The sequence below is a fragment of the Siniperca chuatsi genome, linkage group LG17 (assembly GCF_020085105.1).
Source record: "Siniperca chuatsi isolate FFG_IHB_CAS linkage group LG17, ASM2008510v1, whole genome shotgun sequence".
Classification (NCBI taxonomy): Eukaryota; Metazoa; Chordata; class Actinopteri; order Centrarchiformes; family Sinipercidae; genus Siniperca; species Siniperca chuatsi.
In genome coordinates, this window is record NC_058058.1 from 5,118,132 (window position 1) to 5,179,217 (window position 61,086).

Here is a 61,086-nt window from a genome sequence, read left to right on the forward strand (position 1 = left end):
CAGCAAAATAATAATGAGATACCATAAAGTCACCATATGAACTAAACGTGATTATCAAAAGTCTACTTGTGAATATACTGTATGTGTAGTGTTATATTGTAACAAATTATCTTTTGTTGCCATTTGGACGTCCCTCTATGTAAAGCTGTCCAGGACAGATTTGATATACGATTGCTTTAATTTTACCTGGCAAGCTATATTGGTTTTTGCAAAGAAATATGCTAAGTCTGTAAGGCTTAGAGAGGTAGAGCGGGTCGTCCACTAATCGGAAGGTCAGCGGTTCGATCCCGGCTTCCGCCGGGCCGCATGTAGTGTCCTTGGGCAAGACACTGAACCCCAAATTGCTCCCAAGGGCTGTGCCTTTGGTGTGTGAATGAGTTAGTTTCTTTGGACTGATGAGCAGTTGGCACCTGCCATCAGTGTGTGAATGGTCGGAAGACTAGAAAGGCGCTATACAAGTATAGTCCATTTACCATGTAAGAGCATTACTGTAAGTCTTTTTAGTATTACTTGGTTGCTGCTGTCTGTGTTTTTATTTTTCCTCCAGCTTGCTCTCAAAACGTCTTGCAGACTGTTCATCAAGTCACATCAGCTACAGGGACGCACAACACGTCAGAGGAAACGGAAGCAAGCCACAGGATCAGATTGATAACAAGTAGGCACCTGCTAAAGCACCTGCTGTGAACCTGATTTAAGATAGAGACACACATACAGTCTTAGTTTGGATGTCAGAAGAAAGAGGAGTGGATGACAGCAAAGATGACACTGAGGTTATGTAGAAAGATTAAAGCAAAAGTAATAAACCTGCACTTACATGAATAAGACCTTTTTTTACATTTACAGTCGTTGAATAACAGCATTCTTTTCAAATCTGCCCCCTATGACCATATTCGACTTTTTCATTGTATTAAAATCTATGGGATAATTCCAGTATTGGTATCCCATTTGAGGTGCTTATGGTCAAACTTTGTAAATAAAATGGAATATCTCAGACACAGCGGTTCCTAATTAAATGAGACTTGAATGGTAGACACACTTTGGAACTGCCACTTCAGTGGTTCAACAATGTTATGGAACTCTTTATGAACTCTATATTAAACTCTTTAAGTGTCAACAACTCTTTGAAACAGAAAGATTCACCACACCTGCTCTTTGGTCTGTATGGGGGAAACTGTGGCCTACTTTAATAATAATAATAATACACTTTATTTCTATCACACAATGAATGCACAAAATGCAACACAAAGTGCTTTACATAAAAGCAAATGATCATGACAGATGTGATAAAAAACAAAACAAGGATAAATACAATAACATAGGATATGATTAATTTAAAAAATAAGACCAGATGAAATAATTGTTGGGCGAAAACACTTTAGGAGAAAGCAAAGTTAAAAAGATTTTGTTGAAAAGTGTTGACAGATCATTGCATAACTGAATCTGTGATAAAAGTCCATAAGCTCAACATGAAAACACAGACACACATCAAGACAAGCAGTCAGATACACTCCATCCAGACAACCACACTCTATGGAAAACAAATAAGTGATTATAATCATTACATATTGATCCTTGACTTTCCTGTAATAAACAAACAATAGACAAGACACGCATTGGCCAGACCACCACTTTCTGTCACGTCCCTGATGAAACCATGGATGCAACAAAAGTGGTGATTACAATCCTTAAATATGAATCCTCGAGTTTAAGTGAGTAAAAATTGTACATACACACATGTGCGTCTAGCACAAACACATACCACACATGTCTCTTGGGGTGTCTCTTTTTACAACTTGTGGCATCTACTTTGAGAGCACAAGGAGGCCAGAAACAAACAGTCTGTTCTCAAAAACACTCGATTCTGTTTGGTGTGTGTGTGTGTGTGTGTGTGTGTGTGTGTGTGTGTGTGTGTGTGTGTGTGTGTGTGTGTGTGTGTGTGTGTGTGTGTGTCCATGTCCATGTCCATGAAGCCAAAATACAAACCCAGAGATGCCGCAGTGAGGGAGCGTTTCCTGGACTTTCTGATACGAATAATGTTGTTGTGAAAAACAGCTCAGTGAAGCTGTGAAGTGTGTACAAAAGGAAAAAAATAACCCCCAACCTGGAATTCAGGTAAATGACAAATTCTGGTTTTATATTGTTTATGCTCCATTTTATTGCATTAAATGCTTTAATATTTGGTTTGTTACTCTCTGCTTTCTGATCTTTTTTGCTTTCCTGCTGTCCTGTTCATCTCCTCTGTCCTCCTTTTGGTTTTTTTTAGTCCATCAATTTATGGTTTTTCTTCTACATCAGAGAACATGAAATCCTATATTTTCCCTTTGGTTTCCATATAGTAATATATAGGTATAAAAACAGCACTAGCCCTGTTCTCCTTATGATTCCTGATGGATAATTGCTGGATGCAGCAGCCTAGTTGATGGTTTCAGAGAATGATCACACAGCGGCCGTTCCTTCTCATTCTACATATATCAAAGCTCACCCCTGTAGTTTCTTCTGAGAGGGCAGTACAGTTTTCTTTTTTTGGCAGCCTTGTATGCAAACTCATAGATAGTACATTACCGCTGGACTGAAGCTAAAACATGGCCATCGTACTTTAAGTGTGTCCCTTTTCTCTTTGTCTGGAATTTAGTATCCAGTAGACATGTATTCTGGGGAAAGAGAGTTTTGAGCCCATGGGTCCAAATAAATCGCATAATGTATCAAAAGAAAAGTAGCACTGGCAGAAACCCGGAGAGTATCCACGCTGAGGCTTATGGTATATACAGTACTGTCCATGGGCAAGATATGCTGATATCCTTTAAAATTGGCCATCTTTACATCAACAAATTACAAATGTTTAGTCTAGTCAAGGTAGAAAAACCCTCAAACACCATGTAGACACTAAAACTCGCCACTGAAAGTCCGACTAATTAAACTCTTCTGCGGTTAGCCGCTCTTTAGGCATCCAATGATGGGGGAACCTTAGAGTAGGTCTGACTTTTCATTGACTTGATTCACCAAATATATGATTAAACAGTTGAATGACTATAATTAAAACCACAGTAGAGATTCATAAAACTTACTTTCAACCTTTCAAATTTTAGATTTAATGTTATGAGTTTAATCTAACCTCATAGTAGGTCACATTGTGTTTGGACCCCAAACCTATAATAGAAAGGGTGTCTGATCCACATAACAGCTGTGTGTCCTGTTAGGAGGCTGTTGAGCAAGGCACTAACACCTATATCGCTCCAAATCAGTGTAGGTAAGAACTAAATAACTAAACTAATAAATTAAAAGAAACATTCTACCAATTACAGAAGGAATATTACTTGCATTTCATTTAATTTCTACAAAATAAGATAACTTTATGACCCATCTTACGCATGTAGATCTGTGAGGCACACATGACTATACTGTATGTTTAACTGATCATGTTGCAAGTCCGTTTTGTACAAATCTTATGCAAGTCAATCTGAACTCTGAATGCAACTCCACACTAGTTACCCCATCAAAACCAAGGGATTCTCAAACTATTTTCATTTTCATTACTTCTAAATATGTAGGGATTTATTTTCCATTTTAAAAATTGCAACATTGCTGTGCTCATTTCTCTGTAATCTGTCTGTCATCAGAATATATAGTTTTTTATTTAATGTAAGGTAAAGGAAACTTAACTCCTTTTTTTTTGCCTTTACAGTTTTTTCTAATGCAGCTAAGCCCTTAGAAAGAATGATTGTAAAGGGAGTTATCATGGAAATACCACAGAATGCAAACATCCCCCTCCTTATCCCCTCAGAGAATCAGACAGACATGGGGGGAAGAAATGAAGGATAGTGAGAAAGAGTGAGAGGTATAGAGCATCAAGGGATAATTATGCTTAATTACTGCTTTCTGGATGTGGAGTCTGCATTCAAAGAAAGTGCCTAACCATGGGCTGTGTGACTGCAGAAACATTTACAAGGCAGACGGCTGTGCACAGGGGGTAGTTTGAAATATAGATGCTATTGAGTGTTTATGACAGGCAGGGATATAAAAGTGACTTTGAAATTATGAAAGGAATGTCTCTTTGAGATTAAAGTTGGTTGAAAGTTTATGTCCCAGTGGTTTGATGTCTTCTCAGTGGTAAATAAAATCAGTGGCTTGAAAACTAAACTTTACTTGGTAAAGAATGCAGTGTTCATATTGTTTTGGACTTACAGGTATTCTCTTACAGACAAAAGCACGCACGGTTCATACATACAGTTGGATGACAGAATATACTGTATAATACAATCCAGTACAACAACCTTAATTATTACTTTAGTGAAGCTTATAATGTGCAGTTATTATTGACTCTGTGCCATAGAGCTCCAGTGTTGTTCAAAAATGATTAAAAGCATGTGAGCCACACTGTTGCACTGGATGACATGTTCCTTGATAGTTTATTTTGGGTCAGTCCCACACACACCGTCCTGCTGCCTTAAATACTCACTAGTGAGTATTAAACCCTGACTCCCCAATTACTCCTGTTTGAGTAGTGTTTTCAAGAAACTACAGTGCTCAGATTTGAAGGAAAGTCAGAAAACATTGAGAGGGACTAACACATTGTTGGCTTTGGTCTTGACAATAAGAAACGTAGAGAATAACACCAGCCGTATCCTTTATTAATGTCGGGACACCTTGGATGGTTGCTTGAAATGTAGATGGGGTTGCAGGAAATTTCTGAGACAGATATAGTATATTCATTTATCTGATATATTTTCAATTTATGCAACCTCACCTGGACCTGGAAAAGCAGGCCGCCCTCCTGAAGACATGGTGCCTGTAACCAGGTTGTGCTGATGACTGACTTCTTCAAAAAAAGAAGTAACAAAAGGCCAGGTGGGTCCATCACCGGCAAGGTGTAGGGGTCTGGTGAATTTGCCAGCTGGGCAGCAGGTGAAGGAGGGGGTCTTGGCATGCTGACCCCTGGGAGGAAAGGCCTGTCTGATCTAGAGTGGTGCTGGGTTATTGGACTTTTAATTAACTGTGGAAAAAAACAATTTAAGGTGTGATAGTAAGGTGTTGTTCCACCACAAGCCACCAGAACAGCTTCAGCGCTCCTTGGCATAGATTCTTCAAGTCTCTCTAACTCTACTGAAAGTATGGAACACCGTTCTTGTAGTACATATTCTTTCATTTGGTTTTGGTCACGAGAATTCTATATTTTTACATTAGTATTTTGACCCAAACATCCACCGATTCATGCTACTTGTTAAACTATATGAACATCAGAAAACATACTCAGATGTCATGTCCATCTGTTTTCAGCTTAAACATCATAGACTCTTTAAACAAATCAGTTTGTCTGGTAAAAACATTACTTCTCCAAAATGTTTAAAAATGAGAGAGATAGGTGGTTGAAAGAAGTTGACTTGGCAGGCACAAGTTCATTACACACTTCACACTGATTACAATGATTTTTTATGTCTGTTGTCTTTGTCATCTCTCTCTATGTACACTTGAGCTGATGCTGCAAAACAAGGCCACGTGGGACTGACCAATCAGAACGAGAGAAGACCTCTAAGGATTTGGTGAAAGGGGCGTGGTGAGTAGCGCGGACAGAAGCCTGATTGGCTGGCCGAACGCTCACTCTTCTCTGCTGGCACAGCGCGGTGCGTGGTCTGCTCTTATCTGCCACTTACCTGAACGGTTCTTCGTGGTTTATAAAGCCAGCCTTTTCACGCCACAGATAGAAAGACAAGAACGTAGGAAGTGCAAATAAGAAGAAGAGGTAAAGAGAAATACTCTGTCTGCCCTTCTCAGCAAAGTAGGATTGTTTCGAGAGATTCAGAGACAGACAGAAAAAGGTTTTCACAGATTGGTGTGCGTTCAATGAGCAACATTAAACCACTAACTCACAGTTAGAAAGAAAGACGCCATTGTTGTGTGTGTGTGAGGTGAAATATTTGTATATGCCTATCATTAAAAACGTTCAGTTCACACTCTGAGAGCTTCTCCCTAGTCCGTACACGTAGACCTACGTGCGCCCAGGGCGCAATTACGCACGCCCTCTATCCCCTCTCCCCCTTTGCCATTCACTCTCTCTCTCTCTCTCTCCACACACATACACACACGCTCTCACTCTTCGTGGGAGTAAGTGTGTAAGTAAAGAAGGGGAGAGGGAAAGCGAGAGAAGGGAGAGAGAGCGTGATTCCAGGTCTCTCTCTGCTGCTCTCTCCACTTTGGGAACGCGTACCCAGTCTGACTCAATGGGGCTGTAGCACTAAGGGGTTAAACGTTAAAATAAAAGATATTTATTCACCCCAAACCCCCTTTAGTCTTTAGGGTTTGTGCATTAACATAGACAGACATAGGTAACTCATTAAGGAAAGTCTCCGGGAGAGAGGTAGAGACGTCTCCAGAGGCGTGCCTTTTTGTCTGTTGCCTCGCAGAAGGTTCAGTCGGGTCCCTCTCGTCGGCTGGCTTTCTGTGAGAGGATAACTTCCACCACATCCTACATTTACAGCTCAACCAGGCCGGCAAACTACTGCAACACTATGGATACTGGAGATTGTCCCTTCCGGAAGAAAAGGAGACCATGGCGCATGGACTTCTCATCCTTCGCCCTGGTAACCGTGGCGCTCGCCATGTGCCAAACGGCCGTGGTTCGGGCAGGTAAGACGGTTTCTCTTATTAATAGTTGTGATCTTAATTGTGCGTTTTAAACGACACTTGGTCTGATTATTTGGCCACATTTAGTGTTTTCCGTTTCAAACGTCTTCATTCTTCGCTGTCTACCTGGATTTACTGTGCGTAATAACGGCACACCTCATCCATTATCGGACACTTGCGCATCTGACATGCTTCTTCACATTTTCCCCGATAAATACGGTCACCAATGCCGCAATAACAACAACCCCATACTATCCAAATATGTGAATCTGTTTGGGTTTTTTTCCTCGATACCTGCATATTTAGACGTTTATCTCTGCTTTCTGCACTGAGTCAAATTCCTAAAGCATCCCAGGGCGACTTGTGTTTTCTCGCCGGTTCTTAAAGGCCTTGAAATTGACAGTTAGTTGGAAAATGCGGATGAGTGATGCGAGGGAAATCTTTAGCGTCCGATAATGGACATAGGAACTCTGAGATTTTAGGCGCTGCATCAGTAAAATGTAATGACACCAATGTCGTTTTCTGTTTATTTGTGACTAAATTATAAAAGGTTGCTTTTCTTATCTCGAAGCTGAAATCACGCCAGCCTCAACATGCCCTGTCCGATAATGGATGTTACACACGGTCGGTATCAACCAGTGGTCACAGAGAAGAGAGGTTACAAAAGCCTTTTAATCGCCTTTTGCTGCAGGAAAACAAACAAACGCGTTAATATGTTTCGAATAAAAGTGTTTTGTCCTTTGAACATCATTTCCTCGGCTGTCTCCCTCTCTCTGCGTGCACGCAGCCTGCTGACAGGTGTCATCTCACCAAGTGCTGTGGTTAGCTGCTGAGCTCAATATTTCAGGCATCCAGGTGCTTTTTTTAGCCATTTTGAACAATTTCCCTGATGTTGACTTTTCCTATTTATCTTCCTACAAACTTAATTTCACTACTAAGAAACCCATTCAGTTTTGACAGGATGGTGCACTTCTGAGGCCCCCATGCGCAGGGGGGCATGGGGTAGGACGGTGCAAAGAGCTTCTTCAGGCGCTTTTGAGGAGGTTTGTCGGCTAAACGTCCCGTTTTAGAAATGTATACTAGTATTTTTGTTTCTGTATTGCCAATGAATGTTGGCCTGTGAGTAAACTGGGCTGTGGATACAGGCTGCCAGCAGGGACTGTGTGAGGTTGGCTGAGTGTTTACCAGTTCAGCCTGTGCACCAGTCCATCCATCACTGCCTCTGGTTGTCCAGGGAGGAGGAATCTCTGCAAGTTTGTAGGATGTGACAATAAGCCTATGGAAAGTTGATTTTGCGTTTTTTTTCCCCTCTGTAGAACAACAGGCTATGGATGTATTAGTTTTAATAGTGATAACAAAGATAATTACATTCATATTAGGAAGAATGGTTTAGACGCTAGGGTTTAGAAGATTTGGGACATTTTCCTAATCTTTTACTTTAAGGTTTTACGTTGTTATAAAGTTGTATGCCCCCTCCTCGCCCCTCAGGAATGATCTGTATGCGCTGCAGTTCCCTGACGGACCGCTAGTCTTCATGAGTTATTTCTAACACAGAGAATCCATTGATTCACCTGAGTCCAGATCAGTCCAGATCTGACTGAGGACTTTTGATGCGGAACGGCACGCGGCACGCAGTGGAAAGCAATAAAATAACATTAATAAAGATCAAATATTTTTTTAAGAAGTGCAGCAACACGACTTACATTGCGATGTTTGAATATGATGTGTTGTGAGGTTTCAATTAACCTTTTAAATCCTGAACTTTTCGTTGAACTGCAGTAGATCTGAAGCTGGTTGAGAAATAATTTAGATCTTTTGGGTCTCGTTGTATATTGACTGTTATTTAAGCTAAGCGACGTTTGACTGCTTTGGCCGACACACATCATGCAGATTTTGAACAGAAACACAAAAGAGCAGGTTCAGTTTACACAAACTTTTTTGGAGAAATAAATTTGGTTTAGAAGTTTCAGTTGACAGATGGATCAGTGGCTCTTTCTTCTTCGTTTGGATGACCTGCGGGGACAGTTTACGGACTAAGGGGGCTTTTGTAACATAAATTGCCCTCCTCCAGTGTATTCTTTGGCCCCGTTTCCAATTTCAGATTGCGAGAGGCGATTGCACCTTCCCGTCGTCTCCCGTGTGTATTTTGGAGGCGGAAGCCTGAGACATTTTTGCTGTTTATGAATAGGTTATTATGCGGGGGGGCACCTCGGTCGCAGGGGTTTTGGGAGTGAAAGCGTCCAGTGTCTCCGTGTCTATGTGCGCTTTGTACAGTTCTGTTTGTGTATATGCGTCTGTAAGCTATGGATGTTTTTTTCCCAGTCCAGGGTGTGGAAATGTAAGCCACATCTATGTGAATGCGCCTCTGTGTGCAGCACCTCGGGATTTTCTACAACACCTCGGCAGAGGTCATCTACCATCTAATCATCTGACCCTCTGATCATGTCAGAGTGACGCAAATAAAACACTCCCTTTACCTGTAAGCGCGTGCCCGGTCCCCTAGGTGCCTGTGCACGTAGCGTCCCTGCGCGCGCACAATGGATCATATGCGCACAGTTGACTGGAAAACTGCGTGCACGGTGCGTCTGTATGCGCGTTCCTGTGAGCGCGGTGTGGTGCAGCAACGCAGATGTTAGCGTAAACTATAACAGCGCCCCACCCAAGCAGTGAAAGACCGATTTGGAGAAGAAAGTGGTCAGAATCTTTCATGTTTATTCTCTCTTCCCTGGGAGAATGAAGACTAGAAAAAAAGGAGGAGGGGTGGATGAGGCACAGCCATCACCCAGAGAGCAGTAGGCCTAGAAAGGCATGAAAGCCGAGTTTTGTTCAAAGGAGGAGAAAATCGGAGGCCAATATTTTCTTGACATGGATGTTCCTCAACCTCATTTCAAAGCGGAGCTCCTCAAAGGGCAGTCTGTCTCAGTTTGGCTAAACATAACATAACTCTGCTCTCTCTCTCTGTGTGTGTGTGTGTGTGTGGTGAATAGAGCATAGACAGTTCATTCCTGTGACTGTATAGAAGTGCGTAGTATTTCAGGCTTCTGTTGGTCACATGTGACTCAGTCTGGCAGCTTTAACCTTGTAACTTTGATTTTCCAGCTAGTCTTGGCTAGTCAGGTGCCTTATCCCCATCAGATGTCAGTGTTGCACATGTTTCTCAGCCATCATCAGGACACTAAGATGAAGAGCTATGAGCCAAAACCAATTAGATTTTACTTTTCAGCCATGTAATCGTCATGTAGATAATGTGGTGAGTAGGCACTGGCAGTGGACTTTTTAACTCACCAATCGAAATTAGATTTAGTTGATGCACAAAGACCAAGAATTTCATTGAGACTTTTTGCCCTGAGCTGAGCCTCCCAGGCAGACCTTTCTCTCATTCTGCATTCAAATTCTGCCTCCTTTGCCAAGATTGACAAACCCCAGCCATAGCTCAACCTTAAACTTAACCATGTGTAATGTAAGATTGCTACATTGGTGGTGGATCATAACTTGGGAGGACAGGCTGCCTGGGACACTGAGTTCAGGGCCTAAAATGTCCCGCTTCTGACTGAAAGTGGCCTGGTTTTTTCTTAATTCCTGTTAGCACGTCATTAATGTCCACCAGTTTACAGACTATTAACAAAGTGGACAGCTGAATATGTGAACACTGGCACAGCTAACACTGTGACAGCTTTAGGCTCAGCTTGCTCATGATTTTAAAATAGATTAGTTGAATGGGAACTTCACATTACTTACATTAGTGTGGTTAGTGTTTCCTTTTCATATTCAACACTTCTGTGTGTAACTCCGTCTCTTACAGAGAAGCTACAAAAATTAACTCCTACTTTTTAGAGCCACTGATCAGGACTGTTGAGAGGCTTAGGTATCTTTTTGGCTAGGGAACTGTGCCTGTATGCTACCATACAGCTCACTATTACTCTCAGTCTCTCAGTGGCCTCAACCACAGAAGCAACATCACTTCATTTGCATGGACAGATAAGGCGCAGACTGTGGTTGTAAGATTAAAGCATGCAGAAGTCAATGTGAGATACACATAAACGCTTCTGAGGCCTTTGTTCTCAACCTTCAAACTGTGAACTTGTAAAAGCCTTTCTCAGACAAAACCACATTAGCACTGCAGACTTAAGGGAGCATAGTGAGTAGAAGATAGTTCTTCCTTCTTCCTTGGTTTCATAGGTGATGATTTAGTGGTTTGTGTGTGTGTGTGGATAGTTAGGCGTCGTTCCTCCAAGGCATTCTGTTTTAGTAGAAGATGTACAAGGACGGCAGGACAGTGTGCCAACTTTATAATGACAGACTGTCTGTTTTGGATGCTATTCCTAGTCACTGTTATTTTGCTGCTTCTAGGAAGTCAGTGTAGGAGGGTGCAGAGACCAGATGTGTGCTTTTACATGTAATGTAAATGTACATCTCTTTCCCAGACATCAATACAGTTTATCCATTTGAAAATAGTTTTAAATGTTGGTTTAAGCTAGTTGTTTGCTTACACTGGGATGAGCGGAAAGTCTTCGGTCCATCATATATTAGAAGACATGCCAAAAAGTAATTTATCACAGGAAAACACTTACCTCTCCCTGCAATTTCATAACTTAACTGGGACTATTTGAAGTGACCTAATGCAGTAATCTTATCTTATGATTTCAGTAGCATACAACATTCCTTCATTCTTTCTCCATGCCTTTTTCTTTCTGATTAGGCTCACCAGTGGACTAGAGTCTATCCCAGCATGCAGTGGGAGGGAAATACCCTGGAGAGATAACTTATGGGTAAACAGGGGGAAAATGTATTTGCCAATACACTTACATGTAGAGAAAGCAACCCAATCAATTATTTTGTTATCCAGAAATATATTGGGTTTGCAATTAGTGTAGAATCCTCCTGCACTCGCTCTGCAGTGCTCTTTATGCACCATCTCCTCACAACTGTTTTTCCAGCTGAATTACACCTATAAAGATTCCCAGAATGTAATATCTGATGTGGGGATTTCCACACTGAGAAGGTGTCGCTATAGACAGGGATGATGATTATTATATACGTCAGACTTGTCATTTCTGGCTAGACTCTGAGATAAATGTAGGTATTCAGATACCACTAGTCACTGTTATTGAAGACATTTGATTTAATATAAATATGGTGGCGGTACAGTACACTGTTCCAAATGTAAGTTTGTTTAACTGTTAGAATTAGACCAGATTGGTGAAATGGAGATCGAGGGTATGATTTTGGTCCAACATCTTTACAGTCAGTTTTAGGCTATTATCTACAAATTCTGTGTAATCTGCATTAACACTGACCAGTTTTCAGGGGGCAGATTATAATTTTTTGCACTGTTTTGCTGTAAAAATTGTCAAGTCTGTGGAATATCCACTATTGGCAATTTTAAATCAATTATATTGTCAGCAGTACAATTTTTATATAATTTGAACCTAAATAAAATTATGGTGAGTCTGTGAAATAGTTTAGTGTAACAAGTGCTTTTCCTTTAAAAGTATTATATGGGGACTGTGTTTTTGGACAGTAAGGTTTTATAAACTAAGTGCAGTCAGAGCAGAGCTGTGAACACATGTGCACAGGCACATCAATGTTCCTTAGACGTTTCTAATTTGTGCCCTTGCTGACTGTCTGTCCCATGTGATAGTACTGTACATTACAGGGAACCACTGACTGTCTCCTGGTCAGTGCCCTGTGGTCCCATGTAGGCCTTGTGGTGTCAGTATCCACCCTCAGATCCAAACTAAGACTGTGGCCTCCAGCCCTGAAACCACACGAGAGTCCACCATGATACACGTTGGCAGCGTCAGTGCAGCACACACAGACTGGCACAGACCACATAATGGTACACAGGGGACAGTAGAGGACTTGGGCATATGTTGGCAGCAGCTCCTCGCTGGAGGGAATCAAGAAACCACACAAGGCTGCAACACAGTACAGTAAATGTTGGCACTGCCCTGTAGTGATGGAGAAACCACATGGACTGTGGGATTCATTAGTGCTGATAGAGGCAGGTGTAAAAAGCTAAAAGCACAGGATAAAGGAAAAAAGCTAAAGTAGTGATCTTGTTAGTAGCAAAAAAGAATACTCTTGTCAGAGAAGTTATTTGACTACATGATAAAGGATTGTACCTGGAATGCAGATTGGTTCTGGTTATCCATTAAGAAATAATCAATGTTACTAAAATATTTGTACCCACTTGACCTCTTGGTCACCCTTTGGTGTTTATATGCTAGGTGCATTAACAGCATGTTTAGATTTTATTCAAAAATGGGCGTTTAACAGTTTTTCAATTGAAATGAACTTGCCAGCATTTCTGAATCTCTTTTCTCCTCAACACATAATCACGTTGCGAGCAAAGGCCAAAGGACAGTTCATAAACTGATAAGTAACCCTTCTGTCTGCATGTTGTGCTTTACTTTGATTATTTTACTCAGACTTTTTGGCAAGGCAGACATTGTATTTCCTATCGTTAATCACAATCCCTCATCATTTCGTTTGTTTAGTAAGAGATAAATTGCAGCACAGCTTGTGTTTGAATTGCATAAGTTGTTATTGAATTATACGACTGACTTTAACTTTCAATTATATTATGAATTCACATCATGCTATTCAAATGCTCAGGTGTCACTGAGCTGCTGCTGTCGTCAAGGCTCAGATTAGTTTTTGTACTTCTAATGTAATTCTCTTGTTCTTTAAATCGGAACTCTTTCAAGTTTTGTTTTAATCTCATTTTCATCCTGCCTGTTGGGAATTCAGTGAAACATTGGTGATGGCAGGATCACCTCACTGTCATTAATATGCCCCCACTCCCCTTTCCTCTCACACCTAGCTCAGGATTTACTGTAGTCATATATTATAGCACAAAGGATAGTTCTGTATTGGTCTTTTCCCTTTCAGAGCAGCTAGCCAGACACTGTCACATGGTGTGACATCTACATGATAATTAACACCACACTGACAAACCAAACCCTCATTTTATGTCATATAAATAATGTAGTCTAATAACCCCCTTTTTACAACATGGGTATTCATAACGGATTTTTCTGTCTGTGTACGCAAGGCATTATAAATAAATCCTAACTATAGAGCACCATGTTGGAAATTATAACCTGCAGTTGCTCATACGCCTAGCTATCATGGTCAGCTGGGTGGATGGTGACACAGCTGGTAGTTTAGTTTCAATTTTGAAATTAGTTTTATATTTATACTTATACTTTTTGTAATTTACGATGATTTTGGTGATTTTATGTTAATTTTTTAAATCTCAGGCCCCCAAAACCCTGACATCTTTGGCACACATCTTTGTTTATTCTTAGAAATGCCAGGAGACTCAAATATTGAGACAGAAAATTGGTGTGCAGATGAATTTGTGCATCCGTGCGTATTTGTGTGTGTGTGTTAATCTGTTGTCAATATTGCACGTCCCTCTTGCTCTGTGTGTCTAACAATGTGGCCGTTGTGTAAAAGTGAGAGGTGAGGGGTCAACGTGTCAGCTGGAGTGTGTGTCTGGTATTTGGCACAGCTGTACCAAAAGAGGAAAGGGCACATGTGCACACACACACACATACACATGCACACACACAAATTGTTACACAGAGCATCTAAGGCAGAAAGCCCAGGAGAGGAAATAAAGGCTTTCCTCTGAAGTGAACTGAGAATCACACAGTTGTCACCTCACACAAGTCTGCAGTGGCCCAGGGCTCAGAGGGCTGACTAGATGGCTGTGTGTGTGCGTGCAGTATAGGTTTCAACATAGAAACATATGCATAATATTTAAATATATCATCCAGCATTGTCTTTTTATTTTAAAACTTCCTACTTGAGCTGTCCATGGTGTCCCCTGCCTCTGCCTCAATGCATGCTGGGATAGGCTCCGACCCAAAGAATAAGTAGAGACTGGATGGAATATATATGGAATATGATCATTATATGCTACCTCTCATAGGAGTCCCTTATTCCTATTATTTAATCATTTTGGATTGTTTAATGTTTCATGTTGGCTTTATGAGTAACCCAACAAGTTGAATTCCTTGACTGTGTAAACTTTCTTGACCAGTGATTCTCATTCTGCAGGGTCATACAGGGTCTAATCTGTGTGTCCAGCTGCTTTGTGTTCAGACAGAAGAGGTGTGTGTGTGTTCTGTTAGCTGTTTACCCTGTTAGCTGACAGAATGTACAGACTCTGCTTAATAGTTACTCGTTAAGTAAGCATTAGCACTGTTTATCTCTCACTCCTGTGAGCGTGTCTGTTTGTATAGTGTGTACATGTAAACATCTGTGTGTGTGTGTGTGTGTGTGTGTGTGTGTGTGTGTGTGTGTGTGTGTGTGTGTGTGTGTGTGTGTAACATCATGTGGTTCCAGCCCTTCAACAGACTTTGACTGTACTCTGTCACCAAGTTCATTAGCTCCATCTAGTGGTGGCTGTGGGGAACTACAGTAATACAAACACTGCTGAGAAATATTGCAGTTTTAGCAGCACACCTCATTTTGCAGTGTGACTGCCAACCTGGGTATCACATATGTTTTCTGTCAGGTTGCTGGTGGTCTGCTTGTTTGGTCAGTTGTGGATCTGTGGAACTGAGTGGGTTAGAGTATAACTGATAGGATTGTTTCAGTCCTGGGGCACCTGTCGAAAAAATACATCCACCCCATCATATAGTGCTCCATCATACAGCATATCATTATTTCAGATGATTTTTACACCAGTTTCAGTGATTTACATATTACCTCAATGAAAGGATTAAACACTTGGGCTGATCAGAATCAGAATAGATTACCTAAGAAATGATTTGGGGTTCAGTAAAATCAAGTCTGTGTTTCTAAAGTTTTGAAATGTTGTTATTTTGGAGATATGAGGTATTTATTGAACATCAGCAATATATTGCAACATTATTCAACTTCACCGATCACTGCTATTAAGCGCTGCCGAGACGTCTTCAAACTTTCAAAGTATTCTGACAAGATTTTAAATTCAGATATGCCTGCACAAATGATCTCACAGTCCCTTTGTTCCATGGTAAAAAGTTTAGTTCAGTTTAGCTGATTGCACTGTTGAAATAAATACATAAAATAGAAATTAAAAGAAACGATAGATCAGGTGGATTATACAAGATAATGCCCAATATTAGAGCAACTTCAGATTCAATCAAGTCTAATGAGCAACACCAGGTAGATGATTGTTAGTCATTAAGGCACTGTATTATGTTCTATTATCAGTGTCATATGTACTGAAAATGGCCTTTTTCATTTCAGCCAGTGCAGCTGTCGGTAGGGATAACTGTACAGGCTACTGTAATCTTTACCTACAGCACCAGTTGTAATTGCCCTCACGTGCCTGGGAGCCCTGTTTCCTGTCTTAATGACAGCAGTGTAATTGGCCCGCATTTACATCAAAGGGCTGCAGCCATCTGTGAGGGCTTATGTTAAGAAAGACCGATGGAGCGGGAAGAAGGAGAAGAAAGAAAGTAAAGAAAGAGAGTTTGCCCCCTGGCTTTCTGTTTTTCTACTTTGTCTAGTTTCATATTTGCCACTCCTCGTCTCACGAGGTGTGTGGGTGCAGTTTTCCCTGCCTGGGTTGAGTGAGTGTGTATCTCTTTGGCCCTGTATGTTATTTTTGTGGGTGTGTTTTTGTCGTGATTGTGGTCCTCCAGGCAGGAAGGGCCCCAGCTGCAGATGTGAGCTGGGCAGGCAGCGGGGAACAGAGCGGCACATTGTACTGGGTGTACTCGGGGAGTTTGGGAATCTGATCCAGTATCCTGCCATCACAGAACCACGCTGTCTACTGTCACTCTCTGACCCCCCAAAACACACACACACAGTCACACACACACACACACACTCCACCTTTGCCTGAACCTCTCTCTCCTTCCTTCATCCTCTCATTGCCCTCCCTCCTTTCCTCCCTCTACCTCTTTCTCATTCCCAGCATTCCTTTGCAGATCTGCAAAAGTCTTGAAAAGTATGGAAAAAAATTCTATGTCCCTCAAGTCTTGGAAAGTTTGAAAAGTTTTGAAATTGCACACAATGTCTAAAGGTTCCCATTCATTTTTAATTTTATAACATATTATGGACTAACTCACTTAACCTATAAGTCCAGTCAAGACATTGACATCATGGAAAAAAGTACAGAATTTTAAATGAGGAACCATAAATTTCTTTATCCTTCTTAATGTTCATTGCTTCTCTCTCTCTCTCTCTCTTTTCCTCCTCTCCATATGTGTCTTTATTTCTGTTTTGACCTGTCTTACTTTTCCGCTTTCTCTCCTCTTTACATATTGCTTATACATCCTTCTCTTCCTCCCCTCCTTCCTCACTCCATCTCTTCCTCTTTCTCTCCCTGGTGTAGAGTGACGTTATTGGACGGTGGTCTAGACACCCTGAGGCAATATTAACACACCATTTGTTCTGTCGGAATAAATATTACCATCTGTGGGCCTGTTTGACTAACTGTTGACTCTGAGACACTGGGTGTCACCTAAACACAAGCACCACTGATGGGATCAGTGGGATTTTAGGACAAACACAAGGAAACATTAGAGGCCAATATAAAGCATCGTAAGTGGCTGCACATTAAGATGGATGTTAGAGTGTTACAGTGTTATTAATACATTCATGCATGTCAGTTTCTGTTTTTATTATAAAGTGATAGGAGTCTGTGTGTGTGACAAGAACCAGCAGATTAATGTTAATGTATGTGCACCAACTTTCTTTTCATTTCTGATGGACAGCTGTGCCTCAGGTCAGGAGTTGATGCTTTTGTTGATTTGGTCACTTTCTAGAAAACATTTTGAGGGTTTCATTAATAGCAACCTTACCCAAAGTGTTGCCTGGTGTCTTGCTGACACACTGGTGTTGAATAAGAGTGGTGCATAAACTGCATCCTTCGGTGGCTTTGCTCTTCACAGCTCCGTACTGTACCAGTAAGTCATATATTTAGCAATAGTGGCCCAAGTGGTGATGGGCTCCCTCATTGTGTTAGAGTTAGTGCCATGCTGTTATATGCTCTGTTGTACTTTTCAAACATGCTGAGGTATGCATGGTCACATAATTTCTGCATACATATGATGCTTTTTAAAGTGCCTGGAAATTACAGTTTAATGGTGTGGCTGTTGAATGAAAACAAACATGTAACATCACAGGCTGCATCACAAGAGGGCTTGGTTGTTATCTTTTCATCAGCGTTGTAGTTTTTACATGGGCAATGCATCACTGCCACCATAAGTTTATTATGAGAAATGCCATATCAGGGCTGGCTGTAAATGAATTTAATTGGCTGTTAACAGCAAAGTTAGCTCTCTGGTCTACCTCAAACACACAAAGTCCAGCCAAGACTGAGGGAGGATAACTGAGTTCAGGAAAATGTGAATACTGGTTGTTGTTGAAAACTTGATTTGGGTTCTCAGCCTGCAAAATATTTAATAAAGTGTATGCAAGCCTTCTGTTTTGAAACCTTGGCAGAATTTGTGTAATTTCATCTTGAATTAGACAGCAAGGTACACAGCAGCTCGGCATCTTGGGAGAAGTTACATCGAAAAAGTTCAAATTTGTGGCATGCAGAGGTGTCTTCTTGGTGAACTAACAAATATTTGCATTTCACACACATTGAACAACCAAAACTTTGAATAACCAATTTTCTCAATACGCATGATTTGGACATGTATTAACAACATGCAGTAAGACTGAGCCTAACCTTTGACTGTCACAGATAGTGTTCCTATAGGAATCAATGGCATGCTGATTTTTTAACAGGAATCCCATACCCTAACCACTGCATTTACCACAATACTGTTCTGTAACAAGACAGTACAAGTCAACTCGTGAGTAATTAGACATCCTCCCTTTTTAAGATTTAACGCCTACTGTGGTGAAATAAGCGCTGACATGAATGTCAAACTAACTGTAAATTATGTTTAAAATTATCAGTTCATTCAAGATGTTTGTTTCCAAAACAGTAAGACGTTAGAGAACATAGAGAAAACATTGAGCAATGAACACCAGGTAGCACTTTTTTTTCAAAATAGATATATGCATATAGCGTGACTGTGACTTATATTTTCCTTCTGCCTCAGTAGTATTGCTACTTTTTATTTCCATCTGCTGTCTAGTAGCTCTTGTAGGGAAATTAATTATGACATATGAAAGGTGGTTGCTTTTTTCCAAATTGTCCAACAGTACAGTATTTAGTGTAGCATAGGGGGTCATAAAGGGAATCAAACCCAGAATGCTAGAAGTTATAGCCATGCTTTTCACACTGAAATATGCAGACTGACACAGTGCCTTTGAGCAATGTGAGAAAGCCAACAAGGTAAACCACAGTGCAGACTGAGGGTGGAGAAACAGACTGGTTGACCTCAGCGTGTGAATGTGGAGACAGGATGTGAGACTGGTGGTACAGTGTCTGTCTGTGTGCATTTGTGTTCATGTGATGTTAGGGTCTGTACTGTATATCTGGAGTGTATATGTGTGTGTGTGTGTGTGAATACCTGAATTTTTGTGTGTCAGGTGAAACTGTAAAATGCTTGTGTTTCCTCAAACAAATATTCATTTGAGTCAGCACATCACATCAATAGCCACTTGTTTCAGTGGCTTGATAAATGTGAGCAGAATGGAGGGCACTGTCTCCGCTCTGATTTAAACTGAGCTTTACTGTACCTGCCCTGCAGTGGTTCATATATGTGGCTTGGACTGTGGCCCATTTGCTCTGACACAGTGCTTCCTTTCTTATGCCTAAATGTACAGTGGTAGCCATTGTGGACATCCCCTGTACCTGCTCCTATATCGCATTAGTGCTGCAAGAACATTTAAGATTACTTTCAAGATTAACTTTTTTGATCCTCTGGGCCAAGTTAAGTCTCTGCAGCTGCAAAGAAGGGCCGCAGTGAAAGATAAAACTGCTTAAAAAAGCTTAAAAAGATCTTGACCTTTACAGTGATTTTTATACAGGATGATGGGCCTTCTGAAAAGATGTTGGAGAAAATGCCTGCTACTAATAATAATTAATTATCTGTTTTATGTTTATGCAAAACTCTGTATAACTCATGAATTATCTTTGGTTTCCATTGTTTGAAAGCATCACAGACCAGCTGGATTAGTGATGCAGATGTAACATTACAGGATTTCTGGGGATTAAAGTTTCAGATTTGACATTTCACTTCTTTACTTATTGAATTAAGCTGCTGTGTCACACACAGGGGCAACTATTCTAATGAGTTATTTGTTAAAAAATGTAATCACAATTTTCTTCTCTTGCTTCTCTTCCTCAGACCCAGTGGATGTGTTGCGGGCTCTGCAGGTTCCCTCTCTCCCCGAGGGCGTGAAGAAAGTCCCCGGCTTCTGCACATCCCGTCGCTCCGGCAGCCCCGATCATGCTTACCGCATCACCAAGAAGGCCCAGATCTCCGCCCCCACCAAGCAGCTCTTCTCAGGTAGGCTTCAACTGGACTGGACATCAGGCTGTTTGAGTATTTGGAGAGACTGCTCTGTAAATTTCCATTCGGTTGTTTGATCACTGTTACTATAAATGCCCAAAATTTAAATCTAAGTTTCATGTTTGTTTTACTTAAAGAGGTACTCTAGCGATTTATTATTGCACTTTCATAATGTTGGAGGATTTGGAGTCAAAAGGGATGGCCTTGACATGTGGCAGAGCCACAGAAGACATTATACAACTATTCACAGGCCGAGCAGTACTCCTCATGATGAGTAAACAGAAAATTCAAGTGAACTTAGTCAACTTTAAAGGATAGTTCTATCCTTTTAATATTTAATTTAACCAATGTCATAATAAATTTGGTTTACAAAACTGTTAAACAGTGAAGCAACTGATTGAATAGGCAGGACTTTTTTTTGTTTCGTCTTTAATATTCAAAGTCACATTTTGCTTTATTGGCATGACCACAATTAGGTACAATACTGCCAATGCAGTTTGTACAAGGTGTACATTATAAATATGCATATGTATTTTTTTTAAGAAAAAAAAGAGAACAAATGGTGGGCTATGCTTGTTACTTCGTAGTTTACTATAATGAAAGAAAATCAAGCGACTGAAACATAATCACTGGTTTTCCTTCATGCTGTCATGCCGTGATCCTATCTTGTTGCTTCCATGGCAATGTCATTTTTATCCAAGCAAATATAACATGTCTAACAGTGTCTCCCATTTGAGTGTTTGTATTTTAGTTTTATTTTGCTAAAGAAGTTGGTCCTTACCACAAAAAGTTCTTTAATATCAATAAAAATGTTTGTCCGTGTATGTATTTTCAGACTGCTCAACACAATATTTATTACCTCATGGGTTTGTGTAAATGTGCATATATGTGTATTGTAAAGGTTTTTAGAATTACTCAATGGAAAATACTTCCCTTCAACAGTTTAATCACCCTCTAAATCATTGCGCAGTGGTAACCATAGCAACAGTACTGGCAACAGTTGCTGCTTGCTAAGCTAACTGTCACTGATAATGAAACGGACTGAGCCATGGGTTAAATTTCAAATAAACTTTTTTTTTAAATAGATGACGAATTAAACACACCTTACCGGCCTGTGGTAAGTGACTCTAAGCGCAGTAATACACTCAAAGATGGCCTGATACAACCTAAGTCAACCCAAATGCAGTGGTACAGTATATCATTGTCAATATTACAAACATACAGCTCTTTATATTAAGTTTTTGCATCTCTTTTATTTTGACAATGAGACAGTTTGCTCAGGAAAGAGGAAACAAATCTGAAGAAATTAACTTGTGTGTACATAGGTGAGACTAAACAGCCACTTCACAAAAGACTTTATCAGCACAGACGACACGCTAACTCAGGATTACAGAGCGCTGTGCATTTGCATCTAAAAGCTACAAACCACACATTTGAAGACAGCGAGGTGAAGATTCTAAGTAGAGAGAAGAGTTGGTTTGAAAGAGGTGTCAAAGAAGCCATTTTTGTGAAAAAAGAAAACCCCTCTTTGAACAGAAATGGAGGTCTGAGATTCAATCTTACCACAGTGTATTAGCACCTTGGTCACGCCAATCATATGCTAATCAGGTACTTAACAGTGATGAGGGAGGTGCAGCCAGAAAACAATAGGCCTGATTACTGATTACTGGGCCATCTTGGAAACAATTAGGTCAGTTTCAGGTGAAACTAGGCAGAGTAATCAACAGATACTCAGGAAGACTCCTTCCTGAGGGCAGGGTTCCCGGTCCATTTTTCACAATTGAGAATGACTTCCGGATGGGAGCCGAAACGTCTTGATTCTGAAAACAGTGTCCAGATGACTACGACTGAAACCTTTTCTACAACTTGTGTTCCTGTTACCCCAGTACCACAGTACACTTTAGGATTGGCGTAATATTTAACATATTTACGATGAATTCCAGAGTGCAGAAACCTATAATTAGAGTTACAAGTTGCTATTTATGTTTGGATGTATTTTAAACTGAGCTCTCTGTAGTTAACTATTGTGCCCTATGCTAGATTGCTCATGGATATAAAGTATAATTATGTGTTGCAGTGCATAAGCTGAGTTAAACTGTGTGGGAGAGCCATAACAAATTCACTTTAGGATACTGTCTGACATCCTGGAGTGAGGAGAGAAAAGAGAAAGTAGCACTTATGCGGTTGTGAAAAAATCTTTAAAAGTCAAAGCTGATTTTCAACTCATTTTCTGAGGTTTAGCCTTCCTTCTCCAGCTCTGCCCGCCTGTTATTATGTGTCCTCATCATCTAGCTTCACATGGGACTATATTCTGATATCAGTTGATCCCGATACAGATCACTTACTTTAATCACTTAAAGCTCATCATTAGTGTCATTTTCACACTTTCTTCTCCACCTCTCATCCTGCACTGCTTCTCCATTCTTGTCTATTCCTTCTCCAGCCACCACTTGTTCATTTGTCCTGCTTCAAAGCTATTCCTTTCGTCACCTTCAGCTCCCTCTCCCTTCTTTTCCAAGATAAATAAATGCTCTGGTTCAAGGTCCAAGTCTGTATACACACCTTCCTTTTGTGAACTTACAGTACAGGGTTTTTTTTTCTTGGCTCCTTTCTCCTTTACTGCCGCCTTCTCCTCATTTCTTCTTCTCGTAAAATACCCACAAGCCAGTCTAGCAATCACCCATGTTTATGATATAACACTTTCCTTCTTTAATTGTCTCTCTCCTCCCATCCCTCCCTTCCCTCATCAATAGGTCGATTCCCGGAGAACTTCTCCATCATGGCTCTGGTTAAGGCCCAGGCTGGTCTCCAGGCCTTCCTCCTCTCCATCTACAGCGAGCAGGGCATCCAGCAGCTGGGCATTGAAATGGGACGCTCACCTGTTTTCCTGTATGAGGACCAGAATGGCAAGCCAGCCCCCGAGGACTACCCACTGTTCAGAGGCGTCAACCTGGCTGATGGCAAGTCAGTAACCAGCAACAACCAGTTTGTGACTGGTTGAGATGACACGATTGGGGTCATGTGGGTGTGGGTGGCTGGGAATAGTATGTGTGTGTGTGTGTGTTGGTTGGAAATGTATATATGATTTGAGGGTTGGTTTGATACCTTTTTAATCAGGCCTGTAGTCACATTACACATTTATTCGCCTTCGGTTCCTCCTCCTTGTCTCTAGGTGGCATCGCATCGCTTTCTCTGTTTCAAAGAAAAACGTGACACTGCTGCTGGACTGCAAGAAGAAGATGACCCGTGCCCTGCCCCGCGGCAACAATGCAGAGGTCGACACCAATGGCATCACAGTGTTCGGAGCCCGTCTGCTTGATGAGGAAGTTTTCCAGGTGAGGACCTATGCAGATATTGGTTTGGTGTGGTTGATTACTGGTTAAGTGACTGTGAGTACCCTCAGCTGTAGCAGTCTCCAGCTACAAAGTTTGAACAGGCAAATCATATATTTTTGGTGCTTTGGTATGGCTTTTCATGGGGTTACATTTTTGCGTCAGTAGCAACTTCTGGTCAGGTTTGTTTTTTCAAGTTAATTTTTTTTATACAGCCCAATATCACAAATCACACATTTGTCTCAAGGGGCTTAACAGTCTGTAAAGCATATGACACCCTCTACCCTTACATCCTTCATTCGGATAAGGAAAAGTCATAGGTAGCATTAATTGAGATTAAAACACATTAATACTTAATTACTTTAGGCGTTTCCATTGACCTCTATAATAGATGATGTAGCTGTACAGGTTTTTGTTGATCTGTTTTTTCTCTTCTTCATAGGGAGACATCCAGCAACTGCTGATCGCCTCCAACCCCCAGGCTGCCTATGACTTCTGTGAACACTACAGCCCTGACTGTGACTCCCCACTGCCCAAGACCCAGGCTCAGGACCCCAACACATACGTGAGTAACACCACCACAACACGCGTTCATACACAGACGTATGAAATCAACTTTTGCTCCTCCACAAACTTTAATCAACCTTCTTAGTGAATAAGTATCTTGAAAAGCTTCCTGCAGGGTACAGTAACTAGCCTTTATATTTAACTCACACTCTTTCACCTCTTATAGAGGTTACTTTATAAGAGGTGAGGTTAGGTAAGGTTGAGATCTTGGTTGTTAACACAAAGTGAATACACGGCTACACACAAATCCCATAGCACTTACGAGACTGCTGCGAAGTATCTATTACAGAGCAGATAACCTCAGAGTGTCAGCACTATGCTAACACAACTCATTCATAAAATTGTGGGCTCACCTGTAGCTCCGATAAAGCAGGCCCAAACAGAATCTGTGGACTTTGTTTTTCTTTTCTGTGGCACTTTTTAAAAGATGATTTACTTGAAGAAAGACAACTATTAAAATATTCACTGGATTCACTGAATAGTTTTTTAATATTTCTTTTCTAGCCTTGTTTCTTTCTTTTAATTGAATGTAAAACATCATCAGATCAAGAAAAGATATAAAGGAGAAATATTAAGAATATAGGTCATTTGTTTCCTACAGTAAAAGAGATTGGAAATGGACTGAAGCACCTTTTAGAGAGTTCTTCCAGCTCTTATCATGGCTGTCACTTAGTATTTGCAGGTCAAATATTGAAAAATACTCTCTCATCTTGGGAACTGCCACTGTGGCCCAGTGGTTAGCACGGTCACCTGTCAGGAAAAAGGTCCTTCAAATTCCTTCTGCCTGGAGTTCACATGTTCTTCCCTTGTTTGCTTCAAGTTCCTCCTAATGTACCTGGTTTCCTCTCACAGGGGGGTTATAAAATCAGCTAATTTCCAAAGACTAAAGAAATTCAGTCTGTAAAAATATGATTTGTGTTAGGAAATCTACACTACATGAAAATATGGTCTGATAGAGAAAACAAAGGCCACATTAAATGCACAAGTCCTCTGAAAATGAAAGAAAAGTCCTCAGGTTCAGTTTGGGTAATCTGATAATGTCATCAAAGTGCTGCTCTCCCTTTCTGTCTTCCTCACGCATCCCCGTCATCCGCAACAGTTTGTATCCATCCACTTTCCTCCTCACCTCCTCCGTCTGTGTGTCCCTTGGGTACCTAAAGAAAAGCAGAGGCATTGTCATATCATATCTTTCCATAACTAGACCTCTAAGAATGGGCACATTTCCATCATTTCATACACTTTGGTTGGCAAAACATAAGCTTGAATTGTTACAGTGGATTAGTACTTTTTAGTACTACTTTATTGCTCTCGTGCAATGGAACACAGAAAGGTAGGGGAAAGAGGATGATACAAGCCAACATCAATGTCTTTCCCCATTTTTTTCCCCCATGGACTGAAAGAAAGAGAACTTGTTCAGTACATAGAAAATGCAAAGTTAAATTCTGATTGGTTTTCTGGTTAAATTGAGACATATAGGGATTTGGCATGAAGATGGCTTAAGGTGGAGCCTCTTTGCTTACTGAGACTGGTTGTGCACATTACATACATTATAAGCTTTGCAAGCTCTCCCTCATTCTTTTTCTCTCAAAAACATACTGATATTTGGGAGCTGACAGTTCCCTGACACCAGCTGCGTCACAGAGCTAAAGTAGCAAGTGATTTTCATCCGCATTCATCCATCCAAAGTACATGACCTTTGTTTTATAAGCCTGCATGCCGGATCAGTCAATACAAATTGTATCAGTCACTGTACAGAGCTCCAACACTTTGCGTCCCAAACCCTGTCATGTTGATGCTGTTGAAATGACTGCTTTCTGAATGAATATAAATCAGTTTGGTTTTATTCATTGGCTTCACCCATTGCTTTATTTTTTGCTGTTTTCTCATTCATCATGGTCGTCTCTGTTCGGATCTTTTTAATATCAACACCTTTTAACCAGCAGCACAGACACCTGATGAATGGAAAAATATAAGCTTTGCATTTTGTTATTGTTATATTATTATTTTTTCCCCTCTTGCTGCTTCACCCCACATTCACCCCTTTTCTTCTTTACCTTTATTTATCCCTCTGTGTCCTCTGCAACCCCTATTCACCTCCCCTTGGAAATCCACTCTCCCCCTCTTCATGCATTCCTCTCCTTCCATTCCCCTTGCTTTCATGTACTCTCCTCGTCTCTGCCAACCCATCCCTCCCTCCATCCTTCCCCTCTTTCAATCTTTCCACCCCCCCATCTCTCTCAGTACTTTGATGAGGAGCAGGATGACCATGAATACCCCTATTATTATGAGGAAACAACAGGTGTTCCCTCCTCCTCTGCGTCCCCCTCTCCCCAACCTGGGGCCCCCAATCAGCAGGTAAAGAGGGAGCAAGAGAGACGGAAAACACAAGCAGGGTTTGTGGAAGGGAAGGAGAATGAGAGAGAGAGGTATTAAAGCAATAACAGAGACATAATTCATAATATAGGTTTAGCTTGCTAAATATTTTAGTGTAAATTTAATTTACATTACATATTCTCTAAACTATTTGTTTGAAAATCTACATTTTCACTTTTAGCATTCCATATGCCTCTCTCATCCCTCATCACTCCATACCTCCTTTGTTTTATTCACATTTCACCTTTCCTTTAATCCGCATTTACCTCTCACACATCCACCTCGTTTCCACAGTCTCCGTCACACAGGATTACCTTTGTGATTTTTTTTTTTGTCCTCATGCCATTTACATGTTGTCATATACTGTGTGTATGTGTGTTCAGATGTGGCCAAGTCGGGGCACTGGGGTGGTGTAGGTGCAGCTGTGTTGTCATACACACATGCACATTTTTTCTCACATTCTTGTCCACTCAGTTCTCCAATATTCACTCCTCCTTCATATATCGCATCCTGTTCCACCCTAAACTGAACCAAAATGCCCTCTCCCAAATAGAGTGAAATTCTTTTGAGAGTTTAAGGAGAGCAAGTTCATGTTTAGAAAGGTGTGTCACAAAACTTTCTCAGCACATAATGGACTGTACGAGGTTTTATCACAAAGCAAACAATCTCTGACACCCTCAAGGACATTCTTAATATCATCTTTGATTTTAATTTTTAATTTGTGGATCTGCTGACATTACCATATCAAACCAATGGATTACATGATGATTGGGTGTTTTGTCTTTGATGATAAACTGTGCACATGCAAATATAAGTAAGCATAGGAAACACATAAGAATGTGCCAGTGTTGCCTTTTCTTAAACTGATTCTTGGTCAAATAGTCTTTGTAAATAAGTTTTATTTTAACTTACGTTATGTACAAGATAGATGGGGCTTGTCACATGAGGGGCATTAATTAAATTGACTTTCAAATGCTTTCCTGTGATTGTTTGAATTTTCTGGTCTTTTATGAAAAACCCCACACATTTGGTTTCACAGTTGATCACAAAAAAAACACAGACATATTTGAAATACTATTTGACCAGGGCATGTGTCTGTATTGTCTTGTTACTTGCATGATTTCTTAATTGTCTTGGAGGATGTCACCGCATGCACCTACTGTACTTCTGCGTTACAGTTTCCATACCAATTTCCAGTCAACATGGGAATATCAATGCACATGTTTTTGTCTTGGTATATGCATTCATGTACATTTGTTGTACATCTGACCTTTGTATGGCATACAGGACATACATGTATGCCCTATTCTGTCTCCTTTAAGTCTGTTTGTGTTCTGTATTGCATATTTAAGGAGTTTATATTCATGATGAAGGCCTGTTTTTCCTTCACACTATATTTTTGGGTGAAATTTTTGTCAGTTTGTTTATAATCTTAATTTGCATGTGTTTTCATTATAGCAGCATGAGTAGTAAGAATTAATGTACTGTTGTTTTCATTTTGTGGTTATATGTGACTAACATGCATTTGCATGCTAGCCTTGCATCCATGCTCCTTCTTTTGCCTGGCTAAACCGCAGTAACTTTCTCTGTCTTGCAGTTGGACTGCTCAGTGCATTATAAACTGTGTGTGTGTGTGTGTGTGTGTGTGTGTGTGTGTGTGTGTGTGTGTGTGTGTGTGTGTGTGTGTGTGTGTGTGTGTGTGTGTGTGTGTGTGTGAGCACAGCAGGCCAGTGCATCAGTGATGTGTATGTTTTGTGTGTGTGTGTCTGTACAGTGTGTGTGTTCAGCATCAGCTTTACCTGACCAGTCACACCCTCAGTGCCTCTGCCAAACCACAGGCTCCAGTTCATATTAGCACAAAGATGCTGCTTTGTCATTTAATATTGGGAATGGCATTACTGGAGAGATCAGCAAAAAACCCTCAAAATAACCTGGTTCAAAGACATGAAATTTCTGAAAATGTGGATTTTGAATTTGTTTAAGTACTGGTACTTTCTTCACTTGTATTTTTGCTTACTGGTTTAAAATGTGTATTAATCCTCTGCTGTATCCAGTAATGCCTGTACAGTCTCAGTAAATCATCCAAGCCTTGGCCATCTTTATGTCATTGTTTCTCAAAACATCCCCTCTTGTCTTTCTCTCTCCTTCTGTCCATCCCTTGTTTGTGCTTTTCATCCCCCTCCCAACCCTTCCATGTATTATTGTCTTCCTCCACTCTCTCTCCCTGTCTTTGTCAATATGCACTTTTACATACTAAACAACATCTCAACCAAACAATAATCATGGATATTAGAAGAAGGAGCTCAATGGAAAAGCAGCCCCCACTAAATCCACCCCTGTCAAAGCCAAACCCACTCCAGCTAAGCCGGCCAAGACTGGACCATACAAACTTGTAGTCAAGTCGCCTATGCCCACTAAAGCTCCCAAGTCTGCCACAGCCAAGCCAGCCAAAGTAAAGGCCACTGCAGTAGATATCCTCTTATCTAAGGTCAAAGCAACAGCAGCAGCTAAATCTAAGCCCACACCTGCCCCAGCTAAGAAAGGCAATGGTAAACCAGCTGTTGAGAAGAAAGCAAATGGTGCAGCTAAAGCCAACAGCAATGGCAATGGAAAAGCAGCTGTAGCAAAAACGAATGGCAATGGCAAAACTACAGCTGATGCCAAGCCTACAGCTCAGGCCAAAGTGAATGGAAATGGCAATAGCAAGGTTTTAGCTGAGAAGAAAGTCAATGGTAATGGAAATGGAAAAACCTCAGCAGAAAAGAAAGCCAGTGGAAATGGAAAAACCACTGTTGTGTCTAAGACTAATGGAAATGGCAAAGCTACAGCAGAGAAGAAAGCCATTGGAAATGGCAAAACTACCACAGAGGTTAAAGTAAAAGTTAATGGCAAAGCTGAGAATAAAGTCAATGGTGAGGCTAATGGCAATGGCAAAGTTATTACTGTGGTAGAAAAGAAAGCTGTTAGTAATGGTGCTGCAAATCAGGCAAAAATTGAAACCACTACAAAAGCAAAGACTGAGAAAGTTGTTAAAGTAGAAAAGATAGAAAAGACTGTGGTCAGTGCAGCTAAATCAGCTGCCAAAGTGGAAGCTACTAAGGCACCTAAACCCACAAAAGCATCAAAACCTGAACCTACAAAAACAGCAAAGGCTGTGGCCACCAAAGCTCTAGCAGCAAAAACTCAATTAAAGGCAGAGGTCAAAGAGGTCACCAAAGTTAAAACTGTGGTCACCAAAGTCCCTCTGGTCAAATCAACGGTGAACAAAGTAGTGAAGAATGTGGTCGAAAAGGTTTCTATGCCGAAGAAAGAAGCTCCTACATCTGTCCCTGTCCGGCCAACTCCACCCAGACCCACGAAATCCAAGGTGGTGGTGGACACTAATGTCAAATCCCAGCACAAACCTTTCCCACCCTTTGGCAAGACTGCGCTGAGTGGAACTTCAGTCCCAGCGAAGAAAATTACCAACGGTTATCAACAGGTATAACAGGAGGGCCCTTGTTTGGGTCAGAATGTCCAGAGTCGTATGTCCCATCTGTCCCACCTGGTTGCCAGATCTTTCCACCATCCAGGGTCTGCAACAAAATGTTTGTGAAACTTAATGTTTTGAATTTTTACAATTTTGGGGGGTCTCTTTTATGAGATGTATGTATATGTGTATATATATGTATGTATCTTTCAATAGGTGGCTGGCAGTTCACATTTTGAGGTAAATCCTTGATGGTGGACAATCTGGTTTGCAGAGTGGAAGTTGGTTCATACCAAGCTGGGCGCCTTGTCCTCTGTTTATATATCATATGATCTTCATGATCACCCCAACTTCTCCATATGATATGATACAGCGGTGCACATTGAAGCATGGCTAATTGTACAGTTTCATTGTTCTTTACTTCACTTCATACTCCTATCTTCAAGCTGCTGAAACTGGATCTCAGAACCTGAATACACTCCAGCACTCCGTCTCTTTCTTTTCGGGGAAAACCATTAACGTACCGGTCAAATGAATGAGCATGGATTTCTATGGCACAAAAACTAAACCTGAGAAAACACAAATACTATCACATTCTATACACAAGCAACACAACAAAACTCCCCTGTCACTCTGTCATTCTCTCTCTTTGTTTTTTTTGAAGTACCTGTGTTTTCTCTCTGACTCCTGTCTCCCTGTCTCTGGCCATATTTTGTATCAAGTATGAATAAAGCAGCCTCACAGAAACTAAAAAGCAAGCTTTAAGTGTGTTTTCATTAGAAGTTAAATTTCATTCAATGTGTAGACAGCTATGAAGCTGACATGCTTCAAGGTAGAGAGACATTGTGAGGTTCATGGTCATTAGTGGGTTCTGGAAAATTCATAGCATGCGTTGACTGTTACATTGAAGTAACTGAATCAAGTTCTGTGAGGCTGTTGATTGGGGTTGTCTCTCTGTTTTCTGGTCTTGGGTGAAACTAGACATCCCAAAGCATCAAGTTATGATGTTTGCATCTTAAGGGATGGATAGAGGCTCTCAGTCCTACTTCCGATAAGAGCAGACTTCACCCTTTTATGAATCAACAATATAATACAAAGAAATCTCAAGTAGTCTCAAAGACTCCCTAAATCTTGCATATGGCAAAATTTATAGTTCTTGAGATTCTGAAACTACCTGAAATTTCTTTTCTAAAATGGATCTTTACAACTTTTAAAATGTGAGTTGCCAGTAAAAACTGATTTTGCCTCTGGCAACCACAATTTTATGATGTGTTCCATTTTCTTCTTTTATCTTATCATCACTTACAAGCAGACTTTGAACTAACCACGCTCTTCCAATCAAATCTGCTTACCTCCTCCCTGCTCCCCATTTCCTGTCGACTTGACCAATCAGGATGTAGACACTGAATATTCCGAGGCTGGCCACACCCCTACAGAGACTGATTATTACTATGAGGAGACGGTCCCACTGCCAGAGGGTGAGGTGATTGGACAAGAAGAGGTCCCTGTACAGGTAAAAAGAAAATGACACACAGATCAGTGACACAGATCGAGAAGATGAAATAGTCGAAGAAGACCGACAGAATTGATAAACTTATAAAGAACAAGACAGTGTGATACCTGTGTGGTGGTGAGCCCAGTCTTTGTAGTTTAACCAAGTAGTTATAACTTTGTGTCTCTCTTTCTAACCACACATCAATGTTGTGTTGGCACCGATGCCACGTGACAAAAGCTTTTTTCAAAAGAGAATGCACCACATTCATCTGCTTGTATCATCAAACATTTTTATGTGGCTCCCCTTTTCCCTAACAACAAGATTTCTGTTTTGTTCTCATCTCAAGATCCTTGGTTAATCAGGTTGTGATCTTGACATAAGAACAAAAGTCTTGTGGAAAAAGGGATCCGCACAGGAATATTTGATATGCAGTTTTAACCACCGCAACAAAGGGAGATGAATATAATGCATTCTTGTTTGGGAGAAAAATCGGACTGCTGTGGCTTACTTTACAGCCCTAAATCAGAAATTGAGAATGAGTTATCTCACAGTTCTGATCTGTTTCTCACAGTTCACTTATTTTGGCAATAATCCATATTGTCATCATTATCATTTTATCTGTATTAGCCGACTTTGATTACTCCAGTTTTGATGCTACGAATGTTTTTGCTACTCTTTTGGGGAGAAATGTGTCAGTTCTACATGGTATATTTTAGGAACAAATATACACATTATTCACAGTTTGTTGTGATAGTGCTTCAGATGTATTCACTTTTTAAATTATTTGCACTTTTTTATATGAGGTAACAGTACAGCATAACTCCACTGGATTCATATTTGTTTTTAAAACACCCATGGTAAGTAAAATAGAAAATAACATAGTTTTTGCTTTGCATAGCATAGCACATAGCAGCAGCTTGTTTTCACAAAGTGCTTCATATCAGTTCTGTGTGTTTAGGGACTACGCAAGCATGACCTTGACATTAAAAGTGTATTTTTCTCTCTCTCTTTTTTTTTTAAACCAAACTTACAATGTCAGATAATATATTTAGCAAATTTGGAGGAATCATTTGGTTTCAGGTCAGCACACAGAAGCTGATGAGGATATGCTTTGGTGGAAACACATACTGTTGTAAACTGAACAGTAGATGATTAACAGAAGATTTAAGGTCGCAGGATAAACCTGCTTATCCACAATTCACCTGAAATCAGACTAAGGTTACAGCATGAAGGACTGATAGAGTCCCCAAAGTCTGCCAGATGTCTTTTTGTTTTCTGTCCCTATGTCACTGTTTATTTGCAAGAGGTAAGACTCACTTCTTTCTATATATGCCCCCCTCTTCCACTCCCCCTGTCATTTCATTCTATATTTCTCTTTCCTTTACTAACATTTCCCCATCATTCATACCTCTCCATCCTCCTTTCTTTGGTCCTTCTTCCTCTTGCATCTTTATTTTCCTTCTCTTGATTCATCCTCTCGTGCCCCTCTATCTATCCCGTTGCGGCTCTGATAAACCCAACCCAGCCCCAGGTGGAGCCATCGTTGGTAGGAGAGGAGGTAGATGTCACCAAGGCAGGCGGTGTGGGCGAGGAGGCCTTCACCGAGGAGTATGTGACTGGGGACGTGGGCCTTAAGGAATACGACTATTCCTACAGGGACTACAATGAGCCATTACTGGAGACTGGAGAGGGCGATGCCAACATGGGCCCCGCCCTGTCCGCTGTGACAGACGAGGGAGGCGTAAGTCGTTTTGCTTCACAGGCAAACAAACAAAATCAGTTTCAACCAACTCTGAATCCTAGTCTTTGTCAAATTGTATTCAATGTCCTCTCAAATGATTTGTTTGAGTTTGCCGTCTCTCAAAGGCCATTATGGAGAGACATAATTTATTTCTGCGTGTTTTGTTTTTTACCACTCTGGGACCTATTGACCATATTACCCATGGTGGCTAATTTGAACACACATGGTACTGAAACCTCTACCTGAAAGACTGGGGGAGAGAATGTAACCACAATCACCTTTACTTTAACACATAAATGTGGACTTAAGAAAGACCTAAAAGTTATAAAATCAGTTTAGATATCTCAGGAGAGCCAGCTACAACTGTGAAGGTGCATCTAAATAGGTAACTATAGTCAGTCTACCCTTAGATTCATTTAATGTATTGGTTGTTAACACCTGTTTTAGTTTCCCACCCAAAGTGTGATCATAGTGCATTCAAAATGGCCACCATGCAAGTAAGGTTGATTCACAGATAAAATTTTATGCCAGGCAAGCTCAATCAATCACAGAGAAACCTGTATTTGAATGCATTTCAATACTTAATGGACCAAGACCTAGTCCCCACATCAGTGGTTGAAATGGGTTTTATTCTGTACGGTGTATAGTGAGCAACTTGGGACCCCAGGAAGAATAGCTATTACCATGGTAGAAGCTATTAAGGGTTCCTAATAGACATAAACGATATCTTGAACTATCACATACACTGCATAAAGAGGCATTTGGAAGTGCAGCAGTAACCGATTGCTGCATCTTTTGTCTTGAATGCCATTTATCTCAGTGTATGGCTTCACTTAGAGCTGCTAAGCCCTGATGATTCTCTGTATCTATGTAAAAAAAAATCTACATGTAATGGACCAACAGTTTGGAGAACCATTGAATCATCAGCAGTTGGACGAAAGCTTATGCCTTTATCACAAGGAAAACAGGTTTTCATTTTGTCATTCTGTTTCCTACACTGGCATAATAGTGTTTGAACTAATGTGGGTGTCTTTACATGAGACAATATTGTCTGTCATATGCATTCTATGAGTGTGTTTGTCTTTTTTATTTTTGATGGGTGTGTGTGAGTACCTTCATACTGACTACGCTGTGTTGTTGGCTACATGTGTGTTTTCCTCAGGCTGCCGTCAGAGGCCAGAAAGGAGAGAAGGGAGAACCTGCTGTCTTGGAGCCTGTGAGTTACTAAGTATCTTTAAGCAGCTTTACCTGAGCAGGTGTATTTATACTGGCTTGCTCTGTGACAGTCACTTTTCCCAGAAGATCCAGGGATTAGCACCAGCAACCTTCCAGTCACAATCTTGCTTTTCTAACTCTAAGGCAATTGCTCATCATTCATGTACTGTATCCAAAGTAATCCAAAATAGATTTGCCACATAGATGTGTAGGGTGTGATTAACGTGTAACACATATTCACCTTTTAGAATACTTCTTTGGTAGAAGAACCATACCTGTTCTGTTATAAAATCACATGACATATCTACAGCTGGTTGGAACTGTCTGGAAATGTCTGTGACCTGCTGACCAGCTTTCAGTTTCCAATTGGGAACTTGACAAACTCCCTATAGTTTAGAAAGCTTGTAGTTCAAATGGCAGCAACCATGTCCATCCAAAGACTACATGACAAACCAAAGCTTCTTGTCCTCGTACAAAAGGCTTAACATGTTTCTGTCTGTCATATAAACAGATTTTTTTTTTAGTGCATATTCCAGTCCCAAAATCCTGAAATAAGTTATTTAAACTTAAATGCAGTAGTTGAAAAGGGACAGATCCCCCCAGTAGGATCCAAACGTGTTTTTAGTTAAGAAAATTCCACTAGTTAAGGTACATTACAAACTAAATTTATCTCTAGTAATGACTTATATTTTGACTTTTGCAGGGTATGCTGATTGAAGGACCTCCAGGACCTGAGGGACCTGCTGTAAGTAAATGATGGTTATTCCCTCTTTCCAAAAGAAATTTTACTTACCTCTAAATATTATATTATTGCTCCTGTAGTTTGCTCTTCTAGATTAGTACCTTTATTCTCTGAGCTTTTAATTAATTTTGGTAGTAGTGTAATTTGCTTGTTGCCAATATTAAGTAGCACCTTAGCCAGTACACTTCCCTATTGCAAGGTTGTGACAATTAACATTACTTTTTTGATGTTATATTCCTATGCAACACCGTGATCAAACTGCACCTGACACTAACATAGAAAATGACCAGCTCATTGAGTCTGTAATCAGAATACTTAAGCACTCTTCTCCCACGTCATTCAGGGTCCTACTGGCCCCCCTGGCTCTTCTGGACCTCCTGGATCTGTCGGTGACCCTGGCGAGAGGGTGAGTGTTTCACTTTATCTGAGAGAAGTGCAGGTTTGTGGAGACGTTAGTGCTGAATCTGTGCAGATGCGCTTTGCAAAAGAAGCGTATTTCATCTCCACTCTCTCCTTGAACCTGTCAGCTCACCCCTCCCTCTCTCCATCCTGCAGGGTCCTCCTGGTAAGGCTGGTCTGCCTGGAGCTGATGGAGTCCCAGGACCTCCTGGAACCTCAGTCATGCTGCCTGTGAGTCACCCTTAACTTTTATTAGATCCTTTATAAGAAAGGATACTGTCTGAATGGCCATAAATGTGAGTGATGTTTGCTCAAACATGGGCAAACACTTTGTGGATACCTTAAGATTTAACATTGGCCCTTGTTCAATATTTTGTATAGTTCTGAATGTTCAGTACACATACCTGTTATAATGGCTTGATGCTGGCTATTCTTGAAATGTTTGGATATTGGCCACTCAAAGACCAATAAGTTGGAGGTTCCTCACTGATCACAGCTACAGTCTATAAACCTTGCATCATATTTTGATTTATTTGTCCTTTTTATTAGTTCAAGTAATTGTTCAGCAGCATTTTTTGTTGAATAAATTAAATTCAGTTTATCCAACAGTTGGCCCCTACCATTCATTAGGCGCAGTATCCACTCACATAGTCTAAATGCTTTTTTCTTCTCTTTTTGCAGTTCCGTTTTGGTCAGAGTGGAGGAGATAAGGGTCCTGTCGTTTCTGCACAGGAAGCCCAGGCAGCAGCCATCTTGTCTCAGGCCAGGGTCAGTCGTCATTTTTACTTTATATTTCCACTGTGCGGTTAGTTTGCCTCAAGGATCATATCAGCGAAGGCTTGATGCTTCACTATTGCCTGAGATTGTCACCGTCTTTTAAGAACTTTGTGTCCAGAGATGTATAATAACATGTATGCACATAGGATTTGGTAGACAATTGCCTTTCTTTGCTGTTGATGTTAAAAAACACCATTACTTTACGGAAGTGAGTACAAGAACACAGAACAAAATATAATACACACCAAAAAAAAGAAAAAAGACACAGACTGCACATGACACAAACACAGCAGAGAAAACCTAGTTACAGATCATTTCTGACTTCATTGTGTACATTTCGATTTTAGACATTTAGCTGATGTTCTCATCCAGGGAGAATTATAATTAGTGCGAAAGGAGATTTTCCTTTTATTCATACATCACCAACTTTACGAGCAGCCATGTGCCTCCGTCATCAATGATTCTAACATGGTGTTGTCTCTAGATGGCTCTGAAAGGACCTCCTGGACCAATGGGATTCACTGGACGCCCAGGACCCCTGGTATGTTATCTGTCATTTGGACCCTTACCTGCTTATATCAAGTGTTTGTTGTTTTCATTGCTAACTGTCAGTTTCACAATCTATCTGATTCTACACAGTGCAAATTTTTTTTGACCTATACAAGGAGTTTGATCTCATAATAGGTCTCTTACAAGCTTTTTTGTTAAGTCTTTTCATGGCAAAAACAGCATTCATTTTTCTTTTCTCATCATTAAGGGACATGAAAGGATAAATAGTTTTCGTGATGAAGGTGATGATTATTGTGTCTGTTTCAGGGAAATCCCGGAAGTTCTGGTCTGAAGGGAGAGAGTGGAGACCCCGGTCCTCAGGTAAAAACACTTGCTGACCTCACGTCAAAATCAAATCATTTAAATCATTCGTATGTCGAATCATGTAATTAACCTATCCTTTTACAGTACAGTATTGTGTGTGTTTTTATTGAACTTACAGTATACACTCAGCTCAGACCTATGACAAAAATGTATCACAGACATCTAATTCATTTTATAGGGCTCCAGGGGACCCCAGGGTTTGATGGGCCCTCCAGGCAAAGCAGGAAGAAGAGTGAGTATAGAAAATGGCCGGCTTGACTTGTCACTGCTTTTTTATTAAGTTGTTTATTGTTTGTTTAACCCAAAGTAAAAGCAGGACATAACTGGTGCCTCTCAAAGATGCTCAGGGGCTTAACTGCTACAAGTTTAAGTAAATTCTGTAGTAAATGATGCAGATGTTTCATCCAGATGTGTTAGCCCACTGCACACCTCCAGAAGTCTACAGAAAGGGTTTTGTCAACCCTCTGCAACACTTAGACAAGGAATCATCTCTTTCCATATCTGGAGCTCTCCTATAGTCCTGTTTAAATTATCTCTATCTTAGCCAAGCAAGCCCTGTCAAAAACAAAACAGGGGTATTTGGCTAGTGGTACAACTGAGTTTCATACACAGTAGCACTTTTAAACATGTTCTTCATCTACTTGTATCCTAACAGGGCCGTGCTGGAGCTGATGGTGCCAGGGGAATGCCAGGAGAGCCTGGAACTAAGGTAACCTCTCTCTGGTGTCATTCTTTTATGGACGTCCTGGAGCAGATCCCCCTATATGAAAAATGAAATATTGGTTTAATTTAAGTGCCATTTCATTCAGACAGTAACTGTGATTCCAACAGTAAATACGTTGCCTCAAATTGAAACATACATCCCCCCTGAGTCTTTAGATACTTGTGGTTATGTTTTTTAGTGGTGAATTTGTGAAATGATAAATGTGTAACCCGGGAGGCTACACAGGAGTATGATTGAGCCAGCTTTTACTTGGTCTTGGTCTACAATGAGGTAATAATACCTTACATGTCTGTGTGTCTCTCTCAGGGTGACCGTGGTTTTGATGGCCTTCCTGGTTTGCCCGGTGACAAAGGACACAGGGTGAGTAAAAAAGCAAATCACAATCAAAATGCCACATACACTTCACACAGTATTATTATTATTGGTATAGTGGTAGCAGTGGCAGTAAAAGAAATATTGATTGTTCTTGAATATGTATAAGAACTTTAATACTTGAATATCTGTTTGTAAGCAGAGGTAAAGATTTTTTCCTCACTCCTCCACTCTTTCACCTCCCCAGGGTGACTCAGGAGCAATGGGACCCCCAGGACCTCAAGGAGAGGACGGAGAGAGGGTACGATGATATGAGAAAAGAATTTGAAATGATTCCAGGCACTACTCAAAACATCTGTCATTGTGTCACTGCAAACCTGTTAATAATCAGCATCTTTCCATCCATGGCATGTTGTTTCTGTGTGTGTTTCCAGGGAGACGACGGAGATGTTGGACCCAGGGGTCTCCCAGGTGAACCAGTGAGTGTTTCCATGACAACACAGCTGATTTTAAATCTCTCCCTCTTGTCTATTTGTGTGTCACTTATACTCCCCCCTCCCCCATTCTGTCCCCAGCCTCCCAAAATACATCTCTGTGTGTATCCATCTGTAGCGCTACTGTTACCTTCACACCTGTTGTTTCTCACCATAGCAATAATACCTGAAATAGTTGGGGCAGTGATGGAGAGGTAGAAGATGCAGCCAAGTGCTGTCTGGATCACAGATGTATGGTGCAATGGCTTCTACAAAAAAATTACCAACACATGTGCAGACTGAAAAGTAATAGCATGCAAGAAATGGATGTCTGGATATAAACTCCTGTCAGCTTCATTAATAACATCAGCAAGAACAACTATACAAAACTTCATAACAAAGTAAACATTCAAAACAGTTATAAGATAAGACTAGTTACTAGTTTTTTTTATAAAATAGAGATAATATACAGCATACACTCAGTGGCCACTTTATTGGGTACACCTGTACAATCTACTCTAACCTCTGCCATAAATTCTCCCTTCACAAAGTTTTTAATGTTCAGTTTTTGTTGACATTGTCCAAAATGTGTAAATTCAATTATAAGTATATTACTGAGGTTGTGGTTAAAGATGGTGTTGTACTGAACTACATTATACTGAGAGGTGTTTTTTGTCCTTCCTATTTACAGACATGGGGGGGGGGGCAGAATATTAGAAACACCTCTGAATATAATGCAGCTCAGTGTGAAAAACCCCTGAACATTATAGGCATCATAAAAGTAGACTTTATGGCAGAGCTGTTGTATTGGATTGCATTAGATTGTAAAGTGACCACTGAGTGTATATATACCGTAACTCATATACGCACACATGACAAAATAAATGCATCCTATTTTCACCACTATTACAAAAACAACATTTTTGATCATTTTCTAAACCCCATCTGAAAAGCATTTGTCTTGTTGGAAGGATCGTATATAAAATCTTTAAGTGAAAATGAGTCCTGGAAGGAATCAAAGACACAAATGAAAAATCAAGATATACACCTGCCTTCAAGAAAGTGGTATATTAAACATTTCTCCCTCAGTAGAGTTGAAATTTATAGGGAATTTCAATTAAATCATGTTCTTTTTTCTACATAAATCTATCTTATTATGTTGCACCAATTTTTTTTAAAAGGTGGACATACAAATAATTTTCCTCCAGCCGTTTTAACCCTTTGTTTTATGTCACAGCAGTTAGAAATGTATCATATTTAAATTCTGAATAAAGTGCTTCAATATTTTAATCTTTTATAGGAATATACATTTCTATTTAATATCAATAACATCATTAAAAAACAATTCCCTGAAATTTATTTTCAAAAAAAATGGGTGCACCATCTAGCAAAATACTGGATTCAGTCCATCTAGTTTGTTACAAATGCTTGTGTTATTTATCAACAGTAACAAAATAATAATCAGTATACTACTACATATTAATTTGTCAGTTTGTCCTGATGCTAATGTTGCTGCTGTAGCTGTTGTTGACCTTTGACCTCGCAGTAATATCCATCTACATTATGATTTATTCTATAATCCAGTTTGTCAGGCTGTTTGAATGTATGACTTTGATTACTGACTGATCTTGGCTTGTGTGTGTGTGTGTGTGTGTGTGTGTGTGTGTGTGTGTGTGTGTGTGTGTGTGTGTGTGTGTGTGTGTCTCCAGGGACCTCGTGGTTTGCTCGGACCTAAAGGTCCTCCTGGAATCCCTGGACCTCCTGTGAGTAAAAACAATTTCAAACCACATTGTGCTGCTGTTATTTTATTTTAGCTGCATTGTTTTCTCCCTGTGTGACCACTGAACACCCACAGCACCTCCTGAAACAACATCTGGTGAGCTGATATACAGACAGGGATATCCAATGACCTAAAAATGAACATGTCATGTTCCCACAATCACCTCAAAACAATGCCAAGACACCCAGTATCACCCAGGATTTAGGCAGCATACATATTTACATGTACTAGAGTTGTTTTACTAAAGTGGTTGAGCTCTGCCCTTAAAAATGTTCTCCATGATTTAGCGTTGCACTCCTATAACATTGTCTGACTCACAATGGGTTTTTTTAAACGATCAAAATGGATACAGCAGAGATATCATCTTTTTTAGTCCACACGTTATTTTTCCTTGTCAAAACCTGCCACCTACATTACCCATAATGCAACTCGACCGCCAACAGTTCGGAGATTTGGGTGTGTTATGCTAATAGTGGCTAATGTAGCCTCAATAAATCAGACTTCACGCAGCTCCCTCTGGAGCCACAAAAGGCTTTGTATAACTTTTTTTCCCAATATCTGTAAACAGACATTTATGTGTAAAATCTGCGGATTTCCCCTTTAAGCAGCAGGATTTAAGTACCTGCTGATTCCCACAAATCTAAAGACACACACTAGCATCATCACCACAATCTATAATTTGCTGTGAGTGGCACTGAGCAAGGCACTAGCAAGGATAGTTTCAGTTCCCACTGCAGCCAAAAACAATTAGCTTTGGATAGAAGCCTTCACCTTAGTGAGTTATTTATTCGTATGTTCAACTGAGTTTGAATTGTTTTGAATTGTTATCCATTCTGTGAATGGCTGACATCAATTTAGATTTTTCTCTGTTCATCCTTCCTTCTTCTCAGGGTGTACGAGGAAATGACGGGCCCCACGGTCCCAAGGGAAACTTGGTCAGTGTCACTAAGTTATCTACCATGTTATCACGTAACCTTGAAGTTTTGAATCAGCAGATAATTAGTATCAGTACCTGTTGCAGTAACTCTCTCTTCCTCATCTGTCCTTCACTCTGTTCTGCTGTTTGCTTTGCATTTGTCATCACTTTATTGTCTTTATCTATTTCTGGCTCTCAGGGTCCCCAAGGAGAGCCAGGACCTCCAGGTCAGCAGGGAACGCCAGGAACTCAGGTATCACATACTTGTGATATTAACTTTGTTCACTAAGTATTTGTGTGCATAGGTGTGCATACACATGTACACAAAAATAAAAGGAAACAGTAATGTTGAGAGTGTGTATTCATTCCATACACTGAGCATATGTCTCATGTGTTTATTGTTTTGCAGGGAATGCCAGGACCTCAGGGACCCCTCGGACCCCCAGGAGAGAAAGTAAGAAACCAAAAATATATAAGGGAATTAAATTCAACACGCAATGGTTATACAATGGAATGGCCAGGATGAACTTAATGATTTTACTTCGTCATTTGTGAAGGAGAGATCTAAATGAAGAAGGCCTTTGAGGTGTTTTGGATATCCATTGGATTGTATTAAAAACACAATATTGGAGTGACACAGTAGGATATCATTCCGTCTATAATCCAGCATCACATTTTTTTCAGAAAATAAAAGTGATAGGATTATGAAAGTATTTTTGAAGTATTTTAGTTGTATTTTCAGTATAAATTGACAAATGAGTATTATATGATGATCCTTTTATTTGAATGGTCTGAAAATTGTGAACAGATGCAGTTTTACTCAAAACATGAATTAGATTAGATTAGAAACATAACATACCATATGTTATCATTCTGGATTTCAGTACATTAAGGGATGAGGAGGGTTGCTTGATGATTACTCTTTATTGGTGTCTGTCTCTCTTTTTGACACTTCAAGGACTAGTCATTTTGTGAAGTATGCTTATTTGCTTTCTTGCCGAAGATTGATACCATTCTCGTATCTGTTCGTTAAATATGAAGCTACAGCAGAGCAGCTGATTAGCTTAGCTTAGTTTAGCATAAAGACTGGAAACACCAACTCTATCCAAAGGTAAAAGGTTCTGTCTGTCTGTCATATTAAACATAGGAAAAAAATGGCTCCTGCATTGTTGTTAGTGGATGAATACTTGTCAGCTTATGAGCTGCACAGTTTTTTAGCACATTCTTCTTCCTATGGTGTTTTATGGCAGTTACCAAAAGTTTCAGGTGCAATACCACCACCCTCTGGACTCTCACTCATGACCACCTTGTCTTCTCCTCCAGGGTCCCACAGGAAAACCAGGTCTGCCAGGAATGCCTGGAGCTGACGGCCCTCCTGTACGTTTGCCTATTTAATTTTTTCTTTGTCATTAAAATCATTAAAACTGAATTAAGTGGAATCCACCAACACTGGATGTCCTTCCTGAGGCTTAAACTCTCTGTCTTCCCTTCTCAGGGTCACCCAGGAAAGGAGGGGCCTTCTGGCACCAAAGGAAACCAGGTGGGTGTCCATCAAAACCCGATCACACCACATTCCCTCCATCTGACAAACTCAGTTCACCAATATGACTCCTAACAGAAGAAACATATTACATCTGAAAGAGTTTGATTCAAATGCGCTTTTACAGTAAATTTGTTGGAGCAGTTACTTTGTGGTTGTAGTTGTGCATTTAAAAATGACACTCAACATATTTACTTGAAGCTATTTAATGTCGTAACTCGTCCTTCTTTCTTTGACCTTCTCCAGGGTCCCAACGGTCCCCAGGGAGCTATCGGCTATCCTGGCCCTCGTGGCATCAAGGTCAGTACAGTTAGTCTTTAGAAATCAAAAACAGGTTTTTTGATTGTGAGGTCAGTTTGCACAGTCTAAATTACTTTTCCTTTTGGGGGATTTTGCATTGAATGTGCAAAAAAACTGAACCAACACAAGACTTAGCATATCAGTGTATTGATTACGTAACGCTTTAATTGCAGGGAGGTCAAGGAATCCGTGGACTGAAGGGCCACAAGGGAGAGAAGGTAAGTGATTCATTCCAGTTTAATACTTCCAAATATACATCACTCACTCAAGAAATAGCCTCTCTTAAGTCACAATTGCATAGTGAAAGCACGCTAATATGTACATTTTTAGTTCAATAATAACTCACAATAGCAAAATGTTAGAAAAACAGGACATGTTCAGGTCTTTGTCTACAAGGATTTTGAGTTAAAATCAAAAACAAGGTTGATGTTGTCTTTTGCTGAGTTTGTATTGTATGTTTTTTGTTTGCTTGTGTTTCTAGGGAGAAGATGGTTTCCCTGGAATTAAGGGAGATTTTGGTGTTAAGGGAGAGAGGGTAAGACAGATTGATGTAACTGGTTGGTTGATCAGTTCATTAATAGAATGATTAATGGATAAATGAATCATTGATTGATTAACTTATTCATCATCATTTTATATATTTTCCAGTTATTGCTCTATATATATTTATTCTGATGGTTTTGTCTCCTGCTCACAGGGTGAGCTTGGAGTATCGGGGCCCAGAGGAGAGGATGGTCCAGAGGGGCCAAAGGGTCGCGTCGGACCCCCTGGTGAGATCGGACCAATTGGACTTGTTGGAGAGAAGGTACAACCTGTTCAATCAGGACAAGATTACATGATTGGCTCTTAGTAGTGTGAGATGGGTTGGTGATATTCTAGCATCATTTCCTGCTTTATGTATTATTCATCAAACTGAAAGTCTTCTGAAACCGGATTTCAGGTTTTTGCTTTGCAAATGCAGATATTTCCCACAAATATTCCAAGATATTTTCCATTTTCTTAAAATTAGGGTCCTCTTTGACAATACATTAGGCAGGAAATATCATTGTGCTGCCCTCTTGTGGTTTTACGTATGTGTGCACTTGAGTGAGACCTGGCATTTAAACATGGAATTTACAGTATTTTGTAATTATATTACAAGTATAGTTTAATGAAAAATGGCCATTTAATTTTCACATAAGTGTTTTCATTTTGTGTTGTATTTTTGTGTTAGTTGCTGCTGCGACTAAACATTTGAGTTTCTGCAAGACATTTTGCCATTCATTTTATTGCATGTTAATATGACTGTAGCACACCTGAGCACAATATCAGCTTATTCTCATTTACCCTTCCTATTATGGCATATATTTCTGAATTTAAACAAATAATCAATGGCAGACTTGTAATACAATTTGTTGTGTAACAGGTTGGTAATATTTAAACACAATTACAGATGTTGTGAAGGATAATGATTAATGATGTCATCATGTGATTTCAGGGTAAACTTGGTGTACCTGGACTTCCTGGATATCCTGGAAGACAAGGACCCAAGGTAAGAGAAACACACATACAGCATCTATATCCTCACTGACTCTTTTATTCATCCAGGATGACTTCTTTTTTCACACTAGTGGTCACCAGGCCTCTGTAAACAGAGCCGATGTTGAGATGTTGATTTGTTTTTTAGGGATCTCTTGGATTCCCAGGATTCCCTGGCTCAAACGGCGAGAAAGGAACAAGGGTAAGTCGATGGCTCTGTGGAAGATTTTCCTTCTCAAGTCAGACTGATTCAGCTCCTTAAGGCTGTAAAAGATTAGTGATCAAAGCAGTGATCAAGTGAGACTGACAGTGTCAAATGATGTAGCTGATTAATTATCTCTACACAGATAAGCTAGACTGATGGATCCTGTAGATTAAGTTATATAGTCAGTAATGTACAGTTCACTTCTGTCTGACTGAGTCTGTCATTGTTTGTTTGTTTGTTTTTTCAGGGTCTTAGTGGCAAATCAGGGCCAAGAGGACAAAGAGGACCAACGGTACCATTTCACATTTATTCATTTAATCTTTCAGTCAGTTTGTAAAAACTATTCTGCTACTTTTTGTCTGCTCATAAAGAGCACCAGGCTGAAAAGCAGAGTTTCACTGCCCTCTCCGGTTGAAAGTTTCAAGCCTGTTTCACTGCTGACATCACTGCAGGGTGTGGTCTGAAGTGTACTTTGCTGCACCTGTAACCACACCCAACTGTGATGTCACAGGGGCCTGAAGTACACCTGTACATCACTGCAGCAAGGTGTGATTAGTTAAACCACATTTTCAGGTGGTGTTATAATATTCTTTAAGCACTGATTTGACATGATTTGATTTAAAACATCAAGGTAATCCCAGATGGCGTCATTTTTGCATTGTTTCTGACTGATGAAGGCTTTTCACTAATTATGCTAACTGTTTGTGTCCATCAGGGCCCCAGAGGGCAGAGAGGGCCGAGGGGCGCGACTGGGAAACCAGGAGCAAAGGTTTGTCTGCACAGAGAATCTATCCAGAAACTGTGTCCACATGAGTGCTTCGCAAGTGCCATTATGATGATTTTGATGATGATTATTGTTGTTGATGATCATGTTTTGTCATTGTTATTATTGTCTTTATCATTATCATTATATATTTATATTGATGGAACCAAAACTTCAAAGCTGAATATTTTTAATTTTTTTATTCAATAACAATCTCACAGTTTGAATAGTTTAAATAAAGACACGGCACAGTAGTTTGATATTTCAGTCAAAATGCTTATCTTCAGCAAACTATCCCTATTCTTACCTGAAATTCAAAATTGGAGTGAGGTCCATTTCAAGAAGAAAAAAATATTAAAGAAGAAAAGCTTGTGATCCAAAACATTTTTTATTTACTGTTTTTTTTTTTTTTATTGTTGCCTGTTAGGGAACTTCGGGAAGTGATGGCCCTCCTGGTCCTCTTGGAGAAAGGGTGAGCGCTTAATTTTCATTACAGGAAAGCATGTCCTGCTGGGTAGCACTTTGTCAGAGCTTGCATTCATATATGTGCCTCATTCTTTAAGATTTTTGTTAGACACTGAATGTCTCTATTGGGTATTCTTATGTTCTTATTATATCATATGTTATTGTCTCACCAGGGATTGCCAGGGCCTCAGGGAGCCAATGGTTTCCCCGGACCAAAGGGACCTCCTGTAAGAAAATGTTTTCATACCAGTTTCTCATAGACTGATTGTTGATACTGTTTATATTCAAGGTGGTATCACTTGGCTGTTCATAAGAGAATTGTAGTAGATTGTTCCAAGACATGGTCTTGGGTTTGGTTTGATGTTCCCTCTTGCTTGTAGGGAAAGCTCTCTTAAGGCGGAGATTTAATTCATATATGATGGTTGACTGATGTTTCCTTACAGGGACCACCAGGAAAGGACGGGCTGCCTGGACACCCTGGGCAGAGAGGAGAAGTTGTAAGTTGTATTTTTTTACTACTCTTAAAGATAGTTCAATGTTCGGAGATTTTAAGACTTTTAACCTGATTCCGGTCATGGCTCTTTTAAGATGCAGTCACTCAAAAAATTTACCCGATGAAGGTTGAACAGACCGAAACGTTGTAAATTAGTAAATATACCAGCAGTAAGCAAGACAGCGTGCTGGAGTTTTCTCATTTTTATTCATGGATGCAGTTACTTAGAAATTTTTTCAGTGATTAGTTAATAACAGGCTTTTTATACGGTGGGAAAAAATGTGATTTATATGTTTTACACCATTTTCCATTTACTTAAAATCAGACATTATATAGTGACACCCTTTGGAGGTGGATTGGATTCAAAGACACATCAGACGTAGTTGGTTCAATCTCAACTAACCCCAAGTATGTATATGTACAAACCTTCTTTAGATATCTAATCCAGCCTACACTGTTACAATTAACCTCAAAAGCACGAAGCACATGAAGGAGCCACCATTCACATTGTTCACTCAAATTCAAACATTTGTCATTTATTTATGACTGAGTAAATTAAGCATTAGTTAAGTAATCAGTAAAGTTGATGTGCAAACTCCTGATATGCATTGGAATGTTTGGATCTATATTTCTACATTGTTCCTTCTCCAGCTGGCAACCTGGAGAACAGCCATGGCTCTTAAAATACCTGTGTACGGTAGACTGGATCATTATTTTCTGTTGAGTGGACAAATCATTAGGAGCAAAACACTCTTTACAAAACGGTTGTTTCATTTTCTCTTCCACTTTAGTCATGAAGCTCAGATTGGGCTGAAGGTTTTGAGAAGAGCTGGGTTGGACTGACGATTGGATTACACACATTATGATGCATCTCAACAGCAGGAACGAGGTTCAACATTTTGTAGATTTTTTGTTAACTGAGTTTCTCTCCTCCAGGGTTTCCAAGGTAAAATGGGTCCACCTGGGCCTCCTGGAGTCGTTGGACCTCAGGTGAGATTTCCCAATCATGGTGCAGAATTTTCTCGTTACTGATACAGTAAATCACATCAGTTTTTTCACACAACTCGTCCTCTTTTCCTTTCATTTCTTTTTTTCTTTTCTCTCCACCCTCTATTCATTCTCACCTTCTTTGCACTTCTTTCCTCTCTTCTTCCCCTCTTTGCCATCTCCATCTCCCTCCTCCTAGGGTCCATCAGGAGAGACCGGCCCCATGGGCGAGCGCGGCCACCCTGGACCCCCAGGTCCACCTGGAGAGCAGGGACTTTCTGGTCCCTCAGGGAAGGAGGGCACAAAGGGAGACCCTGGACCCCCTGGAGGCCCCGGTAAAGATGGGCCCCCAGGACTGAGAGGCTTCCCTGGAGAGAGAGGACTGCCTGGAACCCCTGTGAGTATGACCAAGAGAAATACAGCGTAGATACTATTCGCTGCCAGTTGTTTTTAAGAAACAATTTTTAAGCTTATATTGATCACTTTGATAGCAGTAAATTGACCTTTGGATAAAAATGTGGGGTGAAAGATTACTGAATAATCCCTTATTGCCTTTTCTTCCAGGGAGGTGGAGGACTGAAGGGAAGTGAAGGACCTGCCGGACCTCCTGGACCTGCTGTACGTTTCAAACCATTTGAAAAGTTCTTTTTCACCTTAAGAAAAAAAATACAGTAATATCTTGCTAGCCCACTCAGTTAAAGTACAATAGTTTGTCAACAACGGCTTTAAGTTACTTTGAGTTTGGTCAATACATCATTTGTCTTGTCTTTGTTTCTGGCTATAATTCATTTTGTGGGTTTTATAATTTAAATATTTGAATATTTCATTATAAGATGTGATTATGAAATTGTTTAATTCAGTAATAATAGTATATCTCAGTCCATCCAACTTAAGAATGAAGAATTCACTTAATGAATACCTGCTGTGATCGGTACTGTCTGTATGATATTGTACCTTTCTAGGGGTCTCCTGGTGAGAGGGGACAAGCTGGTACTGCTGGACCTGTTGGACCTCCTGGCAGACCAGGCCCTCAGGGGCCTCCTGGACCCGCTGGAGAGAAGGGAGTTCCTGTGAGTATTCTGGAAAAATGTGTCCAATGTGCAGTAGTGCATTTGACTCAACATTCAAAGCATTGTCCATCCAGCCAAAGAAAAACTACCAACTATTGATTCTCCTCTTAAGGGTGAGAAAGGCCCTATTGGCCCGGCAGGTCGTGATGGAGTGCAGGGTCCCGTGGGTCTGCCTGGCCCTGCCGGATCACCTGGAGTACCCGGAGAGGACGGAGACAAGGCCAGTAACTCTTAGTAACAGTCTTCACACCAACACTTTGAAAGACCACCTTAGTTACCTTAATAATCATCCAGAATAATGTGTCATAAAGTCGTTATTGAGTTGAGCATCCACCCTGATCATTCATTTCAAAGCTTTGTTTCAAACTTGTCTTTGCTGTAACGTGATGTTTGTCAACGCAGGGTGAGGTTGGAGAGCATGGTCAGAAGGGCGCCAAGGGAGGAAAAGGCGAGCATGTGAGTGATGCTGACTTGCATCAAGCCCGAAGATTTATTTATGCTTGGGAAATGATCAGAATTTATATTTTATTGTATCACTGCCGTTTTGTTGTTTTGCTCATTGTTTGTATGCTTGTTTTTTGTTTGTTGGTAGGGTCCTCCTGGTCCACCCGGGCCAATGGGTCCTGTTGGTCAGCCTGGTCCTGCTGTAAGTACAAACCTAATCAGACAGTTTGCAGTGCCAATTGGTTGCACTCCTGATTGTATGAACTCTCATTTTGATGGATTTGATGCTAGTTGAGTTTCTAGGTGGCACTCTTTCTTTGTTTAGATATAGTGGGTGTCACTGCTCACGCTACAAACTCAGTTCTTCTATTCATTCCAAACAAACCAGATTATAAAATATATATAATATTTTTTTTTCCAAGAAAGCCACTATTGTGTTGTATTGTACAGGAGCTATCAATATGATAAAGGGCTTAGCAAACTGGAAATTTAATTACACAAACGCTACGAACATTCAGTCACTATTATGAGTAGATGAAGACAACGTTTTCAGCTAACGTATTCTTAACTCTTAACTCTTATGTCTTTATTTCTGTTTTTCTTCTTCTGTGGTGCAGGGTGCTGATGGAGAGCTTGGACCAAGGGGCCAGCAGGGGCCTTTTGGAGCTAAAGGTGACGAAGGAACCAGAGGATTCCCAGGAGCCCCGGGACCCATCGGACTGCAGGTAAAATAAAAGCCACAATAGTCACATTCACTCAAACCTTAATTACATCTTTATTTTTGACTTTTATATAAATATTTAGATTAAGTTTTGAGCTACGCTCTTGTGCTAAGTTGCTAAGCTAAACTAATTCTTTGTGTAACTTTCACCTCTGTCCTGCAGGGATTGCCAGGACCACCAGGTGAGAAGGGAGAGACAGGAGATGTTGGACCTCTGGTGAGTTTCAGAAAAACATCACATCAGTCGTAATGACGGCTTCAGTGACTTATTTTATCACAATAAAATCACAAATGATGATAAAAGCATGAGCCTCTTTATGTTTCCAGGGTCCTCCAGGCCCCCCCGGACCCCGTGGCCCTGCTGGACCCAACGGTGCTGACGTGAGTGTTTACAGCTCTTATTTATAAAATGACAACAATATGTAATCTGCATGGGATACACTACAAAGAGCTGTTGTAGAGCTGTTACTGTACTATTGCAACATGAACTGTCAGCGTGTTAAATGAGGCTGAGTTAAGTGTGACTGTTCCGAAAACAGCAACGATTTAGAATTTTATTTTTAAAACAGCACACATGGTAAAAAGTAAATTAGCTCTTTTGCTGATAATAACCATTTTGATGTGAATTATTTAATCTTTTTGTCTGAATTGTTTTTGTGTGTGTTTTTCAGGGTCCTCAAGGTCCTCCTGGTGGTTTGGGTAATCCTGGACCTATTGGAGAGAAGGTGCAGAGATAAAGATTTTTTTTTTTTGCTAACACTGAAGTTTGATGGTGTCCAAAGAAATAAAAACAGAATTAATTTCAACTTGTCCTGAGAACTCAAATAAATACTGTTTGCTCCGCAGGGAGAGCCCGGTGAGGGCGGACCACCTGGAATCGGAGGGGAGCCAGGAAAGAAGGTGAGTGCCTGAGTGTCTGACCCTAACACCTTGTGGGTTGAGATATCAGGACACTGTGCCTTTACTGACAGGTTAACAGCATCCATGAGTTAACAAAGAGTTCTGTGCTCCTGTTGGCAGGGTCCTCGTGGAGAGCGCGGGGAGAAGGGAGAGGCCGGGCAACCTGGAACTGCTGGACCTGCTGGAGGCCGAGGACGACCTGGAGACGACGGACCCAAAGGAAACCCTGTATGACACCCACAATGAAATGCACACAAACAAACAAACACACACACACAGTGGTCGCTGACTTTAGACTCCACTGCAGAAGGAACAAGTGATTTTTTCTTCCTTCTCTTAATTTTATTGCCATTCAGATGACATTTTAATCTCTGCCGCTTAATCTTTGAATTTTGTTTTTGCCTCTGACTTCAGGGTCCTGTTGGTTTCCCTGGTGATCCTGGCCCCCCTGGTGAGGTTGGACCCAGAGTGAGTATCCATTTTTGAAAAATACATGTCAGCATCTTATTTAAACTCCATATCAATAATATTTTCTGTTAGATTTCAAAGCTTTGTTGTATGTGGCCAACAGTTCAGTTCAGCTTGTTCCATACATGTGTTGTCTTGAGCTTTTCGCCTAACTGAACAACAAGAAGAAAAACCGCTAACCCCGGTCTGCTTTACTTCAGGGTCAAGATGGCGCCAAGGGAGAGAGAGGAGAAGATGGTGAACCAGGAGAATCTGTAAGTCAAAAGATGCAACGATGCAGGTATGTTAATGGAGTGTCATAAAAATGTCTGAGTGTCCTCAATCTGCTCTCTCTGCCTCCTAATTGCAGGGATCCCCTGGTCCTCCTGGTGAGAACGGACCTCCCGGCCCCCTAGGAAAGAGGGTAAGGTCACCATCCTCATTTGACAGGCACCCGGTCCTACCAACGAGTGTTTGCATAAGACCAGCACAATGGCAGTCATGAATTCATTCCTCCATCATGCATCCGTGTAGTGGAGTTGGTAAATGTTGTAGCACAGAGCCTGTTTCACCAAGTCGGTTTGTTGTATGCTTTGAGACGGAGAGGAAACATTTTACTTACAAGTACGTGGTAGTGCAGCATCAGTGCTGCAGTAATATCCAATAATAAGTGCAGGCAGTGATGTTTTATCAATATGGATTCTCTCCAGTGTTAGAAGAATGGCCTATATGTGATTTACAGTCCAATGACATAATCTAGTGACTTTCTTGCTATAGATTTGATGAAATTATGGAATTTGAAATTACAGAATATATTATATTTTGTGTTTGTTAATACTAATGTTAATATGTTGTATTTGCCAGGGTCCTGCTGGAACAAGAGGACCAGAGGGACGTCAGGGGGAGAAGGGAACTAAGGTGAGTCCAGAGATTTTTAGTACATTTTTCAACTTCCTGTGGTTCTGCATAGATAATGTTCAGTCTAAACTGATAGCAAACAATACAAAAATGGTACGAAGATACCACAGTTGACATCAGACCACTGTCTCACTTCCTGGTGATGATCGTTTCCTTTAATGATCTCAGGATAAATCACTAACTCTGCTTTTATTCTGAAAAACATTTGCAACCAGAGAATGTCTTTCTCCTCTTTCTCTGTGATATGTTCTTTATGCAACCAAAGTTTTCTCTTCTCATTTTCTTCTGTTAGGCGATTGTGATACATAACTTATATTGTTACATAATGCATGGAATAACTTTTACAGGGAGACCCAGGTGCTGTCGGCCCCCCAGGAAAAACCGGCCCTGTCGGCCCCCAGGGTTCACCAGGAAAACCAGGAACAGAGGGTCTCAGAGGACTCCCCGGATCAGTGGTCAATAAAGATTTTGATTGATTTTTGTATTTGTTAATGCGACCACTAGACAAAACAATATTTCACGACTAATAAGTAATGTGTATACATTATTTGTTGCATGGTGTGTTGAATGGCCACCGCCCGCTAAAAATGTGTTTCTGACTGTGTTTCAGGGTGAGCAAGGATCTCCAGGACCTTCTGGACAGAAAGGACCACCTGGTCCTATTGTAAGATAACAAGGCCTTTTTATTTTCATGTATACATCTCTGCACTCTGACACACTACATTTAGTAAAATAAGTTGTAAAGTTAGTTTTGATCAAACGTCTTTTCCTCCCACTGTCCTCTTCCTGTCTTCCATCTCTCCCATCCTCACTCTCTTCTCCTGTTTTTCGTCTCCTCCACCACCTCCTCACTGTCTTCCTCCTCTCCACTTCTTTCTGCAGGGACCTCCTGGTTTGCCTGGTCTGCGGGGAGACCCCGGTGCCAAGGGAGAGAAGGGACACCCAGGTCTTATCGGTCTCATTGGACCCCCAGGAGAGCAGGGAGAGAAGGGAGACAGAGGTCTGCCTGGGCCTCAGGGATCCTCCGGATCAAAGGGAGAGACTGTAAGTCTGACATCTCTCACATGTGTGAGAGGGGCAGCTCAACCGCCATTATTCTCTTTCATTTTGACAATAATGTATGAAAAGTATTCTCACGTTGGACATGTCTTGTGTTTTATTACAGGGAATGTCTGGAGGCACCGGACCCATCGGCCCTGCTGGTCCTCCTGGTCTGCCTGTGAGTGCCTGTACTGTTTTATCCCATGAACATCTCTTTGCTCACTTCCCCAGATGTTATTAAGTACCATAGTAATCAGTGACAGCAGTAAAACGCTGAAGGACGGTCACCATCATCAAACTAACGTCTCATGTCTTTTACAGGGTCCTCAAGGTATCAAGGGAGCTAAGGGTTCTTCTGTGAGTATACTTTAAGAGTGTTTGTACCACAAGAAATGAATGAAATTGTTCATGAAAAATGCATTGACTTGTATCTGGTGCAGTAATGCGTCTTGAATCTTTCCTCTCCCTGCTGTGTTTAGGGAGGAGCTGGTCCAAAGGGAGAAAAGGGTGTACAGGGACCTCCCGGACCTCCTGTAAGTACTTCACCTTTCTTTGTGAAAGAAAGAAATTTATCATTTAAATTCTTCTCTGCTCACTCATTACACCTCACTGATGAGTGTCACTTAATTGGTTAAAATGTAAACTTGCTTTCCAGGGCCCACCAGGCGAGGTCATTCAGCCCCTGCCCATCCAGAGGAGCCCCAAGTCCAAGCGTTCCATCGACGCCAGCCAGCTGCTCCCCGAGACCGACTCCGACATGCCTGCATCTGACGCCACTGGTGCTGAGTTCCTGATGGGCAGTGAAGGCATGGAGGAGATCTTCGGCTCTCTCAACTCACTTCGACAGGAGATCGAGACCATGCGTTTCCCTCTGGGCACCCAGGACAGCCCTGCCCGCACCTGCCAAGACCTGCACCTCAGCCAGCCAGACCTCAAAGACGGTAAGGGAACTAACCCAGATGTTTACCTGCCACCTGTTTGGAGTAATGATCACTCCATCAGGTTTTGGTACTGCTGCTGATGTGGCCATCATTGTCATTTCAGCATGTGGATGATGCTGAACAATTTTTTTTTCATTAAATAATTCATTTATGCAAACTACAGACATCCCCTTGCCAATATAACAACTAATAACATATTACTGCATTAAGATTACATAAAGAACTAAAGGTCTTTTTTAGATAAACCTAGTCATAACTCAGAGTTTATACGTTTTTTCCACCTTGTTTTTGTCTCTCTGTCGCCCTCTGCAGGAGAGTACTGGATTGACCCCAACCAGGGCTGCTCCAGAGACTCCTTCAAGGTCTTCTGTAATTTCACTAATGGAGCAGAGACGTGCCTGTACCCCAGCAAGAGCATCGACACGGTCAGTCCACCAAATCAGCAACACTGTAAAGTGTCCTTTAGTGAAAGTCCAGTGAAATAAAATCTCCCAACACTAACTCCTAAGTGTCTGAGTGCAAGTTAAGAAATCCATTAAACTAAACATGTAAGGGACAGGAATGATGCATTTGGGTGAGGGAAAAAAGGTGGAGGTACTAGTCAGTGTTGGTGAAGGTTTGCAGACTCTAATTGCCCACTTTCTAGAAACTAATTTCCCAATTGCATCTGTACACTAAGACATTAAGAAAGAGATCATTTTCTCACATTTATAATAAAACTTAGATCTCAGTGGTATAATGGTTTTAGAAAATATTGGTCCAGGTTGGTGTAAAATGGTCTTATTTTCCCACACAAGCTGTATTTATTTATTTATGTGGACAATTCTGGTGGCAGGTGAAGATGAGCTCCTGGGACAAAGAGACTCCAGGATCCTGGTACAGTCAGTTTGCCACTGGTAGTAAGGTTAGTAACTCTCTGTGACATGAAGAGCAGTTGTGAAACTTTTGTTTTTAGTTCTTAACTTTACTTAATTACCCTCTATTTTGTTCTCACCATCTATTTTCTTTTCCTGACTCCACTCATTTTCCCTTCTTACCCCCTTTTTCATTCACTGTCATCCCTTCCACTTTATGTGCATTCCCTCTTCTACATTTCCTCCTCATTATCTTCTTGTCCTTCCTCCAAATCCCCTTCTATTACCTCCTCCTCCTGCTCTTCACACTCCACCTCCTTCCCAGTTCTCCTACGTGGATTCTAACGACGAGCCCGTGGGCGTGGTCCAGCTGGGCTTCCTGCGTCTCCTGAGCGTCCAGGCCCGCCAGAACCTCACCTACCACTGCCACCGTTCGGTGGCCTGGGCCGACCAAAGCGCCAAGAACAGCTACGACAGGGCGCTGCACCTCCAGGGTGCCAACGAGGAGAGGCTGAGCTACGAGACCAACCCCTACATCAAAGCCTTGGTCGATGGCTGCTCTGTGAGTTTACACACATTAACTAATTCTACCCTGTTGAAGACTCAGTCTTATTCAGTCTTCCTGGAAAACAGTGCATCTTTGAAATTGACCCCATGCTTCACTGTAATAATAATAATAATAATACACTTTATTTATACAGTAAAGTGCTTTACATGCACTAGTAGACATAACCCATCCAACAATAAGCCAACACAGTTTTGAACAGTCTGCCCTTCTCTAAGTGATATCCCATTGGTTTTCACTGCAGACTGATCCCTCGTGTGTTATGTCCCACCTCAACATCCTGTTTCAACAGGAAATACATCAGTTTAAGAACATAATGATCCCGTTTCATGGAACCTTTTAAGGTTATGAATTTCAGAGTGTTCCTCACCCTCCTCTACAACGTGCCATTGATATTTACTGATTAACATATTATCACATATTATGAAGTACATTTACTTTAAGTACACAAAAAATAAGACAAAATAATGCTGTCCCCCTTTCACAGGAAAAACCACACCATTGCAACTGTGTTTTTCTTTTCTTTTTCTTGACCCTTGAATGCTCTTAAAAAGCCCACTGTGTACTTCCAAAACTATGTTGATGTCACTGAAAAGTACCTCTTTAATATTTACTAGTGCTGTCATTGACATTTACGGGATGTAAATAAGCATTTAGCTTAACTTAAGACTCTTGAGAATTGCCTATTTCGATCTTTTGAAATAGTAGTGCCACACAGGATGATATGTTTTCACTTAATGAATGGGAATGATACATGATTATCCATTGTGATCTTCAAGCACCAGGCAACCTCATATAAAGTGCATCAGTTGTGAATTCTCTCTTTCCAAGGTGTTTTTAATGTCCCAAGTTATGACGCAGAGTTTAAAATTAAAATTATACGAGCTTATTTTCACACAACCATAGACGAACAGTCTTTGTTCACAATCATGACACGTGTAAATATCTTGATTCCAGTTTCTAACACGTGTCTCTCGCTCTGTCTCTCTCTGCAGTATCGTAAGGGCTTTGACAGGACAGTCCTGGAGATCAACACACCACAGGTGGAGCATCTTCCTCTGCTGGATATCAAGGTGTCAGACTTTGGGGAGAGCAACCAGCAGTTTGGCTTTGAAGTGGGACCTGTCTGTTTCCAAGGCTAAAAATGCACACATACACACATCTTGCAAAGAACAACACATGCAAATACTCACGCACACACACACACACACACACACATGCACTTAGAAACACACTTATATATAATAAACATACATGCCCAGTAATTTGTAAATTAACTTGTAAATGATATGAAACACACACACAAACCCACAGACACACTTACACACGCAAATGCTGTTGTGAGACAAACACGCACTCACACTCAAGTACGTGCCTGGGGAAAGCAACATCCTCCCAACAATTAATGGACGTCAAAAAAAAAAAGTAAAGAGAAGAGAATTAAAGAACTCGCGGAGAGGAGACCATCGTTTGGGCGCACGACCGCGAGAAAGGAAGAAAAAACCAGGAGAGAGTTTTCTTCAGAATAAAACAGTGTTTTCTTCACCAGCATCGAAAGGGGCCGGCCTGAGAAAGAGGGCAAGCCGGCGACTTGAGGCCTGAAGCCCCCCGTCTCCGATCCCCCCCCTCACTCTTCTCTCCTCCCCGCTGTCTCTCTTTTTTTCCACTCATCTCACCTGCTCTACCTCCCCCCTCCTCCTCCTCCTCCTCCCAAAAAAGGGTCACACTTGGACATTATTTCCATTTCTTTAATCCCACGTTCACACTGTGAGCAACGTGGTTGACGGTCACTCTTTTATGTCTGCGTTTATGATGTTTTGAACAGTTAAATCGTGTGTTTTGGTTCACGGCTTTGGCGTTTGTGGAGCATTTAATCCTTTAGTCATTCAGGTAAAAAGATGTTGAGAATTGAACGTTTTGAATCAACTTTTTATCCGTTTGTACTTGCCAGCCAGAACAAATCGAATCAAAACAGTAGACACCAAACTCTGACCAGACAATGACGACAAATGTTCAGCGGTGGCCGATACAAACCTCGGGGCTAACTCATCTGGTCGTCTAGTTCTGTAAGAACTGAATGAAAGTCCAGTGACTTGTCAGTCATGTTGCTCACATTGAAGAGTAACTCTCAGCTCTTATCTTATTACATCAAAAGGAACCAAAGAATTAAGCCACCAGTTTCCACCCAGAATAAAAAGAGGGAACTGACCAAATGATACCAGCTGGGTCTTGCTTGTTAGATTGATCTGTTTTTTTGTCTTGTTTGAGCTGCCACCATGTGAATTTTCTACTCTTTGTAATAATCTCTTCATGACCACCTTGCAGTTTTATCAAAACAGTCTAAAAATGTGATTCACAGCTCAAACTGATGATTGAAAAATCTTTCTGGTGTTATGGCAGTGAGGTTACTGGAGTCCAGTGTGACGCAGGATTTATTCTTTTTTAAAGTGGACAATCTTTCCTCAGCCCTGAGAGCAGCGGAAACTCTCTTTGAATTGTTCATTTGTTAACGTTGGACAAAACCTGCTGCATGCAGTGAGGCAGGATAGAAGATGTGTCGATACCTAGATCAGTGAATTTAAAAGCCATGATTTTTGTAAACTGTGCTAAACTTAATGCTATTGTACTTGCATGTGCCTTGATTCTTCTTTAAATCGTGGATCAGGCTACCAGGGTTGCTACCACACACCAGTCCAGTATTTACTGAGTCACTTTCTGTGTACTTTGATTATTGTTTTCCATCCAGAACACATTTTCTGATTTTGCATCCAAGCACAGAACATCATCAGGGTTTAAATATGTATATGAGATTAAAGGTTCCCTCCTTTTTTCCTACAGCAGTGAATAAAATGCATGCTTTACTAAAAGAAACTGTGTGGCAAGGTGCTAATTATACCAAAGCATAAGAGTTTTAGTCTTTGAGGCCTTCATTTTCTTTAGTCTCTTTTACAATTTCATAAAGTTTTTACTGGGGAAAATGTGCATTACATTCCATTTGTACAGAAATAGTGATATTCTATTGTATTTATTTAAAACAAACAGGGTGCTTTGAAATTTAAAAAAAAAAAAAAGGACCACCAAATATTCCATTCAAATGTGGTATATTTCATTTGTATTTATTTCCTGTAGCTGACACTTGAAGGTCAAGTGAAGCGAGTGACTTGCATGTTAAACTCACTGCCAGCCTGAGTTATGGTGCTTCTGTTCACGCCCTGTCCAAACTCCTTTTGTAGAACCAAAGAATCTGTGGCCATATTTTATTGTAATATCCCTTTTTAGTGTTTTCATCAACTGTACTGTGCTGTTAAATTTTGCTTCCACTGTAATAATTAAATGGTGACTCTCCAGTTCTGTCACATTTCCTTGTCGTTGCTACTGTTTGACTTGCCGTATATTGGTTTCAGGCTCAGGTTATTGCTTCGCTGGGCTTTGAAATGCATCATAGAAATACAGTTTACTGAGTCATTGCTACAAAATATTGACACACAATCCTGTGATGTTTTAAATTTCTATCTGAGACCACAGCGGGTAGGAGAAAGGTTGTGAGAGGGAGGGGACAACTCTGGGGTGATATCATACTAGGGTTCTGGTTTTATTTGTTTGTTTTTTAGTCTTTTTTTTAATATAGCAGGGAAATGGGGCGGGATGGCCAAAAACCTAAAAATTCAAGAATCTGACCTTGAGATTCTCCAGAGAGAATGACCTCAAATATTTGTTTGTTTTTATTGTGTTGAAGACGAACGTTTCAACATAAAAAATATGGTGCTGAAAAGAGAAAAAAGTATTATTTTATAATGTGTGTAAGTAATTTTCTAAAATTCTTGTTTCTGTAATATATAATCTTTTTAAAAAGAGCTGCTTGACTCTTGTTTTTCTTCCAAACCCCTGTCATCAGTCGTTCTCTTTGCCTGCAAATGGCCACAAAACATTACTGTTTCTCATTTGTAGGTAGATTATAGGTTTTTGTGTGTCACCTTGAAAAAAGACAGACAGACAGTACACACCTTCTACAGTTGTGTGTTGTGTTCATACATGTCTGTTTCAATTTAGTTAATGATGTAAATGTGAAACATGGGTTCCTTTGTGAATCATGCTTCTTTTTTTATAAAGAAAAATACAGCTTTTGCCAAGCTTGAAAGTCACATTTTATGTTAATTCTATAGCTATTGCTGGGAGATATTTAGATCATTTGTGTGCATTATTTAGCAAGTCATTTTCTCGAATCAGTCTAAAGCTGTTGTAGCAGTGGGAAGTGAAGTTACAAGTTGTTGTGGCTGCTCTGGTCATTTAAGCAGCACCAATAGTGTTAGCAGCTAGCTTGCTAGCTTCCAGCTGTTTTACTGTAGAGATGCTTACAAAGTAGGTTTTAATGCGGTGTTGATTCAATTTTGGACTGAAACACAAGGGTGTGACGTTAGCTCGGGTTTGGCTGTTAAACACAAGTTTATCTTTCACCTCCATTAGCTAAATGTGTTTCTGCTCTGAGAAATTGATTCGAGAGGACGAATTACGAGTTAATTCGTGTCTTTGAGATTTACCTTTTTTTTTTTAAACCATTAAACCTGCCCAGTTCTGTACAGTTATGTATCCATCTATCTTAATTTTTATTGTTTTTATCTAATTCTGCACAATTCGCCACACAATTCCTGTTATTGATGCTACACAGCGAAACAGCGGCATCTTGTGGTCGTTTGGAGTTCCTTCCCCTCTGGATTTCTCATCAATTTCATGCAGATGTTTAAATGAGTGAAAGTAATTTATCATCATCAGTTTATGTATATCACAAAAAAACATATCACATATTTTAAAACAACTGGCTGTGAATCATCAAGATGTACAACCAGTGTTGCACATAAAATTTTACCACTACATTCAGAAATAGGCTGTGTAAGTTACATTCAGGTAGTTTGTGACTTATATTTGAAACTTTGTGCGCCACAAGCAATCATCTTGTTAATATACCTCCAAACCTAAACCGTAATTTACATTTTGTTATTTTCTTTCATGAGCGCAAAGAAAAAATACATATTCATAGACATCTGTTCAAGAGACGCTAGTTTTGCTTTTCACAGTTCCTTCAAAAGTGGCAGCTATGGCCACAACAGAAACCATTTTCATTTTCTTGCAGGAGATTTTTAGAAAAATGTCTGTCAGTGTGTAAAACATTGTGGGTTTTTTGACAGTGATGAACCCTTTTTCTTCACCTCTGAATGGTTGTGTTTTAAAATCTTAAGTTATTTTGGAAATATTACACATGACAAACTAAACTGTTGTTTCATTTAGTGGCTCAGGGGAATATACTGTTGCATCATCTTTGGGATTGTGGGTCCCGTTTCCAAAACCTTGGACTTGGACAACTTGTGTGTTTAGCAGTGTTGTGAGAACCAGCATCCACTAACCCACAGCTCACTGTGAAAAACAAACTCCTGAAGTTATGACTTTGAAATCTGATTTTGTTTTTTGTTTTTTTAAAGCATTGGCCGACTGAGAGCAAGAAACTTGAGCAGAGCCTGCATGAAGACAGAGATTTGTTAAACCCTTTTCACTTCTAAGCTGATTTTAAAAGCCAACAAATTTATCGAACATATCAAGAAGCAGATGAGCTCAATGGCTCAATGAATTAAGCACCTGCAGTGACTGAAGATGAAGAGTTCAGTGGTTCAAACCCTCTTCAGTCCTTTAAC

The 61,086-nt window shown here is 40.5% G+C and overlaps 1 protein-coding gene across 6 annotated transcripts; it reads left to right on the plus strand.

The window, feature by feature from the left end:
• Positions 1 to 2,294: 2,294 nt before the first annotated feature.
• Positions 2,295 to 59,256, plus strand: col11a2 (collagen, type XI, alpha 2). 6 transcript variants are annotated; one of them, XM_044171740.1, is made up of 66 exons: positions 2,295 to 5,551; positions 6,473 to 6,621; positions 19,878 to 20,039; positions 22,796 to 23,006; positions 23,215 to 23,377; positions 23,817 to 23,939; positions 28,608 to 29,795; positions 31,177 to 31,296; positions 32,804 to 33,019; positions 34,182 to 34,235; positions 34,938 to 34,979; positions 35,320 to 35,382; positions 35,532 to 35,606; positions 36,057 to 36,143; positions 36,637 to 36,693; positions 36,969 to 37,022; positions 37,204 to 37,257; positions 37,681 to 37,734; positions 38,056 to 38,109; positions 38,309 to 38,362; positions 38,496 to 38,540; positions 40,244 to 40,297; positions 41,205 to 41,249; positions 41,430 to 41,483; positions 41,640 to 41,684; positions 42,554 to 42,607; positions 42,726 to 42,770; positions 43,017 to 43,070; positions 43,244 to 43,288; positions 43,552 to 43,605; positions 43,768 to 43,875; positions 44,548 to 44,601; positions 44,737 to 44,790; positions 45,041 to 45,085; positions 45,509 to 45,562; positions 45,984 to 46,028; positions 46,195 to 46,248; positions 46,465 to 46,518; positions 47,451 to 47,504; positions 47,701 to 47,898; positions 48,066 to 48,119; positions 48,464 to 48,571; positions 48,684 to 48,791; positions 48,974 to 49,027; positions 49,164 to 49,217; positions 49,633 to 49,740; positions 49,900 to 49,953; positions 50,064 to 50,117; positions 50,408 to 50,461; positions 50,583 to 50,636; positions 50,757 to 50,864; positions 51,051 to 51,104; positions 51,305 to 51,358; positions 51,454 to 51,507; positions 51,948 to 52,001; positions 52,349 to 52,456; positions 52,612 to 52,665; positions 52,884 to 53,045; positions 53,167 to 53,220; positions 53,364 to 53,399; positions 53,522 to 53,575; positions 53,698 to 53,983; positions 54,296 to 54,408; positions 54,819 to 54,887; positions 55,163 to 55,399; positions 56,398 to 59,256. In XM_044171740.1, exons 2-66 carry the CDS (start codon positions 6,504 to 6,506, stop codon positions 56,542 to 56,544), a joined length of 6,510 nt encoding a protein of 2,169 aa, XP_044027675.1. In that variant the 5' UTR covers positions 2,295 to 5,551; positions 6,473 to 6,503; the 3' UTR covers positions 56,545 to 59,256. The 6 variants fall into 6 exon arrangements, with proteins under 6 accessions (XP_044027675.1, XP_044027674.1, XP_044027676.1 ...); XM_044171739.1 differs by lacking the exon at positions 2,295 to 5,551 and having other exon boundaries at positions 6,014 to 6,621; XM_044171742.1 differs by lacking the exons at positions 2,295 to 5,551; positions 28,608 to 29,795 and adding an exon at positions 26,183 to 26,296 and having other exon boundaries at positions 6,040 to 6,621; positions 56,398 to 58,749.
• The last annotated feature ends 1,830 nt before the right edge of the window (positions 59,257 to 61,086 follow it).

Excerpts from the sequence above, each read along its gene's own strand:
- col11a2 (XM_044171740.1), top strand. The coding sequence starts at position 6,504 with ATGGATACTGGAGATTGTCCCTTCCGGAAGAAAAGGAGACCATGGCGC. Across the intron at positions 49,028-49,163 it reads AGGGAGGAAAAGGCGAGCAT|GGTCCTCCTGGTCCACCCGG; the intron begins GTGAGTGATGCT and ends GTTTGTTGGTAG. Across the intron at positions 49,218-49,632 it reads TTGGTCAGCCTGGTCCTGCT|GGTGCTGATGGAGAGCTTGG; the intron begins GTAAGTACAAAC and ends TCTGTGGTGCAG.